The sequence below is a fragment of the Epinephelus moara genome, chromosome 1 (assembly GCF_006386435.1).
Source record: "Epinephelus moara isolate mb chromosome 1, YSFRI_EMoa_1.0, whole genome shotgun sequence".
In the NCBI taxonomy this organism is placed as follows: domain Eukaryota; kingdom Metazoa; phylum Chordata; class Actinopteri; order Perciformes; family Serranidae; genus Epinephelus; species Epinephelus moara.
Genome location: NC_065506.1, coordinates 33965807 through 34035076, shown reverse-complemented (window position 1 = coordinate 34035076; position 69270 = coordinate 33965807). Strand labels below are relative to the sequence as shown.

At 41.3% G+C, this 69270-nt stretch overlaps 8 protein-coding genes across 12 annotated transcripts in view; 4 read left to right on the top strand and 4 right to left on the bottom strand.

Moving 5' to 3' along the window:
* ercc5 (excision repair cross-complementation group 5) overlaps positions 1-1024 on the bottom strand; it is a 10759-nt gene extending 9735 nt beyond the window's left edge. Inside the window, exons 1-4 of the mRNA XM_050044199.1 lie at positions 750-1024; positions 431-606; positions 197-312; positions 1-62 (exon numbers count right to left, since the gene is read on the bottom strand). The exon at positions 1-62 is cut by the window's left edge and continues 40 nt beyond it. Coding sequence (XP_049900156.1) covers positions 1-62; positions 197-312; positions 431-606; positions 750-837 — 442 coding nt within the window. The 5' untranslated portion in view covers positions 838-1024. The remainder of the gene's footprint in view (positions 63-196; positions 313-430; positions 607-749) is intronic.
* Positions 1025-1433: 409 nt separating this feature from the next.
* Positions 1434-7693, top strand: blzf1 (basic leucine zipper nuclear factor 1). Of its 2 annotated transcripts, none has more exons than XM_050044634.1 (7): positions 1434-1567; positions 1883-1971; positions 2708-3168; positions 3507-3706; positions 3953-4081; positions 5996-6233; positions 6338-7693. In XM_050044634.1, exons 2-7 carry the CDS (start codon positions 1953-1955, stop codon positions 6521-6523), a joined length of 1233 nt encoding a protein of 410 aa, XP_049900591.1. In that variant the 5' UTR covers positions 1434-1567; positions 1883-1952; the 3' UTR covers positions 6524-7693. The 2 variants fall into 2 exon arrangements, with proteins under 2 accessions (XP_049900591.1, XP_049900509.1); XM_050044552.1 differs by having other exon boundaries at positions 1471-1566; positions 1879-1971.
* Positions 7694-7797: 104 nt separating this feature from the next.
* Positions 7798-9651, bottom strand: trmt10c (tRNA methyltransferase 10C, mitochondrial RNase P subunit). Its single transcript, XM_050044432.1, has one exon. It carries the CDS (start codon positions 9415-9417, stop codon positions 7909-7911), a length of 1509 nt encoding a protein of 502 aa, XP_049900389.1. The 5' UTR covers positions 9418-9651; the 3' UTR covers positions 7798-7908.
* Positions 9652-9825: 174 nt separating this feature from the next.
* Positions 9826-11011, top strand: txnl4b (thioredoxin-like 4B). Its single transcript, XM_050044754.1, has 3 exons — positions 9826-10089; positions 10174-10325; positions 10608-11011. The coding sequence occupies exons 1-3, from the start codon at positions 9958-9960 to the stop codon at positions 10771-10773; spliced, it is 450 nt and encodes a 149-aa protein (XP_049900711.1). The 5' UTR covers positions 9826-9957; the 3' UTR covers positions 10774-11011.
* Positions 11012-11797: 786 nt separating this feature from the next.
* On the bottom strand, positions 11798-15595 carry LOC126390129 (tyrosinase-like). Its single transcript, XM_050044319.1, has 6 exons — positions 14528-15595; positions 14223-14364; positions 13678-13898; positions 13479-13589; positions 13322-13371; positions 11798-13208 (listed from the first exon to the last, which is right to left on the bottom strand). The coding sequence occupies exons 1-6, from the start codon at positions 15507-15509 to the stop codon at positions 13029-13031; spliced, it is 1686 nt and encodes a 561-aa protein (XP_049900276.1). The 5' UTR covers positions 15510-15595; the 3' UTR covers positions 11798-13028.
* Positions 15596-17705: 2110 nt separating this feature from the next.
* Positions 17706-29231, top strand: LOC126391946 (F-box/LRR-repeat protein 3-like). The gene is made up of 7 exons (XM_050046987.1): positions 17706-18004; positions 20210-20414; positions 21993-22157; positions 22285-22407; positions 22653-22824; positions 24755-25119; positions 25241-29231. Exons 2-7 carry the CDS (start codon positions 20211-20213, stop codon positions 25517-25519), a joined length of 1308 nt encoding a protein of 435 aa, XP_049902944.1. The 5' UTR covers positions 17706-18004; position 20210; the 3' UTR covers positions 25520-29231.
* Positions 29232-34255: 5024 nt separating this feature from the next.
* Positions 34256-44403, top strand: lims1 (LIM and senescent cell antigen-like domains 1). 4 transcript variants are annotated; one of them, XM_050047069.1, is made up of 10 exons: positions 34256-34475; positions 35458-35614; positions 36465-36531; positions 37968-38088; positions 38303-38452; positions 38577-38727; positions 40382-40474; positions 40580-40628; positions 40755-40830; positions 41065-43205. In XM_050047069.1, the coding sequence occupies exons 1-10, from the start codon at positions 34447-34449 to the stop codon at positions 41201-41203; spliced, it is 1032 nt and encodes a 343-aa protein (XP_049903026.1). In that variant the 5' UTR covers positions 34256-34446; the 3' UTR covers positions 41204-43205. The 4 variants fall into 4 exon arrangements, with proteins under 4 accessions (XP_049903026.1, XP_049903009.1, XP_049903003.1 ...); XM_050047052.1 differs by lacking the exon at positions 41065-43205 and adding an exon at positions 43568-44403 and having other exon boundaries at positions 34257-34475; positions 36448-36531; positions 37997-38088; XM_050047046.1 differs by lacking the exon at positions 41065-43205 and adding an exon at positions 43568-44403 and having other exon boundaries at positions 34260-34475.
* A 409-nt stretch (positions 44404-44812) lies between these two features.
* On the bottom strand, positions 44813-63390 carry nkpd1 (NTPase, KAP family P-loop domain containing 1). Its single transcript, XM_050051277.1, has 6 exons — positions 62908-63390; positions 62085-62151; positions 59032-59148; positions 53127-53455; positions 48411-49880; positions 44813-47318 (listed from the first exon to the last, which is right to left on the bottom strand). Exons 2-6 carry the CDS (start codon positions 62101-62103, stop codon positions 47031-47033), a joined length of 2223 nt encoding a protein of 740 aa, XP_049907234.1. The 5' UTR covers positions 62104-62151; positions 62908-63390; the 3' UTR covers positions 44813-47030.
* Between the last annotated feature and the right edge of the window lie 5880 nt (positions 63391-69270).

Genomic DNA, 69270 nt, shown 5'->3' with positions numbered 1-69270 from the left:
GAACATACATGTCATCCACCTCATCTCTCCTCACAGTGGACAGGCTGGGTAGAGGATCCTTACTGTGGCAGGAGAGAAAGAGGGAAATTCAGGCAAAACCACTGAGATCAAAATGACTCTGAGTGGACAGTTTATCTTGTAGTTTTTAAAAAAAAAAAGCCTATTTAGATACCTGTACACGTTCCCTGTCCCTTACCTGCGGTCTCCAAGTGCTGCTTTGATAGCTTGTCTCTTCAGGAATGTCTTGAGGAGTTTCTCATTGGTCTGTTTGGACTCCTGGCTCAACTCCTCTTTCCTCTGCCTCCTCAGAGCCTGCAGGAGAGAGCAACAACATTGTTAAATGACAGAATAGGTGGGAATCACATCCATTTGGAGGACATATCCAAAATCATCTGCACAGACTGCTTATGTGGATCTTGATGAAGCATACCAGGGTCTGTTTCTTCAGCAGTGGTGCGTCTCCATCAAACACAAACACTGGCTTGATGCGGAAGAAGAGCAGCTTGCAGATGCGGTGGAAGAGAGTGAGGAGGTGGGCATTCTGGACACTGTTGCCGTCACGGTCCCTCACACCCTTCACTGCCTGGTTCAGCCATATACTGATGTCTGGGGGTCACCTGGTTAAGGTTAATACTAAGGCTTAACAGAACACAGTGTGATACATCAATAAATCTGACAGGGACATGAAGGAAAGAAGGTGACAGACAGATAGGAAGACAGATGAATAGATCACAACCACATCAGGATACCAACAGCAAGGATCTTTCCCTCCAGAGTCTCAGGGTTGATGGGTTTCCCTGTGCTCTCCAGCAGCCTCCACAGTCCGTGTACTCCCATGATAACTATCGTCCAGAACTCACCGGAAGTATTGTAAATATCAAAAACTTAAACACACGACAATAAATTAAGCGTGCTTGATTAAACTTAACATTTTCTCGTATCTTCTCCGAAGTAACTGCAGTGGTAAACAAAGCAACTGCTGCAGCACTTCTTTCAACGTTTGTTGCAACACTATTTTTGTCCGTAGAGCAATAACTAACTGCGTTGGAAGGTTCCGCGTTGTTCACATCGGGTTATATTCAAACGTTACACCACCAACTTCGAGTAGCAACTTTTCACTGATCCCTAATCAGTTTCACAGTTAGCTGAAAGCCTGACAGTACCAGCCGAACAACGTAGCAACCGACCGGAGATCAGTTTTGTAAGGAGGGGACGGGACGGAAAGTTCGTTGCATTTCCGTATTCTGTTCCTGGGTTTAGTCTGTCAGGCTTTCTTGTCAAATACTGCTGCTTGACAAAGTGTCTATATTATTAATATTGTTAGAAAAAGTCAGGGTAACGTTAAAACTAATGATGAGGTCTTGTTCTGTGTACGGTGCTGAAAAGTGAACTCCCTGTGGCCTTGAAAGAGGAGGTGTTTCTTGGCAGGAAGTGTCGCCTGAAAGGCCATCCTCGGGGCATACTTCCCCAGTGACTCCACAGAGGCCAACTGTGTCCGGTAACAAAATAAACAGCTAGCGGCTTCTCACACGAATTAACTGAAGACGTGTGACCGATTGTTACCTGGTATGTCATCTAACAGTTTATCTAAAACACAAAAAATAGCTAGCAGATAGGTAGCAGATACCCTGAGTACTTAAACTTTTATGTTAAACTTCCTGTTACCTGCTTACGTTGCCGTCAATGTTGTTCGGCGAACAGCTAGCCTTAGCAAGTTAGCTAACCAGCTAAGTTAGCCACCGTTATCGTGTGACGTTATCAGTACCTCAGCTGATAATACTGACCTTTTGATTAGCGGAACTCTTTTATCGCAGTCATAAACACTGAATGTTACAGAGTTTCACAACAAAGTACGTTCTCCATTGTTTATTGTCACAGGACGACGACGACGACGACGGGTCTCACCTCATCTAATCTAACAGACTTCCTTCTCTACTTGCGCCACCTCAACCATGACTGCTGCCGTGAGAGGTATGTATTGTTTTGACTACGTCTCAAGTATTTACATGCCACAGAAAGTTTACATTTGCTGCCTGTGTAGCCAGTCTTTAGACCACTTTCGTCAAGACACATCTGCGGTAATGTATGTACTCATTAAAATCGTATCTTGAATTTAAGATATCTAAAGTGATCCCTCGATTTTCAGATACATTTTGTGACTGCTGCTAAACAGCGAAAAATAACCTGTACTCACCCATACAGCTGTGACTGTGTGTTATTTTAAATGTTTGGATACTTGTGTCGACTCAGTAGCTGAAGTTCTGTGCTGTTACTAAAACCATAGTATTGGCCACACTTAACTTTAAGGAATATAATCATGTTCCTTTTTCTTTTAAGATTCAAAGCCAAACTTATCCAATGTTTAATGATGTTTTAAGTTAAGCAACTGTACAAGAAGTTGCTTTGATAAGACAGTGTAAACCTAGAAAAAATTGATTAAAACAGGAGCTATCTGATCAAAGAAAATTTAAATGAGATTACAGGTCTGACCAGTTTTTAGTGCTTGTCACAACAAATACAATTTGGTGGTTACCAAAAAAGGATTGTGGTTTTATACCGAGCCCTACGTGCTGCCGGGGACTTTGGCACTGGCAAATCAACTGTTACGCTGTGCAATGTAAACAGTGTTAGTAATGTTCTTATTTGATAGCTCAGGGAGACACATTAATGTTCAAAATGTAAACTTGTCTTTATTTCTTTCTTTCAGGCTCTGCCAGCGTGCCTATCCGAGGTGCAGGCGATGGCATGGAAACTGAAAAACCTCCCGCCGTCCTGGAAATAATCACAGACACACTGCCACCCGGTCCGCCTGCAGTTCTCCTCCTGAAGGTGGCAAGCCCAAAACACAGCCCCAAATCTACCTATCCTGCTCCCCCTGCTGCCCCTCAGCCTCTCGGTGTGCTCCACTTGGGCAAGGTGAGTCGGGAGGCCTGCACAGAGGTGGAAGCTGTCAGGATCATCGTCCCACGTGCTGCTATTAGCCGGAGCAGCCGCACAGGACCTGGTGAAGGGAAAGGGGAGAATGGGCAACAGGCTGAGGAGCAGGGCTCTCCCCCGCTGCCTCTGGTGGAGGATTGGAGAGGACAGCTGGAGAAGCTGCAGAACTCTGAACGCAGGCTGCTGCAGGACAAGGAAGGGCTTTCCAATCAGCTCCGTGTGCAGACGGAGGTAAGGCCCCAAACGAAGCATTTTATTTAGACTCAACTAGGCTTAGCACAGTTGGGTTGTTGCTTTTTTATGTATCAAAATATGCAGGAAATATGGATACATGGAACAGTACAGCAATCAGTAGCATTATCAATGCGTTTTTGATGAAGGTAATACAATGTAATCATGCTCCTCATTGTCTTTTTGAGTGGACTTAGAAATGAGACCACTGTGTTTTTCTTTTATCTTTCCAGTGATGAAGTGCTTTAAAGTAAATACAAAGGAAAGAGTTCATGTCCTCATGCAAGCTTTCAGCTGTAAAAAGGAATTTGCTAACGCTATTTTACCCCATGTGCCAGGTGAACCGTGAGCTGAAGAAACTGCTGGTGGCGTCGGTGGGTGATGACCTTCAGTACCATTTTGAACGTATGTCGCGAGAGAAGAACCAACTGATTCTGGAGAATGAGGCTCTGGGCCGCAGCCTGGCACACACTGCAGAGCAGCTGGAGCGAATGAGTATCCAGTGTGACGTTTGGAGGAGCAAGTTCCTGGCCAGCAGGTAATGAAATAGACAAGATAATTGTGTGACAAATGGAAATGATTGGACATTAAAAGGAGAGGATAGAAGGGATGGGATGTTATATTTCAGGGCGCTACCAGCTGCTGTCCTTTCATCCTACAAGCATCTGTCAGGGACACTTCAGCACTGCTGGAGGAGGACAAATAAAATGTATAATGGGTTTTACCTCTATGTAATTAACGTCATCGTGCTGAGTAAACACTTGCATCAATGTTGTCTCTACAGAGTCATGGCAGAGGAGCTGACAAATGCCAGAGCAGCTCTGCAGAGACAGACCAGAGAGGCACAAGGAGCAATTCAGGACCTGCTGTTAGAGAGAGAAGAGTTCTCCAGGGACATGGTACACACTCACAGGTAACATACAGCTTATCCATAATTTCTAAATTAAGTGAATTGTTTATTAGCTTGAAACCTAAAAATCCTGTAGATGAGGAAAAGAGAGGACACATCACACACGTCTATTAAATTTAGCATGCCAGGATGGCCGGCAGTAACCTTTGATCCAGCCACCAGATAAACAGTAAATAAAGTTGTAGTTCCACTCATGGCGTTTCATTATATATATTTCTAATTGATTACCATCAGTTGAAGCAAATAAGTAGACTTGCAGTGGCATAACTTTGTCACAGGAACACTTGACCAACACTTTCATGTTTGCGTGGAATTAAATAATCCATTCTTGAAAATTAGGACAAACCATATCCTACCAAAAAAAACCCAACTAAAAATTAAAAAACTTATCAACACACTATTTCAGTTTCTGGGGTTAAACATTATTTTTAAAGGATTATATGTATGAAATAAATATGATTTATAAAATATTTGATCTGCTTTCATTCTTTAAACTTCTAAACTTGCCCTGTGCCAAAAAACATCCTTGTCCCAGACAAGAATTCACAACTTTAGACAATTAAAAACTTTGTTCAAAGCCTTCAAAATCTAAAACTAACAGCACATGCTAATATCATGGGTGTAAACATGTGCTGTTATAGTCAACTTTGTTTTAAATATATATTTTGTGAATATGTCGACCCTTATGTGTCTCGGATGTTGGTCATCTCCATCAGATTTCTACAAAATGTTGTTTGATCAGTCATAAAGGAGGTTAGCTGTAACCCAAGGACTCCTGTCTCACTTCCTGGTTTCCAACAAGGAAAATATAGTTTAGTTAAGTTAGTTTCCTTGGTTTCCAAAAAGGCAGGAATGCTGCTGATAAATGTATTAAATAATAAAGCTGTCAGGTCCAACTCAACCATAACAGGACAACTCAGTAGACCTACTAAATTAAACTAAATAAAAATGATGGTTTAAAAGTAGTTAAAGTAGTTTGAATGGCATTAAGAGAATTGTCAGCAACTCTGAAAAACAAATGGCTACTCACTTTGACTGTGAAATGACTAAATATGTAACTTTCTGACCTCTGACATCCAGTATGTATGCTCTTTAAGAATCAATTTCATCACATGGAGGTAAGTCCAATACAAGGTTTAAGACTTTGATCTTTTAGATTTTCCCCGCCTAATTAGAGTTAAAATCAAAACCTAAAGAAAAAACAAGGTTTTCTCCCAATTCTCAAGAATGAGTGAAATAAATATGTGCTTCTCATCACTTGTTGAACTTGGTAAACATGTATGCATTTATTTTTTTATTTATCTTTACTTATTTTTCACAAAATCGCAGACAGTACATGGGTATAGTGTTTTTTGTTTATCTTCGTAGGCTAAATATATTTATATAGTGCAACGTCTGTGACATGTAATGTAACTTTACTGAATTAAAATGTTTGAAAAATTGCTCAAAGTTGCATTTAATCTAAGAAATAAAGAGAAAGGGGGCGGTTGATTTTGCACCTTGATACTTTATGGTTCAATTTGAGACACCTTTGTTAAGAAATTGACCTTTTATAGCAACTAAATGTAAAGATTTTGTTTTTTTAAGGAAGTGTCAACAAATCTGTGCAGCATTGAGCAACTTATCTCACTGTACAATAGTAAATGAGCTACACACACCATTCAGAGATAACTGTGTGATCATTACTCTAAGCCGAGTCAAAGATATTCATAATGTTGAACACATAAGGTTCAAGGTTCACAGCTGAGCCGCTGATAGCAAAGTGTGTATGCCAGTGGTCGTTGGCTGACAGTCAGGTACAATTGATGGGTCAAAGGTAAAGGCCCTTAAAGAGTTTGTGCACTGGTGCAGTATTTTGTTAGCATAGATGATGACAACAAAGTCTGTGTGCTGACATGACTTTTTTTCTGTGCTCAGATCTCTGGAGCAGCTCCTGGTGTCCCTGCAGTGGGGCCGACAGCAGACGTACTACCCCAGCGCACAGCCGCTCAGCACAGGAGAACTGGCAGCAGCCAATCACAAGCTAGCAGACGCCATCAACTCCCACCTGCTGGGGAACACCACCCCCGGCAGCGGCAGCAGCAGCGTGGTGAAGAGCAGCAGTGCAACAGCTGAGCAGCTCTGCAGCACTCCGGCGGAAAAGATGGCTGAGAAGGTCTGAACTTCAAATCATCGTGCAAATCTAACACTTTTTTTTTTTTTTTTACATTTGTCACAAATCTAGAACCTCACAAATGTTTCCTCTGTTTCCTGTCTTAGGTGCTGAAGATTTTAGATCCAATCTCCTGTTCAGAAAACAAGGCAGACCCTCCGCTCAGTGACTCCACCCCCTCAAACTTTCTCGGCAATAAGAAGAGCATCGGCAGGTTTCACCCTTACACCCGCTACGAGAACATTACTTTTAACTGCTGCGAGCGCTGCAGTGGAGACATCCTGGTGCTGTAGTGCGGTCACAGAGCGGCAAGATGTCCTCAGCTGACACCGATGCAGCAGCCGAGCTCATTTCAAATGACTGAGACCTGAACAGGAGTGTCCTCTGGAGGATATTACGGTTACGTGACGACTTCTGTCGGCATCACAAGTTTGCAGCTCCAGAAGACATACCCTGTTTCAGTCCTTTGCTGCGCATTTTAGTGCATTGCACCTCTATATATTGGATTTACAGAATTTCAGATGTTTTTAAATCTTATCAGCCTGCTGATTACTGTACCGTCTTTGACTTGAAAAAGAAAAATAAGGAAGTGGATTTGTTTTTTCGGGTGCATGATGAGAAAGTGATGAAAACAGAATGCATTTCAGAGCCTGGTTTAAACTATGGAAAGTGGTATTTATTGCTGGGAGGTGAGGTCAAGTTGAGTCAGTGTTACATGGTGAACAGACACAGCTGTGAGTGTCTGCTTATTCAAACTTGAACATTAGGCTAGCGCATCAAGTAATAATAATATAATAATCCTGTTGTGAATCAATGTGCAAACAAAAGAGAAAACAGGCTGTAGTGTGTACGTGTAAGCCCGATGCTGGACGGGGAAACACCCTCCAGGAAGTTAAACACCTGATGAGCTAATAGCACAGGCACACCTGCACAGTACCTGTACAGTAAAAGTGATGATGCCTCTCATACTGCAGGGGTCTCCCCGCTTTCTCAATATGATGGTGCTATCTTATCTCTTTTGTATAATGCATGCTGCAAAGGCGATATTATACAGTCAATATTTATAAGTGGTTTGACTGTACAACAAACCCCACGTCCACTTATCTGTAAAGAGTTTGACTTTTTGCAGCGGTACAAAGAAAAAAAGACATTTCCAAAACATTTTCCCAAAAGATCTGGAATTATCATGTTGGTTTTAATTGAATTATGTCATAATAACTTTGGTTGATGTGTATGTAATCATGATTTTAAAAAAAAAGATTGTTTTTTGCCTCGGAATACACTATTATGAAATGACGAGTAATATATTTCACATGCCTTTTTGCAATTTTCTAAAACCAAGCTGTATATTTTGGACACTTTCATCTGCATGGAAAAGTTTGCATTAATGTTGATGGTATGATTTACAGTGAATGCCTCCATAAGAATTATTTTGTTCTCATGTCAGACCAAAATAAAGACCAAAGTAGTTTCTACTTTTCTTTTTTAAATCTGTTGTCCTTGTCTTGTTTATCACCCTGCATTGGAACTCAGTAAAAAAAAAGAAGCAGCAAGTGAACAGCAGCTACGACTCATTACAAAATTTTATTCACCACTTGCCTCAGTTTTTGACATTTCCTCAGCGAGCACTTGTACACAGACATTTCCTTATTGTCCCAAGTTACAGTTGTTGTTGGCTTCACTCGTTGTCCCACCACATCTTGCCTTTGCCTGCACCTCTTCTTCCCTCCATGTTGCTCTTAAATGATGTCCGTACTCTGGTCCCAGCTGGCTGGTTTGTGAACCTAGATTCTTTGTTGGGCCTGTGAAGACTTTGTCCCTCATTTTTAAACCTGCTCTCACTGTTTCTTTCTCCAAACCGTAATGGCTTGACACTGTTCTGTTTCTGCCTGTGATCCGTGAACCCCCTGGCTCTGTTATTCTCTTGCTGTGTCTCTTGTTTATGGAAGCCATCATACTTCCTCTGAGGCACAAACTTAAACGCCTCCTCCCATTTCCCCGTGTCCTTCATAGTGAGCATGATGCGGATCATCTGGTCCAGAGTCAGAGTTTTGGCTCCTGTCTCCCAATGGAGGTACTCATCCAGTGGTAAACGGGCTGTAGCAAGATTCAGGCGCTTGGCGTTGGCCAACGACAAGCCCGACTGGATCGTCCGGTCAACTAGAGCGCCGATGATGTAGACCTTGGAGTGGTCATACTTACGGAGAACATTTCGGGAGTCTGCAGTGAGGTACACGAGCTGCTCATGGGGGAACAGGTCCACATGCTGCTGCTCAGAGCTGGTGATGAGCAGGCGGTCCCAGGCTTCTGCACCGTATCGTTTGACCAGCTCTTTGTGATAGGCCCCGTCCGTCTGCAGGTTGCAAAAGTGAAGGTGGTAGGGTTCAACGGCACGCCGATTCCACGCTTCCACCTCCAGCAGCTGGGACACCGTGTTCTCCAACTCCCGCCTGCCCATGCTGGAAGCATAGCTCATGTCAAACACCAGCGGCTGACCGAACAGCATGGCCTGGGCGCTCCTCCAGGCCAGGTGCTTGTCCAGGGAGCGGTCCCAGAATTGGAGGAACATTGTGTTTTTAAGCTGAGGTCTTTTCTCTTTGTCACCATCACTGTAATTTACTCTTCTCTGCTCCCTCTCTACCTTCTTCTGCTCCTGCTTCTTCTTACGGGCCCTTTTGTGGCCCTCCTTTAAGGCCAGGTACTTCAGGTACTTCCTCCTGGCGGACTTTGTGGTGAGATCTGCCAGCGTCTGAACCTCTTCATCAGTCATCTCTTGAGGTACAAGCTTCCCAGCCAGCCGCCACATCGCAACCAGATCTCGAGTTGCCTCCAGTGATGAACTGCCCTTTAAATCCGCACCTGTGAGGTTATCATCATCACCATCACTTGCCTCCTCATCATCCGTGACTCGTTTCTCTTCTGACGCCGCTTGGGCTCTCATCACAGATTTCCATTTGTCCACATCGAGTGTGTGTATGTCCTCGGAGTCATCTCTGCTAGGAGGGAGGGCGTCTTTCCAAGCTGGGGTCCCAGTGGTGAAGTGGCGAGCATGGATGTGTAGTCGGTGGTCACCGGCGCTGCTGACTGGGAGCAAACTCATGCCTCGCCTCTTGGCAACACAGGATGCAACAAAATGACTGCATTTCCAGAGTTCAGAAAAACTCTGAGCAGTGAAGAGACGTAACATGGTGACTGAGTAGCCTGTTTTTAACTGTTATAAGTAGGCTACTAAAACGAGGAAATAGACTGACTGTGTCTTTAAGAATCTAAACGGAACAAAAAGTGCCACCAACGCGCTGCTCTCCGTCTTCCACCGTCACGAAACTGTTGCTGCCATGAAGTAACATCTGCATCTTGTGTACTTAATATCCCCTAAATTGTGTTGACACCCGGCACCATGCTTGCTTGTCAAATATTAGGAGAAGGTCACGTTGTTTAGACGGTGTCACACTATAATGTGTCGTAGTGAAACGCCAATACACGGCAGAACCACACAGCTCGTCTGGTTTTAAATGTCTATCTAGCTTATCGTAACAAAATGTTTCAACCAGTACTCGTGTCCTTTTGCTTTAATTCTCTATGAAGCGTCGATATAAATTATAATAATTATTTTTACACGAACGTTAACTGCCGTTTCTAGGGGGGCTTCTTTCGGCGACGCACAGCAGCCGTGACGTAACTTCCTTTTGGTAGCACATCAGCAGAAGCTAATCTGTTAGCATCGAAAATGAGTTTGTTTTTGCCCAAATTAACGTGCAAAAAAGACATAGATGAAGTTATCAAAGGCGTCGCAGAAAAAGTCGTCGTTTTGAGGTTTGGGAGAGACGAAGATTTGGTTTGTCTCCAGCTGGATGAGATTGTAAGCAGGAGCACCGTTAATGCAAATAACTACACAGTTGCTAACGACTGTTTTTCTTTTGCTAATTTGTCCTTTTCATTCTAGCTGTCAAAAACTGCCCATGACCTGAGTAACATGGCGTCCATCTACATCGTCGATGTGGATAAAGCTCCCATCTACACGAGATACTTTGACATCAGCTACATCCCCTCTACTGTTTTCTTTTTCAACGGACAGCATATGAAAGTGGACTATGGGTGAGTGAGCAAAGATCTGATGGCTAACATCATATTTACATCTCTACAATCTATTGATTTAGTCTGTAAATTGTTGTGGTAGTGTAAAATGGCCATCACAGTTACCTAGAGCCAACAGTCCGTACCCCACAGCTATGTAGGTAAAGACAAGCAGCAAATATTTACACGTGAGAAGCTGATGTTTGCAGATTTACCACAGTTACAGATGTGCTCACTGTAGTTAAAATAAGAGTCATATTGACCTTATTTTGTTGATAATTGTTTTAGTTTCTTCTCTCTCAGCTCCCCAGATCACACCAAGTTTGTCGGCAGCTTCAAGACCAAACAAGATTTCATGGATCTGATTGAGGTTATATACAGAGGAGCCATGCGCGGGAAGATGATCGTCCAAAGTCCCATAGATCCTCAGAATATTCCCAAATATGATCTCCTCTACCATGGGATTTAAAATCAACACCTTCACTGTGCGGCCTTAAGATGAGAATGATTTCTCCCTGAGCAGCAAGTGACAGAAATTAGCTTTGACTTTCAAGCAAACATCTGAAGGAGTTTTGATATACATTGCTCTTTAGTCCTTGTCCTTTTGCTATGTTTAAAGGTTGCTATGGAACAATGTTTTTATGTGTGGGTCCCAGCTTGGGTAGGTTTCATGCACACGTTGTGGCACATATTCCAGCCACTATTACGATTGATCAACAGGAAAAAAACAGACTAATGTGAAGGCACTGTGGGCCAGTGAAGAAGACAGCAAGCTGTCAAACAGAGAAATGTATTAAACACGTCTGTTAGACCTCAAGGATACGCACAGTTTGTCTTGTTGATTAACAAACACTGTAAACTGAAACATTGTTTGTTTACAAGGAAAATCCACAGAGCACCTTTCCAGACATGCGTACACAAAAACAATGTTTACCCAAACCCTGTGGAAATACAGTTACTATAAATACCAGTTTGATCATTTGGGAAGACTTTTAAAAAATAGATTTAAAGACATGACAAATAGACACAGGGTAATAGGCTTTGTTAAAGCTCCCATTATTCAAATTTATTGACAGCAGAGCATCTTTTTCAATGAAAATAATTAGATATTTCCATATTTTTTCCTGACAGCCTTTCTCATATTCTGTGTCTCATGTTTGATAGAGAATGTGTGTTTTGATAAATTATTTTCATCAACTTTTTTTCTGATTTTATTTATTTATTGTGAAAAGGCAGTGTCGTCTTGATGTTTCCCATGGAAAATAGAAAATAAATGCAGTTCATTTATGCAATGTAAATGCTCTCTTTTTATAATAAACTTTTATATTTTATCTTGCACCATTCCCTCCATTGTTCTGTGGCATCTCTTTCTGCTTTTTACAAATGTATTTCTTTGAATTTTAAATAATCTTACTATGACTAAATAGTAGAGACTGCTCTTGGTATAACACAACACCTCTCTAAACAGTTTGAAAAAAAAAAGAACATTAGGATTTTCATGAAGTGATGATTTATTACAGGACTCTTGTATTAGACTGAATCACTTAAAGCTACATCTTATAAACTGGCAAATGAGTGTCATTTCTCAACAGTTGACTAAAAAAATCAATACAAATCAATAGGTTTTCAAATATTAACAGATGTTGAAAAAGAGACCTCACATGCTGACATGTAGTGATAAATGTAACAGTTCTGTTACTATAGTGTGTGGAGAGCAACAAGTTGGCATAAATCAGTGGTTCCCAACTGGCCCAGCCACGGGGTACAGAAGATTTCCCCTTAGTCATAAGTTCAAGGTCCACTCAGTTTAAAATATTCAGCATCATAACTGCTTTTGGCCGTGTTGTGAAGCTACTTATCTGCCTCTGTCAAGTAGCTGTCCATTAATCACTCACAGCAGGAAACAGCAGTTCAAAATAAAAGCGCTGTGCAGGAAACTCACTGTACTCTAAAATTAAGTGTGTTTTTTTACAAACTTGACATGTTTGTGAGTCACTTGTGGTCCATTCACAATGGACCCGTGACCCACCAGTTGGGAATCACTGGAACAAACAGCACAACACACACTTACAGATTCCAGAAATAGAAAGGACCTCTGACAAAATGCAGGATGTAAAAGAAACCTTACAGTGGGGGAAATAAGTATTAAACACATCAAAAAAAATTTCATTAAACATATTTGAAATGCAGCTATTCACATGAACTTTACACCAGACATTATTGTGAACTCAGTATAACTATGCATTTTAAAGTTATGCACAATAAAGTGGAATAACAGGAAAAAGTATTGACCAAAATGCAATGTGAACACTGTGAGAGATTAATTTCTCCATACAGGAGGCATTATGAAAGCTGATCTCCAACAGTTATTAAGTACATTTCAGTTGACGTGTCCAATATTTTTTTCCTGTGTTGTTCCACTTATAGTCTCATTGAATGTGTCTGTATAGTGTAGTGTCCAGTGTATAGTGAATGCGACTGTATAGTTTTATTGAATTAATATCACTGTCAGGTGTACATTTCATGTGAATAGCTCCATTGGAAATATGTTATAAAGAACGTTGATGCATGGTATACATATTTCCCTGGCTTGATTCCTCCATAGTGTGTACCCAGCAAGTCTGATACTGTGCTGATATATTATTATAGTGGTTGGTGGCCTATACACTGTTCAGGCTTATTTCGTTCGTACTCCTATCTGATTCACTCTTCATCCATTTGAACCTAAAGCTGTACTTCCACAGCTGACTGCATATTGTCTCCTCTCCCCTCTGATGGAGGTCTGGGCGCTGCATTTTGTGGATGAGACCCACAAGAGGCAACATCACCTGCTGGTGATTCGTCAGTGTTCCCGTTCCTCTCTTTAACCCAGACTGCATACAGAGAGTTGGACCTGTAATCAGACTGCAGTCACAGAAAAAATGAATGGGAGTGAGACAAATGTGGCGACTTTTCCAGTTTGGTTTGTTTCCACCTCTGTAAGTCATCAAAAATAGGTATAATGTTAAAAAGCTCACCTGTGTCTGCTTCTCCTCTGTCTCAGCGTCTTGTGGCTTCCGCATTTTGTCTAAATAGAGATACTGTGATTAGACAAATATACACTTCTCTACTGTCATTACGTTCTTTCTCAAATTATTTTAAATCTGTTAACTCACAATTAATTATAATTCTTACCTCTGCATTTCAGAGCAGCTCCAACACCCACACAGACCAATACAATACTGAATACACCCAGAACAGGCCACTGCCACTGGACCCCGCTGCCTGTAGAGTCCTCTAGAAACCCTAATAATGAGGGATATACCTTAACTTCCAGCACCATTGTACACACAAATATTAACAGCTCTTACATTAGTTTTACAGTTATCTCTACCTGCACCCTGTTTTGCTTCGCTGTTCCCAGCCCTAGAGCGATAGAGACTGTGTTCCTTATAGCTGTAACCCAGGCTGTAGGTGTCTCTGCCCCAGTAGTAGCTGTTGGTGCGAAGAGGGAAGAAAGGAGCCATGTAGGCCTGCGCTCTCTGGGCTGGATGGACCTCGTCACTGTCAGGGTAGCTTGCTGTACTGTGGTCCTGCAACCACCTCTCAAGAAGCCTGACATGCATCCACACAGCAGAGAGAACAGTGTATGAAATTAATCTGTAGCTTTTAAAGATTAGGTTTACGCGTGGCGCACATAGTAAAAGGTCCAGTTTAAGTACATTACGATGCGACGCAATACGATACAGTACGATGCGATACGATACGATATACTTTATTGTCCCATAAATATACAAGTTCATCTGTGGAGTTCCAATGGTCCCTACACCAATAACTCTTCTAGTGTACACATGCAAGTGCAATTTTGAAATAGACTTTAAAAAATTTTGAGCCTAGGCTTTAATGAGAATTGATCAAGAATGATAGTTCGTAACCTACTTGTCAATGAAGCTGTGATGTAGCATAAATATTGGGTCATTGGCTGCAGTGGGCACCAGAGACATGGTGCCATTGAGATATCTGTGGACCAGGTTGTGCATAGAGGCATTCAGGTGTCGGGAATCATTGGGAATCTCAAAACCTGCCAAGGCAAAGGAACACATTTTAACTAGTTTAGAGTTTCCCTGCTCAATATTTTAGCTCTTTTGCTGCTTTATGTTTTAGAATTCTTACTTGCACAAATTATTTAAAGTTACCTGTTGTTAAAAAGAAATATGAGATATGTCTTAAGCAATCTAACCAACCTTCTAGCTTGTTCCTGAAGCCTCTCCGAGATGTTATGTCAAATGGAGGGGTGTCAAAAACGGGTGTTGCCATTGTGTCTTCAACGTCCTCGGCGGTTGGCAGTGTTTTGTACATTGGATCCCTTCCAGGGTTGCGGATCAGATGTGTAGGATCGGATGCATCAGAGTGGATGCAGATTATGCCAAGACTTTCCTGAAATGGACATATCGTCTCCCATTTTGAGAAAAGAGAAGCACTGTCTATACGACCATCTCGGCCAACTCCCCCAAAGTACTTGTTGGTGCAGATGTTGCAATGGTTGCTTCTGGTCCAGTCCCAGTATGGGATGTAGAAGTCTTGGTTCCCAGTGAGCTCCCTAATCTCTCTCTCGATGAAGAGTAGAAACACTCGGTGCCAGAAGGTGAAAGCAGGACCTCGGTGTGCAGCATTATTTTCAGAACCAGCGTAGCTCTTGGCAGAGTAGTAGTGCATCCATACGTACAGATTGTACACACTTGTGTTGTGAAATGCATAGTTCCCATCCACTGTTGTGTCGTTGCTTGTAAGGATCATATATCGGCTGCTGGGGCTCTGTTTCGCCAGGTGCAGGCTTGAGAGGAACGTCTCTCTCTCAGGATCAGTCAGATCTGTTATCTCTTTCCTCTCAACATGGTGCCGTTGCTGACAATGGGGTCCTTTCCAGCCTGGGAGGCACTGACCACAGTCGAATCCATCATAGTTTCCCCAGCACGTACACACTGAATCATAAAAGGCACGAGGCCAGCTCACCCTGTAGTCCACTGGTTTTGGAAGGTCTCTTGCAGGATGTGGTGCACATACTCCTCTACCTGAGCTGAACCCACAAGGAGAGCCATTCCAGAGGGGGCAACACGTCCGGGCCTGCAGAGCCTCTGGTGTGGTACAGGGACGTGGAAACTGGGCCTCCACTGCTCTCAGAGATAGCCAAAGGACCAGCCAGAACCAGTGCAGCGACAGCAGCATGTTGGAGATGGAGACAGATCTCTGGGCTCCAAAAAACACCAGGAGGATACAGCACACTCACCAGCTTGTCACTGGCAGCCTCCTTTTAAAGGGTCAGTGTCGTAAGGCTCTTATACTTTGACAATCATGCTGCAATATTTGAACAGGTGATGCGTAGGCATTTCTGTGAAGGCTACAGACAGCTATACGTTTACATTGCTCTGTCTCTTATGCAAGACTGTGTGTTACATCACTGGACCAGCCAAAGAAGTTCATCATCCTGCTTCAAAACTTATGGTTATTTTTAAAGTAGAACTAAAAGTCATTGTCACGGCTTTTGTTGGATCAGCTGTGTCAACATGAGACCCAGAAGTTGATTTGGTTTGGCCAAGTGGTCGGTGCTCCGTGCCGTACGTGTGTGTGTGTGTGGCAAAAAACAAAACAACATAACTAGATCTTGTACCATGCCCTGTAGAGTTAATGATCACATAGGTATCCTTGGGCAAGATGCTGAACCCAAATTGTTCCAGATGGCTGTTCCATTGGTGTGTGAGGGCATATCAGTGCATATGGCACCATATACGGTAGCCTCAGCCACCAGTGTGTGAATGTGTGTGTGAATGGGTGAATGTGACATGTGGTGTAAAAGTGCTTTGAGTGGCTGGAAGACTAGAAAAGTGCTATACAAGTGCAGTCCGTTTACCATTCTTCCATGCTGCAAAGTTAAAGTACTATATAATTATAAATAGGCAACTGCAGAGTAGCCACCTTGTAGTAAATGATATTGATAAATGCTCATTAAGACCTATTCGTACTGTCGATGGGCTAATTTAAACTTAATAGGCTGTTACCTTTAGTCAAATATGTTTTGTGGCTCCAGATTGGAGTTATGTGTCAGCCCTGTGATAGTCTGGTGACCTGTCCAGGGTGTACCCCGCCTCTCGCCCAGTGTCAGCTGGGATCGGCTCCAGCCCCCCCGCAACCCTCAAGAGGATAAGCAGTTCTGACAATGGATGGAAGGAAGACAGGTAGCTTTTGTGATACTGTCCTCTTTTCTTTCAGTGGTAGGTCATCTTCACTGTTGCTTTATTGTAATTTGCTCTGTACAATTAAGCGATCCATTGTCCCACTGACGGCGTTCTCTTTTTAAATGTTATCATCACTCACACTGGCTGCCAATCAAGGCTTTTAATGTGTCACACACTTATAATTCCCACGTGCAAACGGCCACAAACAGGTTCCTTGTGAAGGTTTTTCAAATTTTTAAATTACATTTTTAGCCAGAGTTGGCCTCTTTATTACAAAATGGATGTGCACAACATACTGATACAGTCAATTGAAAATGCATTCATAACTTTTTGTATAGGCCCAGTTGAATATTGCAATAATAGTGTGTGGCTATCACAAAATCCCACGCCACACCTGGATCGGCACACCATTTGAGAACCACTGCTTTATGACTTTCTTTTCTGGTTTCTGGTTTTGAGAGAGAGCAGCTCATGTTCACAAATGTTGATTCGCAGGCCATGGAAATATCATATCCTGAGACCCGAACTTTTGTTTTGTATACATTTTTTAATTTCTCCTAGCTATTTGGGATTAGTAGAACCTGTTAATATAAAAAACTAAACATTGTCAACAATAATAAAGTCACAATATCCTCAAATAAGAGAGTAATAAAGTTCAAATGTCCTTTAATGGGTTGAATATTCCAAAGTACTTTCTAATAAACAGCATCTTAGCTTGTTACTCTTGCTAAAAACATTATTAATGATAAATAAACAAGTTTCAACCATAAAATGTGATCAGGTTTTGGACCTTGTCCACATTTGTGACAGGATGCCATTTTGTTTTTACATGGATTAGTATGTTGTGCTCTTACTACCACTAGATGGCACAAAAAAGTGTCTACGAATGAGGACAATAGGCCTAAGTTAAAAGGAATAAAGTATAAGGTCCAGTAAACTCAAAATGCAATGTCCTTATATGAGGACACAGGGTCTCAGGAGGATATTGGAGTTCTTAATTCAGGTGGTGTTCACCTTTAACATCTCACACAAGCACTAAACCTGGTTATGCAGTAACTGACTAGTTCCAGAAGGTGGCAGCATTGCAACATAGCGAATGTGAGCTACCGTAAAAACCCCAAAGAAGAAGAAGCCCTGCAGCTCAGTGTAATGCCTCCCCCTGCTGGCAGTTCGCTGTAACTACAGACCGGCCAGCTCACTGTCGGTGCTGCAAAACAAACGCCATCTTTAGCTGACAGGCAAACTACTGAAGCAGAGTTGTGGGGCGAAACTAGGTCAGGCAGACGACTGGAAAACGAAACCACTTCTGAACATTTCTGCTTTATAAGCTTTCCGCGGGTGTTAGCTAACCTCCCGACACACCACGCTGTCCTATGGTCCAATGTGTTTGATCCGTCCGCCAGCTCGAACGCAGTTTTCTTGTGTCGGTCCCGGTTGACGTTAAGTGATCGCCTTTTCTGACAATCAGCCGACGGAGGTGAAAGCCAGGTAAAAGGAGAACGGCATCTCATGAGACGCTACGTCACCCCTTGTGTTTCTCTAAAATATATTTTTCAATGTAACTTCATATTAAGTACAACTGGTTAGCTAAGTAGCGTTAGCTAGCAAGATGCAAGGCTCGGTTCGGCTAAGCTAACTCTTGTCTTTGACGTGTTTGTGTCGTAAACTAACCATCAGTGTTGTCATTAAACGTCGCCAACATCGCGACATCATTTCTGTGCAGACATATGCAACTATAGACACATTATGTGAACTTAAATCCACTTAATTTAACATCAGGCTGATGAAACAGTGTTGTTTGAGGCGGAGGGAGGCGTGTCCTCCTTTACAATGTTTTCATTCTCAGGTCAGCACAGGCAGTGGAAACAGCCAGAAACACACAGGAACATTTTACTTTTGTTCAGCTTTGCAGGTTAATTAGTCGTGTTATAGGTAAGTCAGGGAATTACACATTAAATAAACACCACTGTAGTCAAACAACATCTCATAAATATACCACAGTGTTATTCTTGCCTACATGATAATTGAAAATAAACCAGGGACCCTCATTTTCAGATGGTGGCACACACTTGCACAGAATTATCAGTCGACCAACATTGATAAAAGAAAACAAGTCTAATTAGACATGCTGAATAAATACAGATATTGCTTTTGATTTAATTCAATTCAGTAGAACTTTATTTATCCAGAAAGAAAGCTGTGTTTTTGAGAAAGCTTCAAATTACAGTAACACTAAATACAGTAACCACAGTTTAACGATTGACAACCAGTGGCTTCCCCAGGTCAGGGTCACTCACTGACTCACTGGCTCCAGTTTTTAAACAATAGAGTATTAAATATCTGGCAAAATATACATGATAGAAGTAGTTTCAAGGAGCAGAAACAAAAACCAAATACGTTTGTATGAAGATATCTACATATGAGAACAACACTTTGTCATGGTAAATGTATTGTTATATTGTGACATTGATATGTAATGTAATTGTCAAAGTTTCTGGAAAATAATTTAGAAACTGGTGAACTAAGTTGACAGGAATGTTTCTGGCTATTCCCGCTGACCAAATAATACAACCAGAGATAATAAGACAAAAGATACCTCAATGTAAATGGCTGAATATATGTACTAGGCCTGGCACGATATCGGATTTTTGCTTCATGATTATTGGGCCTAAAGAGTTCACGATAATGATTTAGTGATATCTACGAAGAGAAAAAAGAAAGCCATCAGTCCGATTAATCTCTAACTTTATTTACTGTGCATTACATCTCTGTTTTGGCAAGTAGTTTACTTTCAAAATAAAGTGTTGGGTGGTTGAGACAGAGTCTGTAAACTTAACTGTACAAAATGGTACCAAAAGAGCAGTCATAGTTACTGGATAGTGAAAGGCAACTAGATGCCATTGGGGGACGGTGACAAAGCAAGAACAGAAAGAAAAGAAAGTGATTTAAGAACCATTTAATTACACAGTATTATCATATGTGTGCAATACCCCTATGTATACATATATTTGTACATACTCTGTATATGAAACATGGCTGATGGTTGCATTATGGTGTGTCATCATATTGCCCAACCCTTTGCAGCAGAAGCTTTTATCGTGGCATAGGTCAAATACTATGTCGACTGCTGATATTTGGCCAGATGCAAGTATGTCTTTTGCATTATCTTCTTCTTCAGTGAAGGAATGCCTCGCTGTCATAGCTGCACATTCTCTGTCTTTGAACCTCTGTTGCGTGAAGAGAGGCTTGTCTCGTCCTGCTTTGAACCTGCATTTGTGGAAAGACTGCAGAAATTGCTGCAGAGCTTGTGGAAAACTTATGGGTTGAAGAGTCAGTGAAATTATCAGGAACTCACTTCTGATGCAATATTAACAGGAAATAATCCACTCCAAATTCATTCAAATCGCTTGTTTTAGATAGAAACTTCCTGCAGTTACTGTGCTCACTATTCCAGGTAATTGTATAGTTTGTCAGTTTTTCTGTACTGTTATTGTTATGCGTTGAATAAAGTGTGAAATATCCATAAAGTATACCACTTAGAGAGAGTTTTTTAATGGTAGAAAAGGGGTTCCTTAAGGATAAAGATTAGTTGATGTAGAGATTAGGTTTAAGAAGCCCTGTGTGAACAGTAGTTTCTTAAAGTTAACTCTGCCAACCATCTGGATTTTGTTCACTCCTCTTCTGTTTACTCAGGATGAAACGAGGTCTGCAGGGGAATGAACAGGAGGACGGAGGTGGCACCAGCAGCGGGTCTCAGGAGACTCTTAAACGGTCCCGCAAGCAGAGGAGGGAGAAAGATCCGGAGGAGGAGGGAGTCCGCTGGGGGTGTCTGCCTCAGGAGATCCTGCTCCACATCTTCCAGTACCTGCCTCTGCTGGACAGGGCTTACGCCTCTCAGGTACCCATGTAATAATGAGACAATGGTTACACCAGGCCCCCGGGAACAGCGCCAGGCCGTGAAGCCAGTTTGACGTAGTGGCCAGGCTGTGAATTACAGCATCTGGGTCTGAAAAGACTTTTTCCCATAGACTTCTGGGTAAAGGGACGTCTGTAGATCAGTGGATACATTTTTTTTTTTGAGCGTCACTATTTCCACAAGTTGACTTGTTTCACAAACAGGATTTGATCCACTTGTTCCAGTAACATTTCCAAGGTGTAGAAGAGCCGCACAGTTAAATAATTTTATCCTCATTCAAGTCAGCAGAGTGCTAAACCACAAGTTAGCTGCTTGGCTGGTGAAAGTCTCAAGCATTTGCTGTTTAGGCCCCATGACACAGACGATCTGGATCATTTTACACACAGAAGTCAAACTTTTTTGCCTTAAACATAACTATACAATAACACAGCAAGCTTATGATGTTGTGTTATTATGTTTCAGTCACCTCTTCATTTCATACTCCCAGCTGACTCAGAAAACTTTGTAGGATTTTTGAAGGATGATAGAACGACAAAGAATTAGCAGTATAGGCTGTCCCAAACCATGAAGTGCCTTGTAAATAAGTAAATGACCTTTAAATTCAATCCTAAAGACACTAGGTGTCACAGCGGGTTAAGTTTCTTTCTTGTTCTTGTTAAAAGCCTGCAACAGAAATTTAAATTAATTGTAGTTCATCAGTAGATTGTTTTGGAAGAACAGTGAAGAAGACAGTGTTACAGTAGTCATGTAATCTACTTGAAATAAAAGCATGAGCAAGTTTTTGGCATCTTGTTGGGACAGAACCAGCTGTACCTCTGCTATATTGCTAAAGCAGCCAAAGCAGATATAATCACTGTTTTTTCTAATAACACTGTCAAATGAAAGCATGAAAACAGTGTGACAACGTGAAAGAGCTTTTCAGAGCTTTAAAACGAGTTCAGCTCAATGTTTAGCCCTCTGACCTACATGTTTACTGCTCTGATTTACTCTTACTGTTCTCAGAAAAGTTGTTTTCAGATGCAGGAGGAAGCTGCTTTCATCCAAAAAGCTCTAAACCTCACTACCTGCTCAGCACCAAACAGCAGACAGACGCAACGTGTCTCTGCTGCCCTCAAGTGGTCCCCCGAAAAACAAGTTACTGCAGGTTGAGTCAACTGGACTCTTAACAATGCACCAGAAAGTTTCAAGCACCCAAACACCTGTTTTTCTGTTCCAACAAGTCTGGTACTCTTGACATTAGTGCTGCAGTGAAGAAGACCACTTGCCTCAGGGTGAATTAATGGTCTCTGTGCTCTCCTGTGAGTCACATTTTGTCAGCTATTGTGGAAAAAAAATCTTATTTCAAATATGACTCCGATTTTGCTCTGCAGAGTGTCCCCAAAGGATTCATTTTGCCAATAGCAGTAATTTTAGGCATTTTTAAAATTGTATGTAAGAAGTTAAAAAATCTTTAGTTGCCTTTTGTTAAGTCTGTTTTGAATAACTCAAGAATGGTCCATGAACGTAACCAAACAAAGAATATTTCTGAGTCAGATTTTAATTTTGTTGATGTCATCACAGGTGTGCCGTGGCTGGAACCAGGCGTTTCACATGCCGGAGCTGTGGCGCTGCTTCGAGTTCGAGTTGAACCAACCAGCCAGCTCCTACCTGAAGGCCACACACCCAGAACTAATCAAACAGATCATCAAAAGGCACTCCAACCACCTGCAGTATGTGAGCTTCAAGGTAAGGACTAATGGTGAAGAGGAGTTTGAGCTTAGGGTGGTTAAAATGATGAAGAGAAAGTGTGTAGTGAGGTGAATTCTTATGCTCCTGTTGCTGGGTTTTCATTTTCTGTCTCTGTGCTGCTCAGGTGGACAGCAGCAGAGAGTCTGCAGAGGCAGCGTGTGACATCCTCTCTCAGCTCGTGAACTGCTCTTTGAAAACACTCGGGCTCATCTCCACGGCCAGACCCAGCTTCATGGAGCTGCCTAAGGTAGACCTCAGCAAGAGACGCTGTAACTGTAACTGTAACATAGTGTGAGCATACCTTAGCTTTTCAGCTTTGCACTCACCCTGTTTACTTGGACAGTTAAGCAGATGCATGGTGGAACTAGATGGCCGATGTAGGCCATGACTGCATGTCTAATTGCGTGATGTCTTGGTGAATAAAACCAGCATATAAAACCTACGTGTTAACCAAAGAAAAGCAACGTTTCTCTCTTTCGCTCTGCTCCACAGTCTCACTTCATCTCAGCGCTGACGGTGGTTTTTGTCAACTCCAAATCCCTCTCCTCCCTGAAGATCGATGACACACCTGTAGACGATCCCTCCCTCAAAGTCCTGGTGGCCAACAACAGTGACACCCTCAAACTGCTGAAAATGAGCAGCTGCCCTCATGTTTCACCCGCAGGTACTGACAAATGAGGAATGATAGCTATTAGGGATGTTAATGATTAATAATAGTTGACTAATTATTGTAAGAACTCAATTGATCAAGGGGCAATTATAGCTGACATTGGTGTAAAACCTTTGTACGTCTGTGGAACATCAGCTCCCTCCTGGGATGTTTTTAGCAGCAGGACGGCAAATTTGAAATGGTGGGCGGAAAATAAGTATAAAACACATTTCCCACAGGTCCTTGAAATCTTTGAAAATTTGTGAATTTTAGGGAAAGGCCTTAAAAGCTTTTGAAAGTAGACAAAAATAGTTGAAAGTGCTTGAATTTGTAGATTTTTCAACAAGGTATTTTGTTGGTAATTCAACAAAGATGTACTGAGTATAAATAAACAAACACAGAACCAGTGAGGACAAAAAACAACAACAAAAAAACCCACCACCCACCCATCAACCCAGGAACAAACAGAGAAAGCCAGACCAGTCAAAGGAAATCTAATAAACAAAATTAAATGATTTAAAAAAATAATTAAAAAAAAATTGTATAAATGTGAAATAAATATAAAATAATATATATATAAAATGGAATATATAAAAATACAAATAAAAATTAAATTAGATTTAATTTAACTTAATTTAAAAAGGGAAGAGTGACGACAAATTAATTAACTTGTATGTAGGGGAGTACAGCATGTTTCATTACAATTTTTCAGTTTCCGTATTTGCCACAAAAGTTAAAAATGGTTGCCAGGTGGCAAAGAAACGTGCAGTTGATTGAATTTATAAATTTTGTGCAAGAAACAAATTGAAGCTCTTGAAGCTGTCTTGCCAGCGAAAGTGAGAGTAAATGCCCACCCCAGATTCACTCTTGTTTGGCTTTTTGTCTCACTATATTTGAGTTTTTTGGCACAGTGTCTCTTCAATGCCTGCTGCTTATGTCTGGCACACGATTGCTACCATTTTACATGGTACACCTATAAACTTTCCAGACACAAAAAATAACAAGAGGAAAGAAAATACAGGCAGAGGGCAGAGTCCATCCATACATTTTTAAGCGCTTATCCGAAGCCGGGTCGCAGGGGCAGCAGGCTGAGCAAAGTAGTCCAGACATTCCTCTCCCCAATGCTTTCCAGCTCCTCCTGGGGAACCCCAAGGTGTTCCCAGGCCAGACGAGATATATAATCCCTCCAGAGTGTTCTAAGTCTGCCCCGGCGCCTCCTACCTGTGGGATGTACCTGGAACACCTTTAATGGGAGGCCCCCAGGAGGCACGCTGATCAGATGCCCTCAACTGTCCCCTTTTAATGCGAAGGAGCAGCGGCTCCCTCCAGATGTCCAAGCTCCTCACCTCTAACGCTAAGCCCAGACACCTTTCTACGGAAACTCATTTCAGTTGCTTGTATCCACAACCCCTTTTTGGAAATTCCTGCCAAGTACATCGTTAACATTAGTAAACAGGCTTCTTTCCAGTGTCTGCATGTGTTTCCTGCAGTTGCGTCATTGTTTCACACACCACCTGCCACCACCTACGCAGCCTAATTGAAAAATGTTCACACATTTAAGCCTCTCTTTGTTTTTAATTGTTGTCTGTAAAGTCGACTAGTTCTCATTATAAAAGTTCTCATTAACAGTAATTAGCCTTGATCTGTGTTGTGTCCTTGTTTCTGAGGGAATTGGGGCTGGAAAGTCCCTGAAAACTCCTTGAATTTGATGTTTAAGAAACTTTGGGGACCCTGATGAAAGCATGTTATTAGCAGTCGAGGAGGTAATTGGGCAGAAGTGGCTTGGAAGACATAAATGTAGATGGAACGGGACACTGATGCTGAAAAACACACAGTGATGGAACATTGTTGGCCAACATTGCTCCTCTTCATCTTCTTCTGTGCTCAGCTTTAAACAGGCTGTGCAGATCTGTAGTCTCCTAATTAACTTTTCTCTGTATCCCAGGCATCCTGTGTGTGGCTGATCAGTGCCACGGCCTGAGAGAACTGGCACTCAACTACCATTTGCTGAGCGATGACCTTCTCATCGCCCTCTCCTCAGAGAAGCATGTTCACCTCGAGCACCTTCGCATCGACGTGGTCAGTGAGAATCCTGGCCAGCAGTTCCACACCATCAAGAAGAGCAGCTGGGACGCCATGGTGCGCCACTCTCCTAAATTTAATCTGGTCATGTACTTCTTCCTCTATGAGGACGAGTTCGGCCCTTTCTTCCGCGATGAAATCCCTGTTACGCATCTGTACTTTGGCCGCTCCGTCAGTAAAGACGTGCTCGGCCGCGTTGGCCTCAACTGCCCGCGTCTGGTCGAGCTGGTGGTGTGCGCCAATGGGCTGCGGCCGCTGGATGAGGAGCTGATCCGGCGCCAATGGGCTGCGNTCCGTCAGTAAAGACGTGCTCGGCCGCGTTGGCCTCAACTGCCCGCGTCTGGTCGAGCTGGTGGTGTGCGCCAATGGGCTGCGGCCGCTGGATGAGGAGCTGATCCGCCTCGCCCAGCGCTGCACGCAGCTGTCGGCCATCGGCTTGGGGGAGTGCGAAGTGTCCTGTAGCGCCTTCGTGGAGTTTGTCAAGATGTGTGGAGACAGACTGACGCAACTATCCATCATGGAGGAGGTACTGGTTCCAGATCACCGCTATGGGCTGGATGATATCCACTGGGAGGTGTCAAAGCATTTGGGTCGCGTCTGGTTCCCAGACATGATGCCTACCTGGTAGATGTCTGGAGGAAGATTTAAGTTTTTGTGGCTGTGTGTCCCTTGGAGAACAATATTTCTTGGAGACGCCCCTCATCTTTCTCCTGTTTGTGAGAAAGGCCCTTTCTTTTTCACCCTGAATACATGAAGAAATTGCTTCACCTCGAGCTTTGAGCTTTGATTATTTAATAATGATATTAATAGTAATAATACATTTTATTGATAGAGTGCTTTTCAGGGTAGTCAAAAACACTCAACACAAGTTAAAATGATCATAGAGTCAGTCTACAAACAGTCTAAAAATATATCATACAACAAAAACCACACATTAAAAGCAGAGTTTTGATCAGTGAGAAGTGACAGATTGGATAAGTCTCATATGTGTTTGGGAAAAAAAGTGGCCGTGGAGAAGTGCCCTTGGTCTGATGCTTGGTCCTGGAGGTGGATATAGGAGGTCGGTATCAGAGGAGCGGAGGCTGTGGGAAGGAGTGTGAATGTGGAGCAGGTCAATGAGGTATGAGGGGGCCTGGTTATGGACGACTTTGTAAGTGAGGAGAAAGACTTTTATTATATATTTTTTTCCTCTATTTGTCATGTTATCACTTATAGCATTTAGCACCTTGTCTTCTGAGCCCTTTCTTAAAGGAATACTTCACCTGCAAACTTACTCACCGTGTGTCACCTTCAGTTTCGTGACAAAAAACCTTTGTTTTTCTGGCATGCCTCCACAGTGAACGAAGAATCCAAAAAAGGCAAACATTCTTCATGAATTGAAGTAAACAGTCAGGGACCATGGTTAACAACAGCAAAACTATGTCTGCTTACAAACTCTCACACAACTCATGCAATATAATCCATTTATCCAGTCGTATGCTCAGCACTTCCCAAACACATTATTTTTTGCGTAAACATTATAATTTTTGGATTCTCCGTTCACCGTGGAGGCATGCCAAAAAAGCAGTCTTCTTCACAAATCCAACGTAACGTGTTGAGTGATTGTCAAATGGTCATTTTGTAGGTGAAGTATTCCTTCAAGGGCTAACACCCTGTGATTGGTTTTCCATGGGAATTAACAGGAATGTCGGCATTATTGGGAATGAATGGGAATTTGTGGGGGTTATTTCATGTACGCAGCCTGTCTTTACTGCATTATATACAGACAGAAACAATACCATTTTGTCATATCATAGGAGAGCATAATCTTTCTAATAGAAATCACAAATTTCAAGTTTAATTTCAGTAACTTTACATACAGATGTTTTCCATTAGGTGGCATCACCACACTGAAAGCAAAATGTCAGAGACCAGGCAGTGTGGTAGCTCAGAAAGCAGTCTGCATAGTCACCATTATAAGCCAGTATGTTTTGGTGATATCTAGTTAACGTCATAAAAAGTCCTACTTCTTATCTGTTATGGAAGGTTTACAACCCAATAATGACACATGGTAACTGTACAGGAGTAAGAAACATTTCATTATGAAGGGACAGTCACCCTCAGTGTGACGCTTGTTGTAGACTGGATGGCTGACCACAACACTGTGGTCAGGTAGGCCATACTGAAGCACACAGTGACAACATGTTGAATACATTAGGTTTTGTTTTGCTCTCCATGCTCCTGCCTCCTGTCATCATGTCTCTGCTTGACGTCTTTGCTTAGTTTCTGAGTCACTGCATCTCATTTAGAAAAAATAGAGCTGTCTCTTACTCTGTGTCGTTTCATCTGCCTGTTTCTAAGGACAGCTGTTTGCAAAGGTGGTGCTCTTCAGTGACTCTGGCCATAATCATCTTACTCTGTATATACTGTATATATGTAGAGAGAGTGATGTTTGGACATATTTTTGTGTGTAATGTACAGTAGCTTTATTTCTGCTTGCCTGACCCACGTTCCTATCAAGACTGTAAATATCAAAATGTTATACTGCAAAACACACGGGAGGAAAGAATTTTAATTGTGGGCGTTATATATTTGTACATTTACCGAATTCTACTGATGCACTTTTACTCTGATGAAGTTTAGCGAGATGAGCTGCATGAGATTAACGTATTTTGCAGCCACATGATGATAAAACATTGGTGGCGATCAGTAAATCTGTCAGTTCTATGCGTCACCCAAGGTAGTTTACTTGCTTTTTACTGAGTTTTCTATTCTTAGAAACATTTTCGGTTTGAAGAGATTAAATTGGCAGGTAGGATTATTTTCATTGTTGATAGATGACGGGAAAAAAATAATTGAGACTCTAGGAAAGGGACAAACAAAACGTGAAAACACAATCATTCATAGTCTACACCACTTGTTCCCAACTGGTGGTTCGCGGCCCAAAAGTGGTCTGAATGGGCCACAAGTGACACCCCAATATGTTGAGGTTGTAAAAAACACACTTTATTTTGAAATACAGCAGATTTCCGGCACAGAGCTTTTATTTTGAAGTGCCGTTTCCCGCTGTAGAGTGAGGGAATAACTGACAGCTGCTTAACAGAGACAGCAAACTAGCTCAATGACATGGCCAAACGCAAGTATGAAGCTGACTTTAAACTAACGACTAAGGAGAAATCTGGACCGTGTGGCTGGAACAGATGGGAACCACTGGTCGATACCTACTTAATCTACTTAAGTAAATAAAGGGTCGCCCCGTGAGGAGCTCTCAAATTGATTGACGGATCTTTATTAAACAAAATATAAGTTATTAATGTTTCCTAACATCAGCCATGTCTGTAAACAGCAGAGAAGAAGCCCACGTTTCCAATTATGACCACTCGACAAAGATACAAAACGTATATCTATCTTCAGTTTTTCTCCTTGTGTATTTAGCTCAAATTTACTAAGTAACAGAACTGCTCCAAATATTCAAACAGGGCTGCACAATTATGACAAACGCTGCACTTTATGCAACAGGTTTCATACAGGAACAGGCTGTCCTACAATACGAACACACAACAGGTGCCACATCATCCAGTAACCAGTGCTCATGTATAATTGATAAAAATCACGACCTTAATGAGGTAATTGTGCAGCCCTGACGCCAGGACAGTGTGACAGCTGAATGTTGATGTAACTGAATGTTTGCCTGAATGTGTGAGAGTTAAATATTTATGTCTCACTGTTGTTTTGTTGCAATAGAGTGAGTAATAATACGTTGGAAGATGTCTTAAGGTGGTGGATGTTGTAGTCTGTGGGCGCCCTTGGACTGTGCAATGAGAGATCTGTAAATCATTATGTTGAGTTAACAATGGATTCTTGTTTTACAAGGTTGATGTTCATCCTTTTTTGGTGTATTTTGCTTGTAAATGTTAATAGAAAAAGAAAATCTTCACATTAATATTTCTTCGGTTGCTGCCCTCTCATAGGGACCCATCATGTCTTAATTTTCTGTTTTCTGTCTCTGAGGGTCAGCGAGGCCTGGTGATGGACTTTACCCCTTACATTTTGTTGTGTATTTATAAAACCATGCCATCTGCTGGTTGATATTAACTACATTTGTATGGAATGCTTATAGATGATTATTGTAATATTCAAGAATAGGCCAAATAAGGGCTGCAGTTTTTTATAGAGTGACCAGTGACAGTGTGTTGTTTTTATTTTAGCTGAACAAGTACTGAGAAGATTTATTGGAAGGTAACCTCTTGTACTTTTCCCAAAGACATGTAATATTTGAGTTAAGTTCATAGCCACATTAAAAATGTCTGTTTGAATACGTATTTCATGTCTCAACTATAAAAACAACACTGTTGCTTTAATTAGCTTCTTGTGTGTGTTTTTTTCACCCCCAAATCACAAATACATCTCAGCTGACACTGGGCGGGAGGCAGGGTACACCCTGGACAGGTCACCAGACTATCACAGGGCTGACACATAGAGACAACTATTCACAGTCACATTCACACCCACTGGCACCCAGAGTCACCAATTAACGTAACCTGCATGTCTTTGGACTGTGGGAGGAAGCTACCACCCAGAAGAAACTGACGCTGACACAGAGAGAACATGCAAACTCCGCACAGAAAGGCTCCCCCACCCTGGGTTCGAACCAGGAACCCTCTTGCTGTGAGGTGATAGTGCTAACCACTGCATCGCCTTGCCACTTTTACCTGTAGTGCTATTTATCAATCTAGATTATTTTGATGTGAGTTGCCAACCCCAAAAAATACATTTGAAAAACTCAACAGCAATGTCTCTTTCTAGAAATCATGACCTGGTCACTCAAGATAATCCACAGGCCTTGTTGTGAGCAGTTTCATGTAGGAACTATTTTCTTTCTACCAAACTACACCTGCCAACCATCTCACTGCGTGGAAGGAAGTGTGCATCTACTCATGGACGAGAGGGTTATGCTTGTGACTGTGCGAGATATGAGCATTAATGGAGCCAACGCAAAAGTGCCAAAAATTGCAGTTCCTTGAATGGCCACTTGAGGCTGGCTCCAGAAGCGTACACTTGACGCAACGTGCACGCAGTTGCTGTGTGCCTATCAGTTCTGCTGCTCTATATCGCTATGCAATTCCCCGCCAAAGTGCTTGGGGTCGCAGTGTTCTTCTATATACCTACCTAGACTCCGTGACGTCTATGGCCATTGCTCGTTCATTGTTTGTTTATCTTCCGGCTTTGCTCTAGTCAGAGTGAAGATGGCGACTGAGAGAGAAAGACTGTTGCTGGAGCTCGAAATGATTGACATTGAACAACAAATGCTCTTATTACAAATGTTACGACAACGACGACGAAGAGAGAGGTGACCGTGCCGATGGTCTGTACGCCCATTGAATGGCTGGAGGCAGACTATGGGCGGATATGTGACGCTGCAGCAGGAGGTGAAACCTTGCGAAATGCCGGAAATTATGTAGTTTGAAGGACCAATCATAGCTCTTGCAGTCTGCGTTGGGTCTGCGTTGCCTTGACACGTGGTTACAATTTTTTGGAGGTGCACATCGCATCTCTGCTTTAGTTGCAGAGGGACGCAACGCCTCCGCAAAGCCCTCTGCGTCGCAGGTACGCAGTAGCATAAACCTTGCTTAAGTCCCCATAGACAACCATGTTAACATGCCAAACTTAACAGCAGAAATAAACATGTTTACCGCGTGATACAAAAATGGTTTTGGTCTCTATTTAACTTTGCCCTTCATGTCAACTATTACTAACTCACAAACATTTTTTAGGCTTAATATTACACATACTTAAGGGAGGGCTGCTTGAGTAATAGGCTGCAAGGTGTCACAACAGTCTTTGAGTCAGATCCACCCCCGGCTCCTCCACAGCTCCAACCTCTCGTCCAATGGTCACTTCTGGCTCCAAAAAAAAAAAAGATGGCGATGGCTGAAATGCTAAACTTCAAAAAAGAAGTTCACAAACTAATGGGTGATGTCACGGTAACTATGTCCGTTATTATATGTGGTCTATGTGTTGGGTGAGCTAGCNTCGTCCAGTGGTCACTTCTGGCTCCAAAAAAAAAAAAAGATGGCGATGGCTGAAATGCTAAACTTCAAAAAAGGAGTTCACAAACTAATGGGTGATGTCACGGTAACTATGTCCGTTATTATATGTGGTCTATGTGTTGGGTGAGCTAGCCATAGATGCACACTTCAGTTGGTGGTTGTAGTTTGGTAGAAAGAAAATAGTTCCTACATGAAACTGCTCACAGCAAAGCCTGGGGATTATCTTGAGTAAGCAGGTTATGATTTCTGTAAAGAGACAGTTGCCTTGTTTCAAGACGTTATAGGTCTGAAGAGAGGTGGGCTGAGTTTGATCTGTCTGCTCCCCAAGTGTTTTTAGCATTTTGTGAAACAGTCACAAACTATTCTGGGGAGTGGAAAACATCAAATTGGTCATCAGAAATTACTTGTTTACACACCCTCAGTATTTTGCTCCACAGTATTCAATTCTGTCAGATGTGGTGAAGAGGACTCAGTGTTTGCCTTCAAATCACTCACTTTGCAAGCGACGCCCTGCTAAAATGACAAACCTATGAAATCAAATGATTCCCATATGCTTGTTGGAAGTACTGTGAAAGTGCAGTTTTATTTGACAGGATGTAAAACCTATTTACAATCTGATTTTGTCAAAGACATTTTTGGAGTGAGGTGGCTTTTGGTGGATCTGACAGAAAAGGGAAATGTAATGTTTTTCTTTAGATTATTTATCCTTCTTTAAAATGCTTTTAAAGCCCTTTATAACTCTTGTCCTGCAGAGCTCTTATCCTCTGTCCTTAATGGGTTACGGAGACAATTTTATTAGTCAAACACTGGCTTGTGTCTAATGCACACATGCTATGTGTTTACAGTGAAAACAGGCAAACTATACATAATGCTACAAAGTAGAAAAATACACCTCTGAAAACTGTGAGTCAACTCATTTTAATTTTAAACCAGCTGAAACACCCCTGTGAGGAGATTGGAGCATTACAGACAAAGAGGAAAAGAGTGGAATACAATATAAGTAATTGTTATTTATACTGCACTTACCTCCGAGCAGAGTGCTCTCCAAGAGGGTATATAAACAACAGTAAACATGAGGACATAAAAATAAGCACAAGCAAGAGAGGACATGGTGAAATAATAGCTCCATTAGAGGAAATCAGATACAAGACATAACTTGTGTGCCATCTCCTGCTCCACCCACGACTAATTACATTTTTTAAGTCTTTGGATTTAAAAGGACAATAAGTGATATTCCGTAAAGAGGAAACATTCTGGTAGCACTTCAGGTACACACGAAGAGCAGATAAAGTCAGATAAAGTCATTCACATTATTCCTCCATTATTCCAAACACTTCCGTTAGTTTTATAAAGATTATCAGCAATCCTGATTTTACAGCTCTGTATGTGCTGAAACTCTCAGGAACACACTTGTTTTGTGTTTGTCAGCTGTTTTTTAAAAACGTCTTAATTAACAAACAATATATGATGATACTGAGCAGTAACAACATGATATTCATATTGCCTTCACACCTCCACACAGGTGTTGTCATTTGTTTTGGTTACACCTCCTGACTGTGAGGCTACGTATATGAGGCGCAATCTGTGCTTGACTGAACTTGATACTGGATTTACAGGCATGTTGCATCTATATGACGAAATTCATCAGATAATTACTTCCCTAGATTAGTCTTCTAAGGGCAGTGGGTGTGAAGAAGCTGTACTTCTTTGCACTTGTTTGACATAATCCTGATTTTTATCCTCTCGCTCCCCTCAGCAAACTCCCATCACTCCATCTGAGTTTGACTGAAACACCCACCTCATATGAAAGTCACAAAGTCAATATATTTGAATTAAATAGCTGTTTCACTCTTATCAAACACTAATGTGTTAAGACACTGCAGAGGATTTGTTAACTGCGAATTCTGTTCACAGAGGAAAACTTTGTCCTCATCTGTTTTATCGAATAACATCAAATTTTCAGTGTGTTCATGTCACAGTAAATCACAGTTTTATTCCAGCAAAATGTATCTAGTGGACTGAAAAAGCGATTTACTTTATTATTCTAGTAGGCTACCAAAATATTAATTTGTATTTGCAATGGTAATCATTCATATAATAAAAAAAAATCAATAGTTGGCCTGCGTGTATCAGTACAGTATTGCCAGGCAAAATATCAGGATACTATGCTGTATCAGTTTTTCCCCACCCTGAAATTACAGGACAATTATTTTGCACACAAGGCAGGGATAATGAAAAATCAGAGGCAAGTGCGTTGCAAAATACTGTATTTGCAAATGAAATTTAATTTATAATGTATTATATGTCTTCTGTTACTATGAAGTTACTTTGGAGGCCCAGAGAGGCAAGCGAGATTTTTTTTTTTCAGGATAACTTTTCAGTGATTTTTTTTTTATCTGTGAAAGGGGCAAAACATGTTATTTTAGAGGCTTTTACAGATGAAAAAACATGGAAAAAAATATTTTACATCTGTTTTCACAGTTGGGATAAAAAGATAAAAAAATACTCCTGGAAAAAAAAAATTCACCCGTTTCCATGAATTAAAAAGAATGACAAAAAAGAAAAACTCATCTGTATTATAATAATAATAAAAATAATAATAATATGGGCTGCTGTGAATAATGATTAAAAAAAAAATAGAAAAAAAGATCACCAAAATTTTTTTTGCCTCTCAGGGCTTCATTAATTAAACATAAATACATATTTCAAATATAAAAGTACATTGTACAGATTTATTTCATTCATTCATTCATCATATGTGAAACAACAAAATCAAACACAACAAAAGAAAAAAACATAAAACAAAAATTATTATAGACAAACATTAAATTGTACAAGGGAGATGTAAACCTGGAAATAATACACCTTAGTTGTTTTTATTAGATATAATTTTACCAATCATTTGAGAGGTCTTAAAAGCTTTCTTGTTTGTTGTTATTACAGAAACAGATTTAAAGAAATATTGCAGTTCATCCAAGACAAAGATTACACCATTATCAATCAATTTCTTTTTACTTGTTTCCAGACAATACATGCTGATTATACATGATCCACAATCCTCCAGCTCCAAAGGCTTGTTTGTGAAAATCAGAAAGCTTGAGAGGCAGTTTGTCACACTTATAATCACAAGATAATAGGACACCAAAGTAGTAGTAGATGAGGAATATAAAACTACTGACAATTATTTTTAGACAAACACTACTTTATCCAGTTGAAAGTTGATTTGAAAATCTAATGCATTAAAGCCTCCCTCACCTTTGTATCAAGTACGATGAGGCTGTACTAATTAAGGTCAGTGTGCTGCAGCAGATGTAGAAACTGATGATGGTAAACTTCCATCGACACTCCCTGAGTGGGTGGCCTGAAGCGGCTGCCAGCTCAGACACGGCTCGGCGCGGCTCCGCTGGGAGGGGACGACACAACCTGCTTTCCCCTCATCAACTTTGCCAACTCAGCGAACAGCTGTAGCACACCAGTTTGTGGCTGCTTATTAGCTACGTGTCTGAAAGTGTCGTGCTAAGAGGTGATGCTGGGGGTAGCTGGAATGACGGGCAGGTAAGAGTTTTCATTAGCTTGGGTAGCTAGTAGCAAATCGCTAACTTCAGCTAGCAAGCTAAAGCTAACGTCATACTAGCTTGCCAGCGTAGCTATCAGGGTAGCTAACCGCTATGCTAAAATAAATGCACCCTTCTTAGAGCACCAGCAAAAATGTTATTATCAGCATATTTTGGTACAGGCTAACAATTTAAAGGTTGGTTTACAGCTGCTATGTCAAAGTTAGTTCACTAACGGAAACAGTTAGCCAAAATAACGGTAACGTTAGTGTTCTTCCTTATAGCGAAGCTAACTGTAGGATTAGCATGCTAATTAGCTGTCACTGGGTTTTAACTCTCAAACTAAATGTTAATCATTAGCATTCACCGCCCCTGGACTCTAATTTCCTTTATGAGCATTCAGGTATGACCATAATTGACTTGAAGTTAAAGATAGCAACTAATGCATGATATGCTATTACTGGGGAAAATAATAAACTAACATAAAATTAAGATTGGCTGGGTTAACGTTAGCTACTGTTGTTTTAGTTTGCAACTTGATTTTAACATCTTTATGTTCCACACCAAGCCTATATCAGCATTGGCCTTGAACATTACAGTAATAGTGACAGAAACTTGTTGGCTGTGCCAAAGTATTGGGCTGTACATGGATAAGATAATGTCTAAGTCTGGTGGTTACTAGTCAGGTTATTGTGTTTGAGTGTGTGTGTGTGTGTGTTGCAGTACCTCTACCCCTTTACCAAATTAGGCAGTGGCTGTGCAGTGAGTAACGGTGTTAGTGAGTTCCCCAACTGATTCACATATTATTTTCCACTCTCCATGGTGACAGCTGCTGAAACAAGCGCAGCAGTTAATGTAGGAGCTATGTGAGAAATGATAAACAGTGGTCCAGCCTTGCATGCCAGTTATTTGTCAGCCTAACGTTTCATAGGGACTCCGGGGAAGCATTGTACTAATATGTATTTTCTTCTCTCGTACAACAGCATTGCTAATGCCCTGGCCAGTGCAGCCTGTGAGCGGTGTAAGAGTGGCTTTGCTCCGACTGAGAAGATTGTCAACAGTAATGGAGAACTGTACCACGAGCAGTGCTTTGTGTGCGCACAGTGTTTCCAGCAGTTCCCTGAGGGACTCTTCTATGAGGTAGTGCACTCAGATAATCGCTGTAAATCATTTCTAAAATAAACGTAATAATGAGCCAGTAGCTGTGTCTCAGTGCAGGGGCTGCAGCCTTTGAAGATTGCATTTGAAGACCGATTGCATCACATCAGCGCAACTAAGGTTGTCCCATTTCGAAGGCTCCTTCAAATGCGGGCGAGAAATGCAGCCTTTTTTCCCACATTTTGGAGGATGCAACGGATGAATCCTTTGCGGCTCAGTCTGTCCCAAGATGCATTGCGCGCCAGTGACGATTATATACTAAGTTAAGTTAACTAACAGGTGTTACCTAGCTACCGGTTAACTGTTGTTAACATTACTGTTAGGTAAAAGCACACAGCTTAAACAATCTTAATTTAATAAGTTTACCTGAAAACGGTTCATCAGCCTGAAATATATCAAATGGCGGTGTCTCCGGTAGTGAATCATCTCCTGAAGTATTAAATTAAAAAAAAAAAAGAATATAATAACAATCTCTGGGTCCATGATTTAGGGCTAACTATCTTATTAGCTTACTCCATCTTTCGTCAAGTGCATCTGGTTGCTAGGTAACGGGTCTGTGCGAGAACAACTGGTGATGCAACCAGGAAATCCTCCGTAGACCATGCCGTTCCATTTCGGAGACTGTTAAGTTTGGCTGATGCGGTCTTCAAAGGACGTGGCCGACGTCGACTGCGAAGGCTGCGTCCTTCAAAGGCTGCAGCTCCTGAATTGAGACACAGCTATTCTTTGTGTGCTGCATGTGTGGTGATGATGTTTCTGGTTCTCCTTTATATAGAGAATGTTTTGACTGTTTCTCTTGAGTGAAGGAATCTCAGTGTTCCTCTCTTCACAGTTTGAAGGAAGAAAATATTGTGAACATGACTTCCAGATGCTCTTTGCCCCTTGCTGTCACCAGTGTGGTGAGTGTAACATGGCCTTATTTATTTAGGGCCTGTCCAGATGTAATATATTTGTGTGGTTACAGTATGTGTAAACCCCAAGGAGACTAGCGACCACTTTATGTAAGGAAGTATTTTGTATTCAGATATATTCTGTGTCTAGAGCCAGTTGAGATAGACCTGGTACCAGAATGCATCTCAGGTGTGCCTCATCTGATTATTTGTGATGATACTTTGCTTTCCTGCTCAAAATTGATTTCTTTTCTGAGGACTGAAGATGGACTAAAAAAATTACAATTGCACTTAACAATACAACTAGGAAGGGGATTGATTTGGCTTTGTGGGACCTCCTGTGGAATTAAACTTGAAACCCCTGCCTTCAGTTGTGTGAGGGAGGTTTGCCATGATATAAACACATACAAAATGTTAAATAAGCATTAATTTAATGCTGTCACAGACACATCTGTGTTCATGCTACAACAGTGGTTCCCAAATCCTTTCTGTCAGTCCTCCAATTGTTCCGATACTAATACCAGTATTGGAAATGCCTCCGATACTGCCTAAAATGCTGGATTGGGTATGAGTGAGTATGTGAATGTAAGTGCCTGTCAGTGGCACCAATGGCAGTTTTTGTGGAAATCAGTTCTTCTTCACCTCTCTAAAACAACAGCCTACACAGCAAGTTGTACAGTGCAACCAACGGCAACTAACATTTTAGAGCGGCAAAGAAGAATTAATTTCCAGTAAACAGTGTAATGTTAGCCGTTAGCAAACTGTCAGCAATTTGGCAACATCTTGCACTGGAATTTCCCCATTATTAATCATGTATTTTTCATGACTGACATGGGACACGGGAAGGAAAAAATGGCATTGGAACATCTTTTGTCAATCCCCCTTTTGCTTTTGGAGAGTTGTCTGCTCAACGGTTATTCAGCAGATCTTTCACAAACGGCTTTATGCATAGCAAGCAGTATATACCAAAGAATTAAGCCTTCACCACGTCTCCCCACACAGTTTAGAAACCACTGCACTGCGGTACATATGTGGATGTAAGCATCCCTGACCGTTGAAGAGATCAGATCCCAGTGTGTCCTCACTCATCTTTAAGTCTGTTCAAACTTTTATTTAGAACTTCCCACTTGTTTTTACATCACCCGAGATGCATTTTAGTGCTATGTAAGATTAATTTAAATCTGCTTGACTGTGTCCAGGGAGAGGTAGACATGCTCTAATTAAATTAAATGGACAATTTAAATGCATTCAGCTTTAAAGTGTCACTTTGAGAACACTATAGGAAGCACTGTAGTGCGTTTTAGTAACACTAGGACTCCGTAATGGAGTGCTCATTAGGAACTACTGTACAGTACCCAAAAAATAGCATCCACTCCCAACAAATATTGGAAGCGTCAAACTTAGACTTGCCCTAAACTGATCTCTCACTTATGCCTTTCCCTCAGGGGAGTTCATCATCGGTCGTGTCATTAAGGCCATGAACAATAGTTGGCACCCTGACTGCTTCTGCTGTGACATTTGCCAGGCTGTGCTCGCAGACGTGGGGTTTGTCAAAAATGCTGGCAGGTAAGTATCCCATCTTATTACAGTCTTAATATAAAATTGTGGCAGCCCGTAAAACAGGTGGTTACACACACGTCAAACTGCTGACTCTCTCACTTTTGCGTTCTAACAAATAATGAAATTTTGAGTATCTGTGACAGAATATGTCAAAATATTATATTATACTTATTATACTTTCTTGACACCCCTAAATTTTGTTCTTCACTATTTCCCTAAGGCACCTGTGTCGCACGTGCCATAACCGCGAGAAAGCTCGTGGCCTGGGCAAATACATCTGCCAGAAGTGCCATGCCATCATTGAAGAGCAGCCGCTGATCTTTAAGAATGACCCCTATCACCCAGACCACTTCAACTGCAACAACTGTGGGTCAGTCTCACCTCTACACTCCACTGTTGAGCACAGAAAACCGCACACTCTTAGCTTCAGAATATATTTCAGGGCCACATGAGAAATTATTTTTAATGTGTTTTCCATGTTTCTCTGTCCACAGCAAGGAACTGACAGCTGAAGCCAGGGAACTGAAGGGAGAGCTCTTCTGTTTGCCATGCCACGACAAGATGGGTGTACCAATCTGTGGCGCTTGTAGGAGACCCATCGAAGGACGTGTTGTCAATGCCATGGGCAAGCAGTGGCATGTGGAGGTTTGTCAACAAGAATGAGACATTTATAATTAGTTTACTTTGGGAGGTTGCTCCTCCTTAAGAAAGCAAGGCCTTCTGGTGTTTACTGTGTTTATGATTGGATATTTGTTTGGAAGAAGTAAGGAATAGTAAGTGTAACTGATTAGGAAATTTGATGTGTCCAAATTCCTAGAGAGAGGAACACAAAATGGGCCATTAAACACAAACATAATGAAATAATTAAGAATAAGTAACATTATGTGGCATTAATTCATCCAGAACTTAAACTGAGCATAACAAGTGTTTAAAGTCCCTGTGAAATGGAAGTAAGAGCGTCCTAGTTGCTGTACTGTGACGTATTCACAGTGAAACAGAATATTTGAACAGTGTTTAGCTACAAGAGCAGTTTAATTCAAATCATTTGCATTTGATTAGACCACTAAAAAGAGAGTTTAGGGCAATAAGGAGCTACAGCGGAATCTGCTGCTGAGCGGACTGTTGGCTTCACACACACCTCTCTTGCTGTTAGATCAGGAAAAGGATGAGGGAGATGAGTGAATTAGACGTCGGTCAGGTTTTGTCCACTGATATCCAAACACACATCTCTTCCTATCTCTCCACATTGCTCTGTTAGCTACTACAACCTACAAACGATAAAGTCTGACGTTATTGGATGAACTTTTGTAAACGCCCCTGAGTGCAGGATGAGCCATCAAACATTTAAAAGTGTTTAACCTAGTTTTACAGAAAGAGAAAAGACAGGGTTTTTAATGTAAAGACTTTGATACAGATTTTTTGACGTATATCGGGCATTTGACAAGATATGAATAATCAATTTACACAGGGACACGGGATTAAAACTGGGGCAGTGTATTTTTCATTTCATGAGGAATTTAAGTAAAATTCCTCTGCACATTTCACGTAAGAGTAAAGGGAGTAGACTTCAGAAGGACTGCTGACCCAATCTAATAATAGTGGACAAACGTCATGCTGACCACCTTTTTATATTTGATATTCTATGTGATGCCTTCACACAGAAGCAAAACATTTTTTAATGAATTTTACATAAAGTTACCATTGCTTGTGCCTAACAAAATGTAATTCATTAAATAAACCACTTTAGTACCAAAACACTGTTAATGAGCTAATTGGAGGCAGTAGGAGATACGCGAGTACTTTTAAAAAGATGATTTCTCCTGAGGCAGAGCGCAGCAGATCAAGTTGTGCATTCATCTGTCTAGAGGCTGCTGAATTTTATACTGTTCAAAAAGCTCAAAGCTATCAGCAGTGTGTAGCAGTCAATTTAATACTAAAGACAGCCATTAGCCAAAATAAATTTTGTATCTAACCACTTCAGGAACTTTTATCTGGCAGGCACCAGAAAAGTAGAAGTATTTAAAAACACCATGGGAACTCTGAACATGACAGTGGTGTCTTCATTGCACTGATGGGCTAAATGTGATTTTTAAAACAACACTAAAGGATAACTGCAGTAATATTTCTCCATAGGTCAAGCCTATAACTTTTTAAAAAACATTTCTAAGTTGGTAAACATTCATGTAATGCTCATGTAATATTCATGTTGTGTTGGCACCTGCTCCTCTAGTCAGTTTCACATGCCTTCATTAGGAGGTTTTCTCCCCGCTCCCTCAGCAACATTTGTTTTTGTTTACAGCATTTTGTGTGTGCCAAGTGTGAGAAGCCGTTCCTCGGTCATCGGCATTATGAGAGGAAGGGGTTGGCTTACTGCGAGACTCATTATAACCAGGTAAGAAATAAAAGAGCCAAGTAAAATAATGGCTTTGGAGGACATGACAGACATCGTAATGCTTGCTGCATAAAAACCCAATCTCCTTGTTTATCTGTTGTCAAGCTCTTTGGCGATGTGTGCTACCACTGCAACCGTGTGATTGAAGGCGATGGTGAGTATCGGTATAATAAAGCACATATTCACTGCGGTGTTTTTATTGGTTTTCATGAGATGACGCTTGAACAAACAACCGTTGAAGTGTTCATAATTTCCTTTTCTTCTCCCGTGACCCCTTCAGTGGTGTCTGCTCTCAACAAGGCCTGGTGTGTCAGCTGTTTCTCATGCTCCACCTGCAACACAAAACTCACTCTCAAGTAAGTGATGCTGCTCAATAATAGCGTCTTCTTATTGTCCACAATACTTCTAGCTGATTTCCTCTCAGTTGTCTGCAACACTCCTTTTTAACCCCCTACTTTAGTGTCAGTCTTAACACGTGTCTTTGTGTATTTCACTTTTCTGCTACAACTCTTCCCTCTTTGGCTCTTTTTCTCTCCCTTTCCTCCAATTTCTCCTTTTACATGCTTGACTTCACTTCTGTGGTAACTCAGAGATAAGTTTGTTGAAATTGACCTGAAGCCGGTGTGCAAGCACTGCTATGAGCGCATGCCTGAGGAGCTGAAATGCCGCCTGGCTCGACGTGAGCGTGATGCCAAAGACCGCAAGAAAAAACCTGCTGTGTGTCTGTAGAGTTAATATTCTTTACAACTCTCCACTCCTCCCGTTGGTTGGTGCTATCTCTGCCTTTTCTTTTTCTGTGGTGTTCCTTGTTTGACAGTGGAGCATGATGTCATTATTTGTCATTTATTTTGGAACGTAAAACCAAGACCCTGCAGTTGTTGTGTATTAATGGCGTTTGTGCAAAACCTGTTAAGTATACATTTATATCAAACTTAAGTTTGGCTTTAACAGAAAGGTTCAATTGATGCTCATGAGTAAGGCTGCAGCCTGCACCTAACAGTCACTTTCATTATCGATTAATCAATCGATTTTTTCGTTGTTTGGTCCAAAAAAATGTCAGGAAATGGGAAAAAACCCTTATTAGTGACTCTAAGGTGACACCATGATGTATTGTGTAATTAATACATCATGATAGTCATGATGCATCTGTGATAGTCTGGTGACCTGTCCAGGGTGTAGCCCGTCTCTCACCCAATGTCAGCTGGGATAGGCTCCAGCACCCCTGCGACCCCAAACAAGATAAGCCGTTACAGATGATGAATGAATGAATGTTCAATCAGAAGTCTAAAACCAAAAGATATTCTGTGCATATTCTTTTAAATTGGTTGAGATGTTTTCTACATTTGCTTGTGTTTTTGTCATTTGCATGTGTTTGCTAAAGTTGTACTGTATTGAGCTTTCAGGGCACTGCATTTTTTAAATTTTTTTACATGAAAATCAGTTTAAAGAGGACCTATCATGCTAATTTTCAGGTTTAATCTTGTACTTTAAGGTGTCTACTAGAACATGTTTAAATGCTTTAATGTTCAAAAAACTGTAATTTCCCCATCATGTCCATTCTGGGACTTCAGTGTTCACCCTCTGTCTGAGAAGGCTCCGTTTTAGCGCCTGTCTCTTTAATGTTCCATTTATACGACAACGATTTCAACTGAAAACAGTAAACTTTAGTTGCGTTTTGGCTGATCGCTTGCACAACAGCGGCGTTTTAGGTGCCTGAAAACGGGTTTCAGAGTGCAATTTTTTGGAAACGGCACCGTCTCCATTGTCATGTAAACTTGCAATATGCAGTTCCTCTGAAAACAGAGACTTTTCGCACATGCGCATTACGCTTCCGGTCACTAGGCATGTGTGAGAAAGTCGACCACCACAACAACAATGGCGGACTCCCGAGCTCTGCTTGTGCTGCTCACCCTATTGAATTTATCAATGCTTCCCCATCATAGTGGAGATTTACTGTAGCAACTCCACCTCGTCGTCCGTCCAGACAAACTTTTTTCAAAACAAAAATGAGAAACGATTCTGTTTTCAGTGGATCGTTTTTGTGTAAACATGGCCTAAGCTCCCCTTCTGTCTGCTCTGATTGGTTAGCATTATCAGGTCTTAACCAAAGAGGTTAAAAAGAGGAGACATCAAGGCGTCATTATGTCATACGAATGGGGCAGACATGCAGTGAAATCTGGGCTGCACTTGCTGAAAGGCTTAATAGCTGTGACACTATCATAGAACATGGATGATTGATTGGCTTCACTGGCCGAGTGTACCCAAAGACCACCTGAGCGGACACCATCACTTTATCTCTAGCGCAGTCTGCTGTAATCCTCCAACATCACAGCTGCAGTTACATTGCACGTGTCACACCCCACAGCTCCCATGGGGTCATAGAGAGTGTCACAGCCTTCTTTGAATAGCCTTGATCTCGCATTTTGACACCATCATTGCAGCTGGGCTATTACTGTAACAGACAATAGCGGCACTTTTAATGTGAAAAATCATTAATTTAAGCTTCTGAACATGACCGGTTCCAGCAGGAATATGATCTGAAATGGGGAGAAACATAAGCAACCAAGAAAAAAGTGCTGTAAACAGTATTCAGACTGGTCAGAAGCCTGAGGTTTTTGCTCACAGGGATTACTTTCACATACAGTTTTGTTTGAAGTTTATTTGAAACTTAAATGCTTAATATAAACATCTCTTGTTGTAACGTTCTATATAAGCCACAGAACACTGAAAAGCATAATAGGTTCCCTTTAAACCATTAATCTATTAATTATTTGAACTCTCCTTATGAGAAACTCAAGCTTTATTTTTTTGGTTTTAATTTGGTTTATTTGCTGCCTTGCACTAAAGGACAAAGCTGCATGATAATGTCATTGGTTCCAAGATAATTCCTGGATAAAGGATGGGGTGTTACCTCCTAAAAATAGCTTAAATGTTAATATAATTTGAATTAAATAGATTGTGACTTACCTGCAGTGATGTTAATATTTTGATAATATAATGCAGGTAGGACGGAAATCTGAAAGGTTAGCCTGAGTCACTGGTCACTGGTTTACATATTTAGTATTGACATGGTTTTTCTTTCCTTCTGTGCAGGAACAAGTTTGTTGAGTTTGACATGAAGCCTGTCTGTAAAAAGTGTTACGAGAAGTTTCCTCTGGAGCTGAAGAAGAGGCTCAAGAAGCTGGCCGAGGCCTTGGGACGCAAGTGAGCTGCCTCCGGCCAAACAGCCTGGATGTATTTTTCTGTTTGTGATGGAGAACTGCTGCGTAACAACAGAAGGACCCAGCATTACCAGTACATTAATATTAGTAATATAAATCTGGGATCCATTTGAAAATATAAATATATATCACTGTGGTGTTGTCATAAAGGTGCCTATTAGCAGATGCCTTTTTGCTTGTTTTTTTATTTTTATTTTTTATAAGCAAATCATAATATTTTTTTTTAAACATTCCTAAATTGTCCAAATTTGTTTTTCTCCTCTGGGAATGTGGTGACCCAGTTTATTACGACTTAACCATGAGCATGATTGCTAACTGCTATGTCTAAAATTGTCTTGAATTTCAAAAGACTGAATTACCCACGTGCCTTGATTATATGAACTATGTGTCTTAAAATGCAAAGAATGGTTAATATGTGACTTACATACTGTTATAATGCAGTTAGGCCTTAGTACATCTATCTTAATTAGACTATCTACTGAAAAGCCTTTCGCCTTTTGAGCTTTTATACCTCAGTATGAATAATTACGGAGCAACCACTGTGCTCTTGAGGATATTGTGATGATGTTTCCTCTTGCTATCATTAAAATGTTAAAAGAAAAACTTAAAATGAGCTATCACTGTGAGCAAAGCTTGTATGCAAACCAGCAAGTGTTATGAATCCACTGGATATGGGTAAAATAAATATCAAATGGTGATGATATCAAATGGCGTCCTGTCACTTTTCTATAACCTTGGCTTGCCAGGTAAATATTTTATTCAAAGATTTACTCCATGACTGTTTTGTTCAATTCAACTCCAGTGTTTTTAAAAAAAAAAATCAGATCTGCTGTTACTGGAAAGACTGCAAAGTCATCTTTTAAAGTTGCACGATAGACCTTCAGCATGTACTGTACACCGTCAGTGAAATAGTGCTTGTACTGTAAATGCCCACAGTTTGTTAGCCTGATATTTTTAGTCACTTTAACGTTTGCAGCTTTCCAAGGGAGATAGTTCAAAGGAATCCAGATGAAGTGAACCTTCAGCTGATTATTTAACATGAGAACACTTTGATGTAAAAATAACATTAATGAGTCAGCACATTGCGTCGGCTGTTTGTAAACTGGCAAATGTATTAAGAAAGATGGAGAAGTGCTTGGATGAGCATTTTTATTATGGGACACTTGCACATGCATTTCATTTGTCAGAATTTACATGTTTTTGATTTGCATGAAATGGAGGGTTACAGTTTAGTGCAGCACATGTACAGTATTAATAAGTTCTTATTTTCTTCTGAAGGATCAATGAAATATTTGCAAACACATTATAGTGAATTTCAATCGATGAAATACCAGATACACCTTTGTAAAGGCATCAAAGGGACTCCCACAACCTGAACATGCAGTTGAAATTCTTTGACTAAGACTTTTGAAACTTGCAGCATGCATTCACATCACACAGGCACATCACACACCTCTAATAAACATTCACTAATTCCAGAACAAAGTAACAGTAAAACTTACAGCCCAACCAAAATGTGAAAAACACTATGAGAAGAAATCAAAAACATGCAACAAGTACAATCATACAATCAAGTTGAAATTTTGTTCATGAAAGAGCCTCCTGTTGACTCTTACAGTGAACTAAACTCTGAGTCGCTGACGAAACACCCCTCAATTTAAGATACATATCTTTGTTCACATGCAAAGGATGATTGAAAGACTTAAAGCCATTTCAGCTTCTTAATTTCCAACAAAAAGTTCATGTCATATTTAGTTACACGTTTTAATACATTTCAAGTAGTATTGAAAATGACTTTAAAAGAAATATTAACACAGTCGGTCTTTTTTTCAGGTAGCATGTTACACAGCTTATTATCCTCCCGATCCTCTTTAATTTTCCACCTTCCCTTAATTGACACATCGACAGGAAAAAATCAAGTGTCGTCTCACAAGAGGCCTTTGTGTTATGAGTGATATTACAAATACCTCCATTTTATTCAAGTGTCACAGTGAAGCCGTCAAAGTGTGACAGTGAGCCAGCATGCACAATACCAGGGCCCTGAGGATAATGTGATCCTTGCAAAACACAAACCCACAATCAGGGCAACTAAGGCTGATACACATAATTAGACATTTGGGTATGACTTACAGTTGTCGTTGTTGGGTTTGTCTCCCTTAAAGGCGCTGTATGTAAGAATGTGGCCAAAGTGGTTACTGCACTCAGATTCAAAATACTGCCGTGAGTCGTGTCCGTCCCCCCTCCCCTACAGATTCGAGGTTGCTGGACAGCGGCACGCTGGAGACTGATTTGTTTGCCCACAGGCGGCTGCCGTGGCAGGGCTGCGTGGCAGGGCCGCGTCACCGCGTCCTTGATCTTCGGTTTTCCAGCGGACCGTTTGAGCAAGTCCGGCTTCTCTGCTGCTAACGCTGCTGCCGGGATACAGCTGAGGAGGAGCCGGCTGCTAATGCTATGTACCGGGACACTGCTAATGCTGCTTGCCGTGCTGCTAACGTTTGTTTCTCAAAAAAAATCAGTTGGGTCGATGACCCACCTGCACATGGGCTACAATGTATAATCGAAAATGAATAACAGTTGAAAATATTCGAAATGTCCATCCCCATCTAGCTATGATGCTAGTTAGCCAACTTTGGCTAAAGCTTAACGTTACCTGTCAAGGAGAAGAGTAGCTACTTCGACATCCGATTTCAAATTCTTCTCCGCTTTCAACCGTCTCCACCGTTCAAAAGCATCTCCTGTATAGACCCTCGCTTTGCCTCGAGTTTTGTCTTGGCGTTTTTGGGAATCATAATGAGGTCGTTTGGGTTTAGTCGCACCGTCAGCCATTGTAGCTCAGTCGTAACTGTAACTGATGCTGAGACTCTACTGACTGCGTGACTGGTAGACGGCTGTGGGTGGCGCAACAGGCCAAAAGACAAATTCAAAACATAAACATGATTTGCAGACCGTAATTTTTTTTTTTTAAAATGCGAATATTTTGGCTGTACTATTGTTGTCGGTGAGATCAGTATGTTATATTGACATTATTCCTTAGTCTCTGTGACATATTAGGATGATTTTACGACTGTTTGCTTTAGATTTCTTACATATAGCTCCTTTAAGTTAAGCTATGTACGTGATAGTTATTTGACATGGTTGCAGGAGACTAAACATTTTCTAAGCAGCAACAAGAGTTTATAACAAGCTCCTGTAGCTAAACAAGGTGAATATGTATTTACTTCACACTTAAACTCCCACTCTCTGCACAAGCTGTGTATTGTTACTACAAAGATCGTTAACAAATGTTAGATCATATTTTTTAGGGATAACGCACTTACTGGAAATGGATTGGATTCTTACATGTGGCTGTTAACTAGATTGGGGTTACTCATGTAGTGATGTCGAACATGGAGGGGAGTTGCTGACAGCTGAGGCTGAGAGGGGGTCGGTGACATGTTCCTGTATTGTGGTCGGAGACGTGATGGTAAACCCAGGAAGTGAAGTCTGAAAGTTGCCCATTCACCAAAGGTCATATCTAGGAGGGCTTTAAGGTCATCTGCATCACCGAAGACCAGTGCCGAACCGTGGAGGTCATTGCTTCTTACAATATTACTATACTTACTGGGGAATTCCATTCTCTCCAACTAGGACAAAGAAGAAAATGTAAGCATTATAAACATAGAGGAGAAATATGATTTAGTTCCTTATCTTTCCTGATAGGACTGAATTTGTCTTTTTCTTTTGCATCTGTGAGAGAGTCCAGGCATAGTTTTGATATCATGTGAGGTGAATAAACACCATTCAATGTATTTACATTCAGTGTATGCATCTCTTTACAGTAATTTTCATTGTAAGTGGCGGGGTCCGCCATTCCTGTGCTTCATCAAAATTGGATACCTATGCACAAGGGATTCACAGGAAAAGATGTGGCATGTAATTCAGCTTTAATGTTTGTAAATTTATCTCACTGCTAACTGACTGCTAACTGCTCATACACCTAAGTCCACATCTGCAGCTGTATTAAAGCTGTAGTTGGTAACTTTTATAAAAAAAATAACTTTTTCATATTTTTTTCATAACTCACTATATTCACACAGATATAAATGCATACAGGCAATCTGTGAAAAAAAGCATACTCCTCAACCTACTCTGTTGCCTTGTAACGTTTTTAATAGCCCTGTTGCATGTGAATGAGAACAACCAATCAGAGCCGAGGAGGTTGTGTTCTCATTTTACAGCTAAACAGTACACTGAAATAAGTTCCTGAAAACATTTTAGGCAATATAGTAACACAGTCTTGACTCAATCAGTGCTGCTTAGTTCGACAGTTTGACTAACAGCTGCTTTAAAGACTTTTTGGCTCTGACTGGCTGTTTTTGGATGCACTGCTGTGATTCTAGTGAATGCCATTAGAGGCAGTAGGAAGAAGAGGAGGGATGTGATTTGTTTTTTACAAACCGTCTCGTGTACTTTTTTCAGAATATAGTGACAGTTTCAGCAGGTATAATGCAAACAAGTATTTGACTGACATCTTCATTCAAACAACATGAATTTGTTTGGCTGAACTTTAAACAGATACACCAGTTGTTCTACTGTAGTATTTCTGATTAAGTAGCTGCTCAGGAAGTGTTGCACTGCAATTTGTTACCACGGGTAACCATTGGTGTTGTCAGATCAACCAGAATTTAAATCTTAAAGTTGTTTAAATAACTTTAAAGAAGTACGGTCTATCTTACCTCTTTGCACACATCCTCTGTGTTCATTTTGATGATGGTTGTGATTGGCAGAGGAGCTAGGTCCCTCATCCAACCAGAATCTTTCAGCCTGGCTGTCCCTCTGATGTAAGCCAGCTCCTTCCTCATCGAATAGTCCAGGTTCACCATGGCCATTTCATATGTCTTCAAGTCTTTTACAGTGAATTGGAAATCTACCATGAGAAGTCTTTCAAACATCTCAGGATCTCCATCCTGCTCGAGGAGGTCCTCGATATGTCCACTCATCACATACAGCTCTGCCCTGGACTCACTGAAGACTTTCCACAAGGTCTTTGAATCATCAGCATTGGCTTCATTGATACCATCAGTACCTGCTCTCTGCTGAGCGTCTTCCACGCACTGGATGATCCAGCTGAGGCGGCAAGGCCACTGATTGGCCAGGATCACCCATGCTGCAATGTATTCTGGTTCAGGAAGCTCTTGCTTCAAGGCCTTTAAGATTATCACAGTTACTCGAATGGAGTTGATCGCCCTCCTCATAGACATGGCATCCTCTACCATATACTTGCTCAGCTTTGTATTGTTGCTGGTCAGGATGCTCCTAACCAGATTCTCTACCTCCTCCTCGTTTACATCCACTGCTAGTGCAGTTTTAGGCTTATCCATCAGTGGATATACCTCTTTAGTTCCATGTGCAATCTCCACTCCAAATAAATCTGAGGAAGATGTCTTTACAAGGCTCCCAGTTCTATGTTTAAGTACATTCATGCTTATGTTCCGAGGGGTTTTTGAACTGCTAGTGAGGCTTTGAAATAAACTCTGTTTTGAATCATCGCACAGTGGTGGGACTGTGAAGGCCAGAGTCACGATTTGGTTCAACAGTGCATAAGCTCTGTCTTGTTTGCTGAAGCAGCCATCTGCAAAGTTCACTTTCTGCACAACAATATCTGGGTTGACAGCCAGAATGGAAATATATGGACTTTCCTCTTCTGAAAGCAGAATGTTGACTGCATCCAGAACTGCAACCATTTTCTTGGGGGGGCAGCGGTCCAGATTGGTGATCTTCAGTACCACACGGATCCTCCTCCTCTCAAACACCTCCATAAACTGGATAAATCGAGACAGAAACCACATTTCTTTCCTCACTTGGTTCATGAAGCCCAGTTGGCAGCTTACCTTCTCATTGTCCATCCCCTTCGTGATGTTCAGATCCAGGTTTACGATGAGGTTCTTAGCCATCATAAAAACAAACCTCAGTGCGGACGCTGCAGGGACTCCTAACACGGCGATGAGCAGGCCATGCAGCACATCCGTTTGGCCTTTTGAAGAAGTCACTGTCCCGTTTGTTTGGATCTCTTGTTGGGGAACGATAACAGTCAAAAAGAATATCAGGATGAAAACTGGTATCGCAATAATGGACAGGACAAAAAACCACAGAGGGCAGCAGCAGATCTTTTTGGAACGCCAATGGTTAGGACCATCCTCCACTATCTGAATTTTAAAAACAAAACATAACAAAGCAAACGAGAAGCAAGTTAGATGCCAAGGCTGTGTTTTTAGTCTCATTCTCTACAAATAGCAATGCCAGTCCCCAGTTTGTTGATTGGTCCAAAACTTTGGTACGGACTGAAATGTCAGTAACAACTATTAGATAATTGGTGATGATTCTGGCAAAGTATTTTATCCATAAATGTAAGTTTAGCAATAAAAAAGCTCATATTGGTGTATTTCTGAATGATATTGATCACTAAATGAGACTGCTCTTTGATTTGACGGACAAAAAGGCTTATAAGACACTTGACATCTGTAGGTCTTATAACATCTTTGTGTAGTATGTTATCCCCCTGGATGTTTGTATACTATCAGCTGTATACTGAGTCCTTTTTACAGTGTTGTTTAAATAGGGACTGATTAAAACAAAATATGGCAGCTGGCTAGTAACAAACTAGCCAGCCGCTAGTTTAATAGTTAGCTAAAATATGTTTCTAAAAACATTTGAGGTGGAAAATGGGCAACATAATCCTGGTTCATTTTTTGTCAACACTGCTTAGTTTGATTTCAGTATTTTTCAGCCTCCATTTTTACAATACAGGAAACGGTATGGCGCCCGCTTCCTGTTTACAAATGGTGGTATTACGGCCAAACAGAGCACTAAAATATGTTTCTGAAAACATCTGAGGCGAGAAACAGGCAACACAGTAACATAATCCTGGTTCATCTTTTGTCAGCACTGCTTAGTTTTACTGTTTGATCTCAGTATTTCCGTTTTTACAATACAGGAAACAGTATGGCGCCCGCTTCCTGTTCACAAGTTGTCGTATTACGGCCAAACAGTGCACTAAAATATGTTTCTGAAAACATCTGAGGTGAGAAATAGGCAACACAGTAACATAATCCTGGTTCATCTTTTGTCAGCACTGCTTAGTTTTATGGTTTGATCTCAGTATTTCTGTTTTTACAATACAGGAAACAGTATGGCGCCCGCTTCCTGTTTATAAATAGTCATATTACAGCCAAAAAGAGCACTAAAATATGTTTCTGAGGACATGTTAGGCGAGAAATAAGTGTTACAGTAACATAATCTTGGTACATATTTGATCAGCACTGCCAATTTTTACTGTTTAATCTGAGTTTGGTATGAGTTTGACAAAAAAAGAGGGGCGGGTGTCTCTCTTGATTCGTCTATACTCTTTGTGTCGCTGATGGTGAATTTGTCCAGCGTGTGTCTTTTACATTTACTGAGCAGCGTCACCTTAGATGAGGTGTGTGAGTACTTTCTGCTGATTTTAGACAACAATTCCTGACAGAGAGACTGGGACTGGTTTTAGTGGGACAGAGAGAGGCCGAGTGGACGCTGTGAGGATGAACGACCGGAGTTGAAGCTGGTGCAAACTGAGGAGAACAGGTGACACACAGCATGGCATCTGCCAGGTGAGTGCAGCAGCACACTCATTCAAAGTATGTCAGAGCCTTTACGATTGTAAGACGGCTCTAACTCGCGAGCCACCGTTTGTGCAAAAACTCTGCAGCTCTCGCCTGCCTCAGGGATGTTTTATTCTGCATTAAGTAGGCTATCACTTTTAATTTATGATGCTTCATATTTCTTTTTGCACCCGCCGAGGTGTCTGTAGCTCTTTTCTGTTGTCGGCCACGTTTGTGTTATTGTCTGGGTGATAATTAGCTGTGTGCAAAGGCTGCAAAGTGTTCTCTACAGAACATGCCTGTAGCTTTGGACAGAGGGGCTCTGTGGTGTGATGTGTGTGTTGACATGTTAAAGCAACTTTTTTTAGCTATATGATTTAATAGGTCATACTTACCCCCCCCCCTTTTCCCTTTTGAAATGTAATGCAGTAAGCAAGGCTGGGCAATATATCAATATATCTCAATATCATGATATGTGACTAAATATTGTCTCAGATTTTGGTAGGGCTGCCCCCTAATGGTCGACCAAAAGTTTGTCCATTGTCCAGGCCATTAGTCGGCAAGATTTAATTGGTCACTTAGTCGCAGAAAAACAAACAAACCTGAAACTCTATTAGGAGCTGCGCCTTGTCAAAACAAATCAAAACCTATATAATTTTTAATTTGAAAGGACAGACACAGGAAGAGGCCACGCTCAGCAGTCAGAAAGGAGTCACACTACAAACTAATCATAGCTGACAGATATATTTCCCTTCTTCCATAAATATTCGGTGTGAGAAATATGAAAAAGTTGATCATGTTAGTGCAGGGCTACCTAGAGCTTTACATCTGTCCCACAGTCAATAGGCCTACACACTTATAAACAGCGGCTGGAAGAAGATCAGCCCTGCACTCAGGATTTCAGGTAAATAGGCTATAAGGTGCTTGCTAGGGTTGCTTAGCAACCTCAGATGCAACCTGCTGCCATACTCTTGAAAGCTGGCACAGAAAAGGCGCAAGAGTAACACCCAGTGCCCGACCTCACATTTTCCAAGCAGTTAAGGATGCAGAATGTGTACGGTCCCTAATTTCCAGGCCTGGTACCTGCGGTTATTCCACAGGCTACGTTGGGCAGGAAATCCAAAGTGTGGGATCGTTTTGAGAAGGTGAAGGACGAACCCAAGGTGATATGTAAACTCATCTTCATTGGTCAACTACAAACATGACGTATCATCTGAAACATGGAAGTAGCTACATGCCCATTAGCCCACAGCGTCATTAACAGGCTCATTAGTACGGTTTTGTATTTCTCTGTAATGTAGCACAGTGTTAACAATGTTACTGATACTATTCTTTCTCACACCTTCAACTCAAACCATTGTGTTGCCCCGCCCAAAATATATATGCTAGTAACTAAATTTGTATCGTAAACACATGGGTGACTAGTTGACTCATGGCCCTAAATGATGACTATTGGTCGACGAGGAAAATTCTTAGTTGGGGACGGCCCTGACCTATTAGTCATTTTATCTACATTACTGATGATTATTTATCAAAAATCTAATTGTGTTAATATTTTGTGAAAGCACAAATAATCAACCCTACAATATTGTCACAATATTGATGTCGAGGTATTTGGTCAAAAATATTGTAATATTTGATTTTCTCCATGTAGCCCAGCCCTAGCAGTGACGGTTATTCAGAGTACATTTTCACTGATCTACTTTTTACTTTTATCGAAGTACATATTTACACAAGTAACTGTACTTTTACTTGAATGAAAATATTGCACTAACATGACTTAATAACTAAGAAAAGTTAAAGCAATCCACAAACCTTCTTCTTGACTTCGTCTTCCTCGTCATATTGAGCCACACGGTAGACGACAAGCTGTAACTTCCCAAAGTTTATCTGCATTGCTTGAAGCAGCCGTATGGCCAAGCCGGCCCAAAGCAGGTCACTGCCTGCAAAATGCCAGGCACTAAACTGTACATAAATGAACCTGATGTTACGGTGGTGCTGGTTCTCCTTTGTCCAAATGGGGTTGTAGAAGAGCATTCGGCCAATGAGTGCGAGAAAGCCACAAAATGAAGGCGGGACTGGGCGAGGTCTGTATCTTCCTTTGCTTTCCCGCTCTATCCTTAATGATTCCTGCTTTGTGCACGCTGAGGAGACACAAAACATTGATGAAATTTACATTTGGGATACAATATTTAGCTGGTTGGGGTACATGTAAGGATAAACAATTTCAATAAAGGTAGAGAGACATCAAGACAGCTAAAACAACATGTCATTGGCTTGGACTTATGTCCTTTGCTTAATTTATTCGGCTGTCACCAATGCTGATAATATGTCTTGTAGGGCTGACCCAAAAAATTCGAAGCTTTGAAGCTTCGTTTGATGGCACGGGATTCGATTGTGAAATTTTTTTTTTTGAAGCTTTGGCGCTTTTTTTCCCGTTTTTTTGGGGGAGGCCTTAAACGCAACACTAACCCCCACCAGTCCGATAACTGACAACGAGCGCACTCAGAGCTGGCAGACATGTCCAAGAGGTCATCAGATGTGTGGTTGCACTTTAAAATATGCCCCGACAACCCCCAGAAAGCAGAGTGCCAGATTTGCCAAAAGCAATTCAAATCACAACTCAACAACAAATTTGGGAAATCACTTGAAAAACATAAGTAGTAACTAGTAGGCCTAATATGCATTTTCCAGTTCCACTGGTCTGCTCTGAGTCTGGTGTCAGAGACACTTCTGATGCTCTGAGTTGCGCATCTGTTTGATTGTGCTGCAGTGTGCGCAGAGGGTTTTAATTTAGTGTTCAATCAAAGGTTAAAGACTACTTATCACCGACCATTAGTGCTTTTATGTTTGTGAATACTTTTATCTTAATTCTAGTGTTGGAAGAAACTACGTTTTCACCATAATTTTTTTCTTAAAATCCCCACCCCCCCACCCTGTTGTCAAATGCTTCGAATTAAATGTCCTGGCGCTAAACCCAAAACTTTCCAGGGAACATTAAAACCCTGACCTTTCTGCAGAAATACTTAGGCCTATTTCATATTCAAATGACTGCTTTTTCAATCAATCAAGTCATGGCAACCAGCACGATAATATATGTAGAGTAGGTGAATGACTGTCTGGCTTGCAGTCCTTTTAAAGCTTTATTATTGTATGGACACGTGTGAACATCAAGCCTGGTCCAGCCCTCTGCCAAGGTTGAAAAAAAAAAAAATCATTACGACAGCCCTATACTGCGAGACCTTCTGGGTAACACAAAGAAACAACCTTACACTTGTCTTTTCAATCGGAGCCCTTCACTAGAGTAGCACATGCTCCATTCACTCTGTTCAGTGTCATTCGTCTTTAAAATAGAAACCTGTATTTTCACGTTTGAGTCTTCACATATTTATTGTCCAAGGTGACTGTGTACTCGCTTGTGGAATTCTGATGTCTCCTACTCTGTGATTTATTGTTGTTTTGTGTATTTCTCTTTCAAATATGTGCTTTTTATCCTTAAAGTTCAAGGTGGCACCTGTTTTTCGTTTATGAAAATTAGTGTAAATAGTATGGAGTGTGGTTGTTTGGACAGAGTAATATGTAGAGCCTCTGAAAAGAGCACACTGTTTAAGACAAACCCATGTAATTAACATTGTTTACTATACATCCTATACGACATAAATGTGTTTGGGCTACTATATGAGGTGTGTGATGGGAACACACCTTGAGCTGGGATATAAACTACAGTGCATTCAAAAAGTATTCCTCCAAAATGACAACGTAAAAGCAGAATATTGTAATTTTTTTTGCGACACTCAGGTGCCTCCCATTTCTCTTGATCACCTTTGAGATGTTTCCACACCTTGGTTGGAGTCCACCCGTCTATGTATGTCTATATATGGTCTCACAGCGGATAGTGCAGGTCAGAGCAAAAAGCAAGCCATGAGGTTGAAGGAACTGCCTGCAGTGTTCAGAGACAGGACTGTGTCGAGGCACAGATGTGAGGAAGGCTACAAAAAAAAAATAAATCTGCTGCATTGAAGGTTCCCATGAGCACAGTGTCACAATGAAAGAAGTGTGGAACAACTGAGCTATTTTGGCAGGAAGGTCCTTCGTAAGAGAGGTGACCAAGAACCCGATGGTCACTCTGTCTGAGCTCCATTGATTTTATGTAGCGACAGGGAGAGACTTCCAGAACACCACTGATCTGGGGTTTATGAGAATAGCTACACGGAAACTTTTCCTCTGTGAAAGACGCATGAAATCCGGGCTTGGAGTTTGCAAAAAGCACCTTAAGGACTCTTAGACTCTGAGAAACAAGATTCTTTGATCTGATGAAACCAAGGTTGAACAGTTTGGCCTCAGTTCTAAGTGCCAACGTCTGGAGGAAGAACACTCGAGGTTGTAATTGCTGCCAAAGGTGCTTCCACTAAGAACAGAGTTAAAAGTCTAAATACATTTGGCTGGACATTGAATCATCTTCATCGAAATGTAGATTACAAGATTTATTATTTTTGAAGTATTTTAAAAACATAAGCTATAACAGTGCCAATCCAATAACAGTCAATGCTTTGAAGGCAAGATGATCAACCTGCTGTCCGGAGGCGAGGTTCAAATCAACTTCCATATTTACCCCAATAGTTAACAATCCTGAATTTTTGCCAGGAACATTGGATCCTGCCCTCTGTCAGTTGGAATACAAAGGTATGATCAAATTGAGAGACTTATTTTTTCAAGTAATAAAGAAGTACCATCTCACAAAACAAGATGTTTAGGGCATCATCTTACGAAGACCACTAGATCATCTTGAGATATCTGCTATTGAGAAAACGCTGTTTCAACAACCAGGGAGGGTGACTCTCAGTTTGTCTTATGACATAATGTGCGGCATGTCTCCTGCTAATACACAGGGGATTAAAGGTGTGTGGGAGAAAGAATTGTCAGTAACCCCTTAAGAGGAGACAGGAGGGTTTTTGGAGTTACACCCAAAAGATATCCATCTGTACTTGAACAAATATTCAGAATCATACAGAGAATACATATAATCCCAGGCATTCTTTTAACCCCTTTCTTTTGTGTCTGTGTTTGTAAAAATGTAAAACCGAAATAGGTACCATAACCCATTGCCTTTGGTCATGTCGTAAATTTCAGAAGTATTGGTCTGAAATGCTACGTGATAGAAAGAGATTTAGTAATTGATCCAAGCCCTTGATTCTGGGTCTCCCAAGTAGAAATATAACTACTGTAGGTAGCAAAGAGGTATTTAACATTCTTACTTTTGCTCCTAGAATAACATGTATTATAATAGTGGACTAGTGATAAGGTACATCTGTTAAGGGTTGGTGTAAAGTTACATTTGAGCTGATTCATTTGGAATATCTTACTCAAAGCAGACGAGTTCTACAAAGTCTGGCAGCTCTATTTGAAATATCTTCGACCTGATTCTTCTTCAGTCATTTTATAAAGAGTTTTCTGAACCTGCGACTTAACTGCAACATAAACTGCTTTCTCTAGCTTCCTGTGTATGTTTGTTAATCTGAGCTGTTTTTATGCTGTTATGTGTTTTCGACATCTCAAGAATGCCACAGGGAAATAATTCAAATTTGGCACAATATTTATTTGGACTCAAGGATGAACTGATTCGGTTTGGGTGGTCAAAAGTCGAGATCGTTGTGACCTCGCACCTGTTTCACTCCCATATCTCAGTAAGGCCTTGAGGGAATTTCCTCAAATTTGGCACAAACGCCCACTTGGACACAATGATGAGTCGATTTTGGTAGAGGTCAAAGGTTAAGGTCAGTGTGACCTCAGACAACATGTTTTTGGCCATATGTCAAAAGTGATGCATGTTCAGCTTCACTGTGGCATCATCATGTTCTGCAAAAACACTTTTCTGCCCATTATTTAACGCCGTAACTCAGGAACAGAAGGGGAGACATTTGGTCAGATACTAAACTGGTGACGCTAATCTTGGGTGTCTACCTTGGGTGCTGATCTTCTGTACTGCTGGGTTGAAGATGTGTGTGAATGATCCATGTTTTAGAACAGTGGTTCCCATTCTCGGAACCCATCAGCTGTATTCGGCATCTGACTTCCAGCAGACAGCGATACAGCCTCTGGGGGCAGACCTCCGATTTTTTGGCATTCCGGTTTGATTTGAGCGGAGGAGGCGAATTTCCGTTTCCGACTTCCGTTTATATATAAGTAAATATGCTAAATATGCTGTGATGGATTCAGAGTTTGCAGTGACACCAATTATATTCAGCCTTGTTAGTTCACTGCAAGGACCGTTTAACCTGGCAACAACTGCAGTCGGCTCAAACGTGATTGGTCAATATCACGTGGACTACAAACAGCCTACAACTGGAAACCAGGGCTCTTTCGCTCTTCTTCCGGGGGCAAGATCTCCGGGGTTTGCCTACAGACTCTACATTCACTGAATGTACAGTCTGTATAGAGAATACAGTGGTTCCCAGCTGGTCCAGCCACAGGGTCCAGATTTCTCCTTAGTCATTAGTTCAAGGTCCAAGGAGTTTAATATATTCAGCATTGTACTTGCTTTTGGCCATGTCATTGAGCTAGTTTGCTGTCTCTCTCAAGTAGCTGTCCATTAATCACTCACTCTACAGCAGGAAGTGTGTTTTTTACAAACTTGAAATGTTCCTGAGTCACTTGTGGTCCTCTCAGAATGGACCCTTGACCCACTTTTGGACCGCGACCCATCAGTTGGGAAACACTGTTTTAGAATATGTAGCTACATCCATATTTGAAGCATTGTCAACGGCCATGACTACATATGAGTCTGGACAGACGTGGATGTAAACTGTTGTTGCAGCTTGATGCGGAGGCAAACAACCATGAGGTGGTTATTCCAGTTATTTGTTTGTTTCTGACATTAGTGCTTTTGTTTGTCCAGTTATAATTGTTCAGAAGCCGTTAGGTGCACTGCAGTCAACATCCTGTTGCCCGTACTCTCACTCCATAGCTGCAGAGTTTTGAAATACCCAAGAACAACATTTGATCTGGACTCGGGGTAGGATTGGATGACTGAATCCATATCCCAATTTGTGGATCAGGATCGTATCTCTTGGTTCTGAAACCCCTTTTTTTGCTTTGTCATTATAGAGTATTGTGTAGATTGATGAGAGTGGGAAATTAATTAAAATGATTTGTGCATAAAGCTGGAGCAAGACAAAATGTGAAAAGGTGACAGGCCTCTAATACTTTCTGAATGCACTGTGCTGTATGTGCAATTTGAGAGTTATGGTATGTGTACTTAAGGACACAGAGACCCCCTGGAGGCGTGCAGAGCAGAAATACAACGTCCACTTTTCAATCAGTCAGTTGTGGAAAAAGTCATTAGAGCGTGAGCCAGCTCTGAGGTGGTGCACAGCTCATACACATGCCAACAGGTAGCTCTGATTTTCTGACTGCAGTGGCAAAGTCCATGCAAGAATTAACACATGCTGTCACAGCATTTTTTTATCAACAGGTGCAGTTTCTACAGTTAACATACTATTGTTTCACACACTTCAGTCATGTTTAAAGTGGACACTTCTAATCAGGCACTGTCCGCTCTTACATTTAGTGCCAACATATGAATTTTTAAGACCTTATAATATGCTGTACTTCCAACCCACATACTGTAGACACTGTCATCAGGCTTTAAGTGGTCTATTAAAGCAGGTCTCATCCAGCAGACAAATGAGATGACATGTTGGGGGACGGAGTGTTTACGTACCTTCCATTTGTTCGAGGATCATGTTAATTCGATTCTGACATGAAGAGTAGAGGCCTACAGTTGCAGGCGACGAAACTTTTGTCAGCGTCTTTGACAGCGCATATGCGTAAATATCATCTGAAAGGAGATTGAAAACCAAAAAAAAACAAGACAATGGAATGGATTATTAGTTTTACATGTTAAAACTGTAAACTTGACAGATAAAGGCGTCAATTGCTTTAGAAACTACACTTGTCATCACATTATTACAAATGAATAAATGATGGCTAGATGACGTCTCACTGGCAACATAAGAGTCGAAACATTAATGAGAAATTAATAGAAAAACAGGTAACTAATCTCTTACAATTATAATGAAATCCTTGTCACCACCCAGCCTAACAACAGCACTCAGCCAATAAAGGTACAGGAACCTGTTAACAGCTGGTTACAGTGTTAAGCAATAATGAGGTCGAAATGAAGGGTAGATATAAATATTTCTACAGACATTGTATGAGCACTTATATTAATATATATCCTCCATGCGGTGTGATCTATGCTAATTAATTAATGACAACCAATTAAAAAGGAAACTGTCAAGGAAGGAGTTTCAAGCAGAACTACAAACCAACCATGACTCCTGGCTCCATTATCATAAAGAGCAGCATAAAGGAAAACAGCAATAATTAAATAAGAAGAATAAGAAAAATAAATTCTTAATAAATGATTGGGGCTTGGTGTTTTGAGGAGGAAGTCGAAAAAGGAGGAGAATAAGGAGCACAGGAGGTTCTGTCAGCTGAACCGCTTGGACCATATCTATTTAAAACGTCTTTAATTAAAAATATCTTGTCTTAAATCATCTGTCTCTAATCCATGCGGCACAATAGGCCCTTCTCCCCGGAGGACACTTTGACAGCACAAGTGTAAATAATGAAATTAATGACGGCTGAATTCCATTTAGCTGCTTTGATTTGAGGATTCTTGTATCCTGCATGCTTGCTTACTGACACCGTCACTGAAAGAACTTGAATGAACAGAGTCATCGTCGGTGTTATAAGGAACACCCGTGCTTTTCCTACTACGACAAGTCGACACTATAGCTTTAAAAAAAGGCCCATGCCTCGGGAGGTTGTTTACCAACTCACAACCTGAGACACCCAGGGCGAGTCACGATCTTGTTGCCAAATGAGAAACCACAGATTGGCTTCACACTATGACTTCGACAATCACCAGGGTTGCATGTAGAGGCTCATTTCAAATTAGAGTGTAACATGCAGTTAACAAGACAAATTTCCAATAATATTTGTACTTCATCGAGACCAGTGGTTCTCAAATGGTGTGCCGTGATGTCAGTCCCAGTGTGCCGTGGGATTTTGTGATAACCAAACATTATTACTGCAATATTCACCTGGGCCTATACAAAAAGTTATGAATGCATTTTTAATTGACTGTATTAGTATGTTGTGCACACCCATTTCCTAATAAAGAGGCAAACTCTAGCTAAAAAAATAACAGTATAATAGTAAATAAAGTAAATAGTAAAAAAACGTCACAGAGAACCGACTTGTTGCCATTCGTGTAGGGGACACATTACATTAGCTTATGTTATCTTACATTAATTCTCGTTTAGATGTGTTATTGGTGCTTTGATGTAATTTTAGTGTTGAATGTTTAAAATGAATTCTTGAATAATTTTGTTCATAAATATTTAGTTTGTTGTCAATTGTTACTTGATATTAGTAAATAAAAACCAACATTTATGTTGTGATATGACTGATAACACATGTTGTAGTGGCTGTTGTGCACAGATAAAAATACAGGTGTGCCTTGAGACTTTAATGTGCCTTGGGCATAACAAGTTTGAGAACTATTGATCTAGACAACATAGAGAGGTCTGTGCTATGTTTTTACAAAGACTGATTACCCCATAAGTGACAAACTCATGTTTAAACATGCTCTTATCACCATTGACTGTAACAGTTTACATGTTGATAGAATTCAAAATTCTGTTCTTCAATTCAATATCCGTTCAGTTTTATTTATAAAGCCCAATATCACAAATCACAATTTTTCTCACAGGGCTTTACAGCATACGACATCCCTCTGTCCTTGGACCCTCGCAGCTGATGAGGAAAAACTCCCCAAAAAAACCCTTTAACGGGGGAAAAATTGGTAGAAACCTCAGGAAGAGCAACTGAGGAGGGATCCCTCTTCCAGGACGGACAGACGAGCAATAGATGTCGTACAGAACAGATCAGCATAATACTGAAATTTGAGATGCAGTTCTGAGATTTACCAAACTACCTCCACCATGACATGAACATGATGTCCCATGTTTTCATGCACATTGTTTGGCGAGAATTCACAGTAGCTACTGTTTACAACAAAACATTTTTGATGCACTGTGGGCTCCATTTTTTCGATATTTCAAAAACCCGGCTTGATTGTTTGTGCAGGACAGCCCGAAGATGCTGTGCAGAGAGCTGTGTGTCGGCTGAGTGAAAAATATGGGTGGGGTTAGGTTTAATTAGGTTTACAGTTTTTGTAGAAAACAAAGTGATGGACTTAATAATTCCTGCAGGTCAAAGATATAAACATTTCTCCTCGACTGGGGCCACATTTTGGGGAAAGTTGCAAAGCTGTAGCACATATGGCTGATTTGTTATCAATTTTTAAAGTTTTAAAATGTAGACGGTTGCTGCAACGTCACCATCAGGACTATAAGCCCCATATTCTAGTTAAGCGTTAGGCATATGACTGGACCTATATGCAAAGTTTGGTTTATTTCCATGCATAGGAAGGCAGATTTCATGATCAGAATAATAACACTAATGATAATAATAATTGGATACCAGCACTATAATAATCACAATATTTCTAATTAATCCAAACGGGCAAAGGAGCAGAGGCTGAAGACGCCATGTGCACATCCTTAATTCAGACATGATAAGCATTTATACTGAATTCATGATAATATTTATTCACAAAATGAAACTGAAAGTGAAAATGGAGCCCTTCTGATCCGAGGGGAGACAGCCGTGCCACATACATGTCATTAACTGTGGATAACTCACCTTTTGTTGCCTTATCCATGATGACTGTGTGGTGGGACGTGCGGCTTTCACAGAAAATCCCTTTGACCTGCGAAGAATGAGAAACAGCAGGGAACTCAGAGCAGGGAGTGGAGCTGTGTGTGTGTGTGTTTTCCCTTTAAAGAAAGGATCCTCCTCGCTATATATGCTTGAGCAGACAATGGTGTTTATAGTCACCAGTGAGAGGAGCTCCAATGCAAAAAGACCCTGACTTGGACACCATACGCTCAGTTTCACTTGAGGATTTGGTGTTAAAAGATGTGTTTGCTTGTGTACTAAACACCTACAGCTAAACGGAAAGTGCCACATGTGGAATGAGCGCCCTTGAGAGTGCTTACGCGGCAAAAGCAGACAGTCACAATTTCTTTTTTTGGAGTGTTGAGTGACAGGCGTTTAAGTGAATTGTTTTAAGATGATATCCTGACATTCATGCATGGGTATGCACCCTCTCAGAGTGCAGGCTGTTCTTTTTTTATGTGCATGGAAATGTCAACAGTTTTGCTGTGTCAATGATTACCTTGCATTACCCTAGTCCCTTTCCCTGCCGGCAACATATTTGCTCTTTGTGTTCTTGCCTGCACATGCCTTAATGGGCTTATAGACACTCTAGACCCAAAAGAAAACAGGGTTACTGACAGACTTTCAGTGTTTCGAAAGTTTAATCTTTAACTTTAATGGCACAACCTGTGATCAGCGTGCACAAAAGAATACATTATCAAAAACCATAAAACTGTAATTACGCTCTGAGCACCTGTAAGATAATGACTAATCCAATATAAATGTGTCACCCACAAAACAAGCTTACCTGATTAAGTTCCAAATGTTAGTCCTGATCTTTATTTTGACTCATCTCTGAATCGTCTAATGTACAGAAGCAGCAGACAGACCATGCAGCTAAGGTGTGGTGAGCCTTACGCCCCCAGGACTTGAATGCCGTAAAACTTTACAACACAGATAAGAGAGAGAAGGGGGTGGGGGGGGAGCAACCTGATATTCACCGGCACTGACTGTAGGAGGGACACTTTCCAGGAAGTGAGGTCACATGCAAGATGAAATTATTTCTGAGTGATGGAGCTGTACATTTCTTCCTTTCTACTCTCCCAATCTGTTACACCATACTTCTCCCGCTGCTGCCAATCTTCTCTCTATTCATAGCATCGGAGTGAAGTGGGTAGTTCCTGAAAGCATTACGAGGCAGAAAAATCCCCATTTTCGCGATAGCTTCTGGCATTCGCTGTCCAACTTTTTCAGTCCCTGAAAAAAATCGAACAAATGAGTGATTTTCACGCTGGAGCCTTGGGTCTGCATGATTCATGAACTGGATTCCTAGTTTGGAGTCCCTCAGGTTGGGAATGGCTGGATTGCTCTTCCTGGCCTGAGCTGACGTGCAGAGCAGTTAGGATGCCAGAGCGGCAGCACCAAAGCCCTTTTTTGCCCAGAGCAGGATTTGTTATGACATAACTGGTTAGTCAAGCTTTGACAAACAAGCAAGCGGCCTAATTTCCCTTGGCATTTCCTTGTTTTTGCATTAGCCTACTTTAGTCTTCTTCACAACACAAGTCCTTTTCAAGCCACTACAAATAAAGCTTGTGAAGTAAATCATGTCAAAGTGGCTTTTTTTAATACATAAATTCCCAACGTTATGTTACATTTAAAGCACAGGTCATTTTTTTTTCACGTGCATCATGGTTGAAATGAAAAGATTTTCCATTAAGCTCGTCTTTTGTACAGAGACGTCAGCTGATGGCTTCTGTTGTATGTACAAATAAATACATGTAAGCACAGACTGGTGTAAACAAAGATACATAACCATTCACTATAGAGGCAGGTTTAATTTTAAAGACTGGATTTTTAAACTTTTAATTAGGTGAGATTAAAGATTCATTTGATTTAGGAGGGGATTTTCTTTGTTGTTCTTGGCATAGATGGCTTAAGCTATTATTATCGTTATTTATGCACATAGCATTAACAGAAAGAGAGACACGACACGAAACGACTGTGTTGTTGCTGCATTTTTTAAACACATCTTTCACCTCCAGGCGCTGTCTCAGTGTCACAAAATAGACTACAGCTACCAAGAAGAACAGCGGCGCGCCATGATCCACCTCGCACACAAACTAGCAGCACAGCGCTGTACTGCACGGGTGCTACTGCGCTAATTTCATTCACCTCACAGACTGATTTAGCGTAGCATGTGCAACATATGAACCGATGTCACACTGGAGACTCATTAACAGATTAAACAGAGGAGCAGCTCTGTGTCTCTCTGAGTGTTGCTGGAGAACTTTTAAATGAGTTAGCTGTAGGCATGTTATTGTTTTTCTTTCTTGTGCTTGAAATAGGCCAGTTGTTCGTTTCCTTAAAAAGACAAATATACAGGTGTAATTTGAAGGAGTACGTTGCTTGTAAGGAACAAAACACAGGGAACAAGCTCTCTCAGGTTAAGGGGAGACTCATGGGCACCCATAGAACCCATTTTCATTCAGATACCTTGAGGTAAGAGTTCAAGGAACCTCTTTGAAAACAGCCGTGGCAGTTCTTCCATCAGCAGGCGTCTGCTCACTGAGTTTGTTCTCTCTGTCCAACATTGTTGCATGCCTAAAAATAAACAAGACCTCACATTGTGTCAATCACGTTTGCAAAGTAAGTTGGAAACTGTTGTCCGCCATTAAAATTTTCGGAACAGGTTCGTTTTTTTTGCGTTTTTCGCATCCGTCTGAAGCCTTTAGAGACGTTTAACCAAGAATCAGTGAAGAAAATGTGGCGGTGGGACACGTCCGCGACAAGACAGAGGAACAGGTCGCACAGAATCATTTCATAACTCGGATAGCTCACGTTCAGCAGGTCAGATAGTAATACTCAGGTGGATGATGATGAAGAGTAGGAGGATGTGGACCTCACACAGAATGTGGAGGCGGAGACAGAGGACAGCTCCGCCCCTTCATCCAGTTGCGGCGCCAAATGCAAGACGGGGAGGGAGTGATGACAGCCTGATGGGTAACTCCAGTGGAGAGAGCAAAGGAGGGAATGTGTCTTTTCATTTTGTCATGTATTGTTAATTTTGTATGACGGATTAAAAAAACACCTCAGAAAAAAATCGGCTCAGTGGGTAAAGGCCTTAACTTTAGAGCGTTTTTAGACACCTTACCAACAAGCTATGCTGAAATGGTTGGTACCAAGGGATGCCCTGAGTTGTCTAGTATCACAAGTTACTACTACATTTGAGCTACCTAGCTGAACTACCAGCCTCCAATTATTTGCAGAGGGGGCAGCAATTGTATCAGGGGCACCATGGCCCCCCTGGCCCCTCCTTGGGGGCGCCACTGTCTTGTCCAACACCTGTATCACCACTGCAACAGTATCTTTTTGGTCTTATAAGTCAACATGACCCGGACACTTAAATGTGCATGACACAGTGACTGACATAATGACTGTAGCAAACTACACTGGATAGAAACATCCATGCGCCACAAGCACATTAGTGTCAGTACTCTATACAACCGCACACACAAGCATCAGAGAGCGAAATTCTCCATTTTTAGGCTATATTGCTGACATGAAGTTTAATTAGTGTACGTCTGATTAAGATTTAAAGTGCTCGGCCTGAGGGTGACAAATTCTGCCTTTACTCCGAGTACCTGATTGTTCAACTACTTTAATTAACTTGATTGTCATAGAGAGAGTGAGGGTGTGTGTGTGTATATATATGTGTGTGTGTGTGTGAGAGAGAGAGGTTCTCAGTTATTGCTTGGCCAGAAGTCTTTTGCAAACCAATACTGAATTAATTGGATTGTATCTCCCCTTCTGTGAACCCTCACCACACCTCGCCCTTTCACCACATAAACCTTGCAGTTAAGTTAATGAATTCACCTTCATCATTAATCCAAGATAGGTATCAGACACAGATAAATTGTATTTCAGGAATGGGCAGACTTGGAGTGATTTTTTTGCCAAAGGCGAGGGGAAATTAAACTAATATTGTAATATGTTAGGTTCAGGGGATGGCAATTGTTTTCTGTCAGGAGCTGGTTGAAAATGTGCCCACTTAGGATCGTTTGCATCAACTGTGATGCATGAACAAGTCAAATAATGTGTTTTTAAAAACAATTGTGTTGTAATTCAACACACCAACAGAGGGCGCTAAAGTATTGTGCATGGTAGCGGGACAATGACATTTCATCAGCCGCCCTTCATCACATTTCTCTGCTCTATTTGGTATGTAGGAGCAGACCCGGCAGTGAAGGAGGCATTTACTGAAAATGGGGAGCGGTCAAGAGCTTAGGATGGGCTAGAACTTCTCTTGGATGGGCTGATGATCATTTAATGTAAATCAGTAACTGCAGAGCACACATACGCGCTCACATGCACACACACTCGGTAATATCTATCTGTTTTGATTCCTTATCCATTGCTCCTAAGGGCAGACAAGCCTCAGTATTGACACGCAGCCTGACACCAGCTTGCCTGGCCTAATTGGCCTGAAGACCTCTTGTTGGTGTGATCTATTGATCAGTCTCTCTGCAGATGCTGCTAAGTCACAGGGAGAGGACAGAGAAATAGCCAGATATACTGAAAGTAAGCACCGCCAAATCTGGGCATGATGTCTTAAGCTTTGCTGCTCCCTCGGCAGAGCTGTGCAGCAAGCAAAGATGATGATAGGGTCCTCACCCTGAGGTGCAGGGGGTCCAGATCCTTGCCACAAGCTGATTCACACACACCGATTGTCCTTTATTGTTACCATGGGGATGATGGCACCAACAAATGGAGGTTTCTGAATGCTGTGACCCCCAAAGATCTATAGACACCGTCTGCTTTAACAATCCCACCAGAGACAGAGAGATGAAAACTCCTCCGCGCTCACAAGATCCACTTTTTGTTTGATACCTCTGCGGCAAATATTAGGAGGAAAAAAAAAGAGGCAGCTATGAGATTGCCACCGAAGAGCCCTTCTGGGGCAGGGGTGAGCGAAATGGTATGCATGCTGATCTTGTATCTATCAGCGCAAACATCCTATACGTGATTATTTTTGCCTGCACCTTCAACCTCCTTTCCATTCACATTCAGATCCCAGATCACATCATCTCATTCTCATCTATTTCCATTTCGACTTCCTCTCCTCATCCTCTCCCTTCTCAAGCAGTGCAGCCATTTCAATGCAAAAAAAAAAAAAGTGTCTTTGCTTATCTGCCTCTTAATCCTGCTCTCTCATTCTGTACAGCCTTCCCTCAAATCTCGGAAAACTCATAAGAGAAACATGCGTATGTTTATGAGGCCTGCCACACAATATGTCCTTCGCTGCCTCGTAAAAGGCAATACATTCTCCTTTATGGGGCGCACAAATTTCCTATTCTCTTCTGCGTGTGAGAGCTACATTCCCATATGGTATTACATTTATGATGCATGACAAGGCTTACAATTCTCCATCTCCTGTGCAGCACACTGCGAGTAACCAGAGCTGTCCAAAAGTCATGGCTGTGACAACGGGGATCATTATACATTTTTCTTTCTGTGCGGCTGCCTCTCTGTATTCCTCCCCACGCTTCCATGAAATCTGTCTTTATCCCGCCGTGTGAGAGTATAGCTACCAGGTGCACAGTGAGCTCTTCCCTGGGTGGTGGTGTTGAAACGAGTGCCCACTCTGGCACCTTTTCGCCGACACGCAAACTTACACGCACGTGGGCACATATTCACGCTGACCCCGCTGATCCTGCCTCCTGTTTTATTGTCAATATCAGTCGGTTCAGGGGTTGATGGCTGTTGACAGGGGCTGGATTGTCGAGGTAAAGATGATGGCAGCTCTTGCAGAGATAGATAGCCGAGGTTGAGACCCCTTGGAGGGTGTTATTAGGCTGTTATGAAATCTGATCCCTATCAGACCTTCACTGAAGCATGGGGGGTTGTATAGCCAGATGCAGTGCAAAGTACAAGTGTTGAGTCTCTCCCTTCCTCCTATAGCTTCCTCTTATCTACCCCTTTACTTCCTCCTCTCGCACACAAACGCACACATTTCTCTTTAGCGTCGGACCACTTGTACCTGCTTTTCACTCAACACTGCCTGCAGACTCCCTCCGTACGTGCATGGAGGCATTGCTTTATCATATAAGAAAAGGCCCTAATCTTGTTTGTTTTATATTTCATGAACATATACACCTCAAGGCACACAGCATGCATTGCATCATGACGCCAGAACCTGCTGGTAGGTTGCGCCAAAGCTCCTGACAAGATACCTGAAAACACACGCATCATTCCAGCACATCAGGAGAGAGCTGCCGTAATAACATTATAATACCAACCTTTGAAACAAATACACACAGAAAAACCCCACACACAGTGCAGCAGGAGAGCATGAACATGTGTCTTCAGTTTGAATGATACACATATTTGTGTATTCAACAAGTAAGAAAGATCAAACAAACAAACCTGTAGGAAAAGTTGGGGGGAATCCACAGCAGAGAGAAGGTCAACATTCAGGCTTTTTAAGTTTTGCCTACTTTTGTTTGATGGTGTTTAACTTAACAACATAGGTGTGCTTTGTGTGGTAACCTTGTTGCTTTGGCTGTATCACACATAGTGGCGGAGTTGACGGGATAGCAATGTTGCTCATTCAGTAAGTCAACCACTTTGGTCCAGAGTGAAATATCTCAACAACTGCTGGTTGAATTGCATTAGAAATCTGCATAGTAATTCGTGGTCCTCAGAGGATGAATCCCTGCATACTTTGGTGATCAACTTACTTTTATCTAGGGTCACCATGAAGTTAACATTTGTGGTTTTTATCGAAATATCAAAAACTATTGAATGGATTGCCTTGAAATTTGGTACAAACACTTATGTTCCCCCGCAGGATAAACTGGACTATCTTTGACCTCCTTTAGCTTTTCTCTGTAGTGCCAACATCTAATCAAAGTGTTAATTTCTCACCAAAGTATCCACGAAATTAATGACATACTCTGCAGCCAAAAATTCTGAAGCCCCATTAGTCCAAAACATTTCCCATTGGACCAAAAACCCATTTCTCTGACAGCCTGTTATCCCAATAACAAACTGCTCTTGCTCTAAAGTCCAGTTTCTCTGACACTATCTGAAGTTAGTTTCAGTTTCCTAGCGGCATTTGAGTCAGCGATCGGGGGTGTTTTTATCAACCCTTCGCTGCATTTCCCAGCGGCAT

Bases quoted from the DNA above. Each gene is read 5' to 3' on its own strand.
- blzf1 (XM_050044634.1), top strand. The intron at 3,707-3,952 runs GTAATGAAATAG...TTGTCTCTACAG, and splicing joins AGCAAGTTCCTGGCCAGCAG to AGTCATGGCAGAGGAGCTGA. The intron at 6,234-6,337 runs GTCTGAACTTCA...TTCCTGTCTTAG, and splicing joins CGGAAAAGATGGCTGAGAAG to GTGCTGAAGATTTTAGATCC.
- trmt10c (XM_050044432.1), bottom strand. From the start codon at position 9,417: ATGTTACGTCTCTTCACTGCTCAGAGTTTTTCTGAACTCTGGAAATGC.
- txnl4b (XM_050044754.1), top strand. From the start codon at position 9,958: ATGAGTTTGTTTTTGCCCAAATTAACGTGCAAAAAAGACATAGATGAA. The intron at 10,090-10,173 runs GTAAGCAGGAGC...TTTTCATTCTAG, and splicing joins GTCTCCAGCTGGATGAGATT to CTGTCAAAAACTGCCCATGA. The intron at 10,326-10,607 runs GTGAGTGAGCAA...CTTCTCTCTCAG, and splicing joins CATATGAAAGTGGACTATGG to CTCCCCAGATCACACCAAGT.
- LOC126390129 (XM_050044319.1), bottom strand. From the start codon at position 15,509: ATGCTGCTGTCGCTGCACTGGTTCTGGCTGGTCCTTTGGCTATCTCTG. The intron at 13,590-13,677 runs GTAGAGATAACT...CCTCATTATTAG, and splicing joins CGAAGCAAAACAGGGTGCAG to GGTTTCTAGAGGACTCTACA. The intron at 13,209-13,321 runs GTGAGCTTTTTA...CTGTGACTGCAG, and splicing joins CAGAGGAGAAGCAGACACAG to TCTGATTACAGGTCCAACTC.
- LOC126391946 (XM_050046987.1), top strand. From the start codon at position 20,211: ATGAAACGAGGTCTGCAGGGGAATGAACAGGAGGACGGAGGTGGCACC. The intron at 22,825-24,754 runs GTACTGACAAAT...TCTGTATCCCAG, and splicing joins CCCTCATGTTTCACCCGCAG to GCATCCTGTGTGTGGCTGAT. The intron at 25,120-25,240 runs GTGGTGTGCGCC...CGTCTGGTCGAG, and splicing joins GCCCGCGTCTGGTCGAGCTG to CTGGTGGTGTGCGCCAATGG.
- lims1 (XM_050047069.1), top strand. From the start codon at position 34,447: ATGCTGGGGGTAGCTGGAATGACGGGCAG. The intron at 38,089-38,302 runs GTAAGTATCCCA...TATTTCCCTAAG, and splicing joins TTTGTCAAAAATGCTGGCAG to GCACCTGTGTCGCACGTGCC. The intron at 40,831-41,064 runs GTAAGTGATGCT...GTGGTAACTCAG, and splicing joins AACACAAAACTCACTCTCAA to AGATAAGTTTGTTGAAATTG.
- nkpd1 (XM_050051277.1), bottom strand. The intron at 53,456-59,031 runs GTACGTAAACAC...GTGTCTCCTCAG, and splicing joins GATCCTCGAACAAATGGAAG to CGTGCACAAAGCAGGAATCA. The intron at 49,881-53,126 runs GTTTGTGGATTG...TTTAAAATTCAG, and splicing joins AAGACGAAGTCAAGAAGAAG to ATAGTGGAGGATGGTCCTAA.